Source organism: Bos taurus, chromosome 11 (genome assembly GCF_002263795.3).
Source record: "Bos taurus isolate L1 Dominette 01449 registration number 42190680 breed Hereford chromosome 11, ARS-UCD2.0, whole genome shotgun sequence".
NCBI classification, from domain to species: Eukaryota; Metazoa; Chordata; class Mammalia; order Artiodactyla; family Bovidae; genus Bos; species Bos taurus.
Window position 1 is genome coordinate 25341285 of NC_037338.1, and position 60948 is coordinate 25402232.

A 60948-nucleotide genomic window follows, 5' to 3' on the forward strand; every position below is an offset into this window, starting at 1 on the left:
CTTTGAAATCTTCCTAAAGGAGAGGCCAGGTGCTCCCTCCACTGGGCTAAGAGGCTGTTTCCTGAGGCAAACCTTCCCCACCCTCATGGACAAGTCAGGGTTGGTGAGACCGTGGTGGATCCCCTTTCCTGGACCAGGCTTCCCAGGGCCCTGAGTGTGGTTCAGGCTCTGTGCTTAGGTTCCAGAGACACTCCTGGCATTCTCGACTCTAAAAGAGGCTTGTGTGTGTGTGTGTGTGTGTGTGTGTGCATGTGCACTCTGTCGTGTCTGGCTCTTTGAGACCCCGTGGACTACATGGACTAGCCCACCAGGCTACAGTCTGTTCACGGGATTTTTCAGGCAAAAATACTGAAGTGGGTTGCCATTTCCTTCTCCAGGGCATCTTCCTGAACCAGGGATCAAACTTGTGTCTCTTGCATCTCCCGCTTTGGCAGTTAGGTTCGTTACCAGCTGAGCCATTGGGGGACGTTCTTACAGGAGCCTTGGCCTCAGTGAAACACTTGACGGGCACTGTCCTCTCTCTTGGGACCCGGCCATATTCGAACAAGGCTCAGCCACACAGGTGGAATCATTGCAGAGGCAGGACCAGGGTGGGGGCAGCCAAGTGACAGGGTGGCCACCATTCCCACGCCCCAGGGAGCGGTGAGCTCCCACCCTCAGGGAGAGTCTGTGTTTCTAGCCTGAGGGGCCCGATGCTTCAGTGTGGGAAATGATAATAGAATAACAATGTCCCAGGAGCAGCCTGTGGCTGTCTGTCTGCTGTTGTTTTGTTTTCTGAGTGTTTTTTCCACCTAGGCTCTCACTACACTACTTACTTTATGAACATGACCTCTAAACATTAGAGCAACCCTGTGTTAGAGACATTGTCTTCATCAATGCTTTAAAAACAAACTCATCAAGGTGCGTAAACGTTAACCCCCACGCGTGAGGCCACACAGTAAGTCAGGTGCTGGAGCCCGGGACCACCTCACCTGACAGTCTGTTCTGTGCTTCCTTCACCCCAGCGATGACAATTCTGCATTAGAGGTGTCAGAGTTCTTCGGCGATTTATCAGTGTCTGCAGTCATTTGCTCCCTTGCTCCTGCCAGCCACCTAGCATGACGGGCATTATTTTCCCCATTTTACAAGTGATGAAACTGAGACTCAGAAGGACAAGTGATCATCCCAAGGTCGCCCTTCCTGGAAGTGGCAGAATCAGGACTAGGCCCCAACCTGAATTTCAAGTCACACGTGTCTTCCTGCTGCCACGATTCGCACGCACAGAAGAGAGAACCAGGAGTCTTCCCGGCAGAACTGGTGGAAGACGAGGAAGGAAAGAAGGAGGAGGAAGGAGGAGAGATAAGAAAGGAAAGGAAAAAAACACTCCAAATCTCTTTATCTGCTTCCATTTTATATAATTTATAGATATTCCTGCTGTGCCCACCAGACACAGGATATGTTTTCAGTCCTTCAAAATGTGGTACTGACTGCTATAAAATTCGAGTTTCCTCATCAACGTAAAATTTTTTTTTAATTTTTTTAAATTATGAAAGTATTACAACATATTTACAGAAAATACATAACAAAGTTACATATAGTTCCACTGTATTATTCCACTATTATATATTATTCCACAATTATTCTTTAAGAGAATACATTAAGATTTTTAGTTGGAATTTCAACATCAAACTCCCAAAAATTAATAGAATGAATATACAGAAAGGTAGAAGGATATAGTAGACCTAAAAAGTACCATGAACCAGTTCAACGTTAAGATTTATAATTAAGATTATACAGTTTTCACACAACAGCAGGATACAGATTCTATTCAAGTTCCCATAGACTATAAACTAGGAGACACTGGAACATAGCCAGGGACATAAAACAAGGCAAAAATTTCATGGTCTAAAGGTATTGAAATCACACAGTCTGTTCTCCTATCACTGTGGAAATATGTTAGAAACCTGATATGTTAGAAATCATATTAAAAGATATTTCAAAATAACCCACATATTTTCAGGTGCATTGTGACATTTACCAAGCACAATCTTTGACTTATGTGTTGAAAGCCTCAAGAAAGTTAGAAGTCTGAAAAAACACAGAAGGTGACTGCAGAGATCATTGCATTGAAATGAAACATTAATTTCAAAGATACTTTAAAAACCCCGTATGTGGAAATTAAATGTCCACTTTAAAATGGAGAGTGTATCTAAGAAGCCATAACCAGGAAAACTAAAAAATATTTGTAACAGAATAAAAATGAAAGGAGAATTTATCAGAATTTGTTGTTTGCAGCTGAAGTTGCTCAATGCAACTAAATACAATGTGGAATCTTGAATAAGGTATGAAAACAAATAATGGACACGTGAAATTTGAAAGAAATCTGTACTTTACTTAATAATAAACACATGTGAATTATGTATCACATAATTATCATAATTAACATGTGATACATGTTAATTTCTTGCTTTTTTAACAGCATAGTATTTCTTTATATTCTCAGAAATTTCATGCCTCATTCAATTTTTTAATTGTTATTTCTTATGCCTATACAATGCTTTCTATGCAGTTTGTTTTCTTTTTTATTTTACTTTATTTATTTTAATTGGAGGATAATTACTTTACAATATTGTGATGGTTTTTGCCATTCATCAACATGAATAGGCGCCCCCATTCATGTGTCCCCGCCCGCCCTTCCTGAACCCTCTCCCATTTCCCTCCCCACCCTAACCCTCTAGGTTGGCCCAGAGCACCAGCTTTGAGTGCCCTGCTTCATGCATGGAACTTGCTTTGGTCATCTATTTTACATATGGTAATATTTATGTTTTAATGCTATTCTCTCAAATCATCACACGCTCACCTTCTCCCATTGAGTCCAAAAGTCTGCTCTTTATGTCTGTGTCCCTTTTGCTGTCTGCATGTAGAATCGTTGGTACCATCTTTTTAAGTTCCATATATATGTGTTAACATACAGGATTTGTCTTTCTCTTTCTGAATTATTTCACTCTGTACAATAGGTTCCAGGTTCATCCATCTCATTAGAACTGACTCAAATGCGTTCCTTTTTATAATTGAGTAATATTCTATTGTGTATATGTACCACAACTTCTTTATCCATTCATCTGCCGATGAACATCTAGGTTGCTTCCATGTCCTAGCTATTGTAAAAAATGCTGCAGTGAACATTGAGGTACATGTGTCTCTTTCAATTCTGGTTTCCTCAGAGTATATGCCCAGCAGTGGGATTACTGGGTCGTATGGCAGTTCTATTCCCAATTTTTTAACTTCCTATGCATTTTGGATCCTTTCCAAAAACCATTATTCAGTTTCTCCACATCTAATGTTAATTTAAAATGAGATGCCCTAGACTTCCACCAAAGAAGAGTTTATGAGTAATGCCCCCAAACGTCCACAGAATTTTGCAACCTGCTTTATGTATTTAATATATTTAATATTTAATATAATTAACATAATTCCAGATTAATCAACATTCTTTTCTCTTCTTTTGCTTAAACACTGTTCTAAATTTCAATATAAGTAAATGTTAGATACAACAAAATGCAAAGATAGGGACCTCCCTGGCAGTCCAGTGGTTAAGACTCCACATTTCCCCTGCAGGGGATGCAGGTTTGATCCTTATTTGGGGAACGAAGATCCCACATGCCACACAGCACGGCCAAAAATAAAAAAAAGATTGAAAATGCAAAGTTATTTGATTTGATAAAATATTTTACATATATATCATTCATTTAACCACAACCGAGATCAAGATAAGGAATATTTCCAACAGCCCAGAAGGTTTCCTCATCTCTTTCCTGGTCAATACCTCTCTGTCCCCATAGGCAACGCTTCTGATCTCTATCACTGTAGATAGTTTTGCCTGTTTGGGATTTGCATCTAAATGGGTTCACACAGTATATATACTCTTCTGTGTTTTTCAACATCCTCTTTTTTGAGATTCATCCATGTGGTTACATGAATCTGTAGTTTATTCTTATTCATCGCTGTGCCAATTCTCAGCTTATAAGTATACCACAGTATGTTTATGCCCTTTTCTGCTGACATATATTTAGAAATGCAGATGAAAACCACAAAGCAACACCTTTACATATTCCTAGAAAAGCCAACGTGAGACAGGCTGATGATGCTGGGTGCTGGTGAAGACGGGGGCCGCTAGTGGTGGCTGGGTTGGTTGGAACAGTTACTGGTTAGCACCATCAAGTTGCACACACATCTATCCTCTGACCCAGAAATTCCATCTTGGGTACATACCCAATGAAAGGCAGGCTTATGCTTGCCAAAAGACATGAACCAGAGTGCTCATGGCAGCTTTATTGATAATCCATCAGTGTAACTGGCTGCCAAGTTCTCCACCATGTGCACGTACCAACCTCATGGCCCCGTATCAACTCTAAACCAGGCAGAGATAAGCGTCCTGATACATACACCTTGTGTGAACTTATAATTATTTCCTTAGGATCGACTCCTAGAAATGAATTTCTGAGTCAGAAGGTATGTACATCTTTTGGGGCTGAAGACCCACATGCTAAGCTGTCCCCAGAGAGGGTGCATCCTCTCCCCTTTGCACTGATCGTGTGTGCCCTTGGCTGAGAGGCTTTCACAAACCCCACAGTTCCTCCCTGTTTGAACGTGCCTAGCCCCATCCCCAAAGCCCACAATGCCAAGGCTTTTCTGGCTCCTGACGGTGAAAGGAAGGAAGGTTTAGGATAAACATGCCGAAAGCACAATGGTCACAGACCTCAGGGCCAGGTGCTGGGGCCCCGGGGCCACCACTCTTTTTCCACCTGCTATGGCCAGAGTGTTCGCTGACCTCCCCCAGGCCGAGCACAGGAAGCATGGCGGCAGCACAGTGGGGCCAGCTGCACTGGCTCAGGAGTGCTGATGCAGGCCCCCCGACATGAGAACATCAGCGGGTGAGCGAAACCTCGAGCGCTTCCTCCTCCTCAGCCCTTCCTCTGGGCATTGGTCTCTCTCTGAACCTCTTACAGATTTCCCTTCCCCAATCCCTAAAGGATGCCCTGATGTTCAGGCGGGCAGCTGCATGCAGGGGCGTGGGGGAGGAGCTCAGGATGACCTGAGCGTCAAAGGCCTGTCCTCTTTGAGATCAGGGCCAGTCTATCTGACATGACGTGACTAGCCCTGAGAAGTCCCCAGTGACAGACAGTGCCTGAAAGGCCCACCTTGTCCTTCTGCCTTTGTGTCTGAAGCTGTCCACCTGCCCATTCACGAGGGAGCCGCCGAGTCAGCAGGACAGAGGGAAGTTAGGAGACCTCTTCCTCCTGGGGGAAAGGGGAAGGAAGCTGAAAGGAAGACTGCTTCCCCAAACTCATAATTCAGCTGCCAGCTGTGCGGGCCAGGCCAGCTGTTTCAGCCATTCCAACCCTGTTAAGCCCTCTCTCCCCGCCACAGGAAGAGCCAGTACTCAATTTCCCCTGGTTCTTTCCTGAGGAGTGTCGGGCTTCTGCCAACGCCCCTCGCCACCACCCGCACCGGGCAGAAGGGACTGGGTGTCTGCAGGAGACTGGGAGCTAGTCTGGCAGAGGCCCTCGGTTCCCTGGGACACTGAAGCCTAGAGAAGAACTATCTGTTCTCAGTCACCACATCAAGAAGACAGGACTAATAATAGGCCAGGCTCAGGGTGGAGGCCGAGGGAAGGGAAGAGACAGGCTGAGCAGCCCTCATCCTGGCCTTGCTCCTCTGCTTCGACTAGAGCCCCCAGCTCAGGTTCCCATTTCCCCTACATCCTCTGTCTGCTCTTAGTCCCGCAGCTGAGGACAGCTTCATCCTTGCCCCAAACCCATACGCATCTGGAGATAGGAGTCCTCAGAGTTCTATAGACACACCTGAGCCTCAGGTTAGGGTCCTAGAAGCAAAGCCTGAAATGACAATCCCTGTGAAAATAGTTAACTGGGAGAGCACTCCTGGGGACAGGGCTGTGAGGGAAGCAGGCTGGGGCAGGGATCAGTAAAGCAAAGATGTGGCCTCCAGCTCCAGCTTGATCCTGTGGAGCCCCAGAGATGACATAGCACTACGCTGGCCCAGCCCATGATGCCCTGGGTCAGTGGTTGGCTGTAGGTGGGGAACTGGTGTGTGGGTTCCTGGGAGACGGCAGCCAAGAAAATGTTGCAGAGAAGCGGGTGCAGTGAACCTTAGCTGCCAAGTCTTACAGCAGCTGGTAAAGGGACCTGTGTGAGGCACCCACAGCAGCCGCCATACTCATCTCACTCCAGGCGGGGAGCCCCCAGGCAGCCAGCAACACGCCAGCCTGTAGGCTCCCCTCAGCTAACTCTCCACAGCACTGCCTCGGGGGTGCAAAGGCCCTGTGTCCAGAGGAGCACGGGGGCCCCAGGAACAGGTGACAGAAGAGCAGCAGAGCCAGGCCCTTACTTCTGGGGCAGGAGCCCCTCGCTGGGGGTCAGAGACCTGTGCCTGCCCCAGGAATCTCCTGCTGGCTGTGGCACATGCATAAGTGGGTGTTTGGGGAGAGAAGACCCACAAGTGTCATGGAGTCTCAAAGGCAAGGAAGCCAAGTGTAATCATTGTCATCACCTGGTGGTACCCACAGACACGTCACTGGCCAGGTGGGTCTGACAGGGACTCGGGGCTCAGGAAATGCCTGGAGAACTCAAGACAGGTTCTGTACAGCCATGCACCCTGGCTTCTCCTCCTGGCCTCAGCAGGGGTGCTGGGCTGGAGTCAGGAGGAGGAGGCACTTCCTCCCTTCACCGTGGTGTGGGGCTGGGTCAGAATCCTAGGGCTGAACCCTACGAGCTGCCAGAAAACAGCAGCCAGACCAGGCCACCGTGTACCCTGGCAACCTCTCTATGTGTACTAGAAAGGCACCCTCAAGAAGAGAGACAAATTTCGAAAACACCCCCAGTGAATGTCAGTGAACTTCAGAGAAGGCCTCTTCTGCAGGGCCAGCCCGGGCCCTCCCCATGGCTGCATGACTCGCCAGGCTCTTTCCCACCTCAACCCGTCAGCACTAGGGGACAAGCCCACCATGCTTCTTGGGCCCCCAGAAACTGAGACCTGTTTCCAGAGTGAGAGAGGGAGCAGGGAAACCTCGGGGTGCATGCCATGGGCTTTGAAATCTGAACTAGGGCAGAGTTGGGGCAGCATCTTAATGAAGCTGAAGGCCCACAGATTCTGGGCCTTGAGCCAGCTGCACGGCAGACCTTCAAGGGGGAATCCCGGCTCTGCCAGACTGGTGGGGCTGCTAAAGTCAGGGCCAGGGAGCATGTGACGGCAGCCCAGCTACCATGGCCTTGGATGTGCCCCGAAGGCAGCAGAGGCTGAGGGACATGAGGGGTCCTGGGAGGCAACGAGCCTGAGCCTCCATTCAAGGCCATAACATCCACGGAGCCCTGCCTGGAGCTGGTGGCATCTAGACATGTGATTGGGGGAGGGAGCCCTCTCTCTAACAACAGCCTGCCTGTGGGGGCTGGGAGGGGTAGCCATGAGGGGTCCTCCACCAAGTCCGATTCCATGAACCTCAATCCTTCAATCCTGTGTGTTCCTAAGAATCACCTGAGCTTTAAAGCAATGCAATCTCTGGGCCGCACCAGGTTTGCATAATTCTGGAGTAAGGTCACATTTCACTTATTCATTTACGTTTAGGCTTAAGGTTATTCTGCTGTGCCACCAGCCAGCTAGTGAATGCCCTGATCATTCACTCCAAGAGAGGCTTATCTTTCCAGAAAGGGCTCTGAGACCAATGAGATTTGGGAAATGGCTTCTACTTCTAGCTCCTTTTGGTGATTCACAGGTTGTTGTTCTTCAGTCACTCAGTCGCTCAGTCATGTCCGACTCTTTGCGGTCCCATGGACTGCAGCATGACAGGCTTCCCTGCCCTTCACTGCCTCCAAGAGTTTGCTTCAACTCATGTCCATTGAGTCGATGATGACATCCAACCATCTCATTCTTTGTCACCTCGTTCTCCTCTTGCCCTCAATCTTTCCCATCAACAGAGTCTTTCCCAATGATTCACAGTGCACATTTCAAAGAACTTCCTGAGCAAAAAAAGTCTTTCTTCTGGAAACTTGTTGTTGTTCTTGGTGATGGTAGTGTGTGTGTGTGTGTGTGTACATGCGTGTGCACAGTGCAATGCTATCCCTGTTTTATAAATGGGACTCCTAGAGATTAGGACATTTGCCTGATGTGGTCCCCACATCAGGGGCAGAGTGCTGATTCAGACACAGGTCTCCTTCCACTTTGCACATCATCCCCACTCAATGCTCCTAAACCCCCCTAGAAATGGCACTCTCAGCAACGCCCCCTGAGAGTCAGGTGGCCCCAGATGGGCAAGATACTCACTCAGCTCCCTCTGCAGCTGGACTGCTGTCTCTCCCTGCAGTCTGGCCCGGTCTGTTTCCTGTCCAGCCCCTCACATATGGCAGAGCCCGTGCTGTCCTCCCTGCGGGGGTGCTAGTGCCTTCCCTGTGCCCAGACCCTCTCGGTCTGGTTTGGTGCAGGCTCGCAATCCTCCCAGCAATCTGGCTCCCCTGCAGGTAGGAAGGAAGGTGGACAGTTTTCCAGTTCTGTTTTTGCAAGTTCACATCATCAAAATGGGCTTCCCCACACTAAAAGGTGGGTCATTCTTCCAGGTGCGATGGTGGAATGGAAGGCACCAGGGAGCACTTGATGGAGAGTTGCTGGAGGTTACGTGATCACCTTTCAGGAGAGCTTTAGGCCCCGCAAGCTCCAATACGCAGGCTGCTCCCTGCTCCTAAGGCTAGGGCAAGGGCTCCCCCCTCCAAAGGAATTTCAAAGAAATTTTCCTACTCCCCAGGTCACTGCATTCCTTCATCAAAAGGAGGCTCCTTGAGATGGTGAAACCTGAGTCCTGGGGTGCAGGCTGGACCAGAAGCACGTCTGAGTTCTCGAAGATGTATGTGGGAAAGTCTCTTAGAGTTTGTTCATTTTTCTCTGGCTACATCTAATTAAGATGAAACCTTAGCTTCCTCGGGAGTCTGCTGCATCCATCAGGCAGGTCCTGAGAGGGGCTGTGAAAACTCTGGCTTCCCTGCGGCAAGACTCACTGAAAATGTGTCCCATTCTCTCTGGACTCTTATTTCAGCAACAAATCAATGTCTTCCCGTGAGATGTGTGGATGATAAACTGTTTCCCAGAGAAGTTTATGAACTAAAAATCCACCCCGTCATACACCACTCCCCACAGTGGGGGACTCTACATGCATCTAACAACTCTTTTTATTCCCAATGACCCTGCCCAAAGCAAGTAAGATAGGCAGTCAGAATCAGAGATGCACAGAAGAGACCAGAAGGCCAAGGGCCATGACAGTGAGCAAGACACAGGCAGAGCAATAACTCATCCTCCAGAGAGACAGATTGGTGGCACCTGGGAAGTCAGCTTGGGGACCCAAGTGGCTAAACAAAATGACAGATCCTCCGAGGTAGGCCCAGCTGGCCAGCACCCCAGCACCCAGGGGGGCTGGCACCATGACTTGACAGAGTAACTATGCACATGCAGGTGCTTTTCTATGTACTTTACGTTTGTTTAATCTCCCCAACAACTGTTCCCCATGCCCAACAATATCCCCATTTTAGAGATAAAGTAACTCAGGCACAGGGAGAGTAGGTAACTTGCCTAGAGTCATACAATCAGTATGTTGTAGGGTCAGATTTGAATCCCAACAGTCTGGCTTTGGGCTACCCTGGTGACTCAGACAGTTAAAAAATCTGTCTGTCTGCAACTCTGGAGACCCAGGTTTGATCCCTGGATTGGGAAGATTGCCCTGAAGGAGGCCATGGTAACCCACTCCAGTATTCTCTCCTGGAGAATCCCCATGGACAGAGGAGCCTGGTGGGCTACAGTCCACGGGGTCGCAAAGAGTCAGACAAGACTGAGTGACTAACACACACACACACACACACACAGTCTGGCTTCAGAATCTATGCACTAAACCAGCACACCACAGCTGACAGTCTGATACATGTGTCACAATGAATAAACCAATATCAATGTATTATGGCAAGCATTATTATTATAGTGTAAGTCCATACTTCCTGCAGATATCCTTAGTTTTTTGCCTAATGTCCTCTTTCTTTTCTGGGTACCACATTATACTTCATTGTCACGTCTCTTTAGGTCCATCTTGGCTGTGACCATTTCTCAGACGTACCTTGTTTTTGATCATCTTGACAGTTTTGAGGAGTATTGGTCAGGAATTGTGTGGACTATTGCTCCAGAGAGATCCGTCTGGTGCTTTTTCTCATAGTTAGACTGGAATCCCGGGTTCGGGAAGGAAGACCACAGAGGTAAAGCTGTTGTCGTCGCATCACAGCAAGGGTACATGCTACCAACATGACTTATCACTGTTGATGCTGACCTTGACCACCTGGCTGAGGTTTCTCCAGTATCAAGTTACTCTTTTGTCCCCTTTCCACACTGCACTATTTGGAAGGAAGTCATTATGTATAGCCCGCATTTAAGGAGTGGGGAGCCAGGCTCCTCCTTGAGAGGAACGTGTCTGCATAAATCACTGGGAATTTTTCTGCACTGGAGTTTGTCTCTCCTCCCCCATTTATTTGTTTTATTTAATAACGTAGTTAAATATGACATTAATTGATAAATTATTTATTTATTTAAGTACAGGCTCATGAATATTCATTTTACACTTTGGGTAATAATCCAATACAACTGTAATTATTTTCTTGCTCAGGTTGTTCCAGCTTTGATCACTGGAGCTCTTTCAGTTGGCCCGTGTATCTCTTTGGCATACTCCCATCTATTTTTTTAGGCACTTTTTTGCTTTCCGGCACTACATGATGCTCCAGCTTCATCTTGTGTATTTCCTGCCTCCTGTCCTAGAAGCAGCCATCTTTCCATGGAGCCCTAGTTCTTTTTATTGGAAAGTAGTGTTAGAAATGAAGGTCTGAGTGGGGTATCACTGCTTCTAGGCCCTCTCAGCTGATACAACAATAAAATATGTATGTATACTGACCTGTGTGTCTATCAAACTAACCAAATAAACACAAATCTATAAACGTTCCTATATGTAACCTTCTATATCTATATTAAGGTAAACCTGAGTTCATGTTGATATCTACAACTTTAACCCATTATCACAAGGATCACACCAGCCTTCTCCCTTTGCTTGTCTGTAACTTCCACTTCCCACTCCCAAAGAGAGAAACCTGGAGGTCACCATCCACCATCCATTTGGTTGGTGGTTCAGTTCCAATATACATGTATGGAGGTTTCAGAATTGTTAGTCCATACCAAACAGGAAACCCCTTCATCGAGTAGCGTACAGTGCTCATAGTTTCTTTTGCCTTTAGTCTTACAGACTATGCATTCCAAACTTTATTTAAATTGAAACCTTTCCCCCCAACCCACTTCAGTGAGGCTGTTTCATACATCTGTAATACAGATAAGTTTGTCATAGTCTGTATTCCATCCTGGGATCTCCAGGCCTCCTAAATGATTTTTCTAAATGTGCATACATCCAGATTTAAGCTTTACAAGTGGCTCAGTGGTAAAGAATCTGCCTGCCAATGTAGGAGATACAGTACTCGGGTTTGATCCCTGGGTGGGGAAGATGCCCTGGAGGAGGAAATGGCAACCTACTTCAGTGTTCTTGCCTGGAAAATCCCAGGGACGGGGGAGCCTGGTAGGCTGCCGTCTCTGGGGTCACACAGAGTCGGACACGACTGAAGCGACTTAGCTTAGCAGCAGCTGTAAAATTTTATGGGTTTCAACAAACACAATGTCATGTACCTATCATTAAAAGATGCAGAACAATTTCACTCTTAAAAAAAAAAAAAAAAAAAAAACCTTCATGCATGCCTGCATGCCCACTGAGTCGTGTCTGACTCGTTATGACTTCACAGACTGTAGCCCACCAACCCTGGGCTTCACTTATTCAACCTCTTCCCCATCCTCAAGAAGCCTTCAATTTTAGAGCATATTTAAATGCTTTTTAGAAGTTCTTCTTATGCACGTTACCTATTTAATCTGCAAAAGTGGTTGAAAAGAGCAGAAGCATCATTCCTACTTCATGGAGAGGAGATGGAGGCTCAGAAGCAGTAATGAGCTTGCCTTTGGCTACATGGCTGGTGTGTGCACACCCGAGTGATCCTGCTGCTTTATTCCTACTCTACTAAGGTCAAGAGTGGCTCCCAGACCCTAGAGATGGAGGCAGGAAGGGATTTCAGGCAGGCAGGAGACCAGGCCATAAGTGAAAACAAGCTGTGCATGGACAGGGACACCCAAGCTATGATCTTGGTTCTGCCACCTGTTCACCGGGTGTGCGTGTATGCTTGCTAAGTCACTTCAGTCGTGTCCAACTCTTTGCAACCCCATGGACTGCAGCCTGCCAGGCTCCTCTGTTCATGGGATTTCCCAGGGAAGAATACTGGAGAGGGTTGCCATTTCCTCCTCTATCTTCCATCTTCCTCCTCCATCTTCCCAACTCAGGGACTGAATCCCAGTCTCATACGCCTCCTGCACTGGCATGTGGGTTCTTTACCACTAGTGCCACCTGAGGAAGCCCATTCACCGGGTCAGCTCAGTTCAGTCGCTCAGTCGTGCCTGACTCTTTGCGACCCCCTGGACTGCAGCATACCAGGCTTCCCTGTCCATCACCAACTCTCAGAACTCAAACTCATGTCTATCAGGACAGTGATGCCTTCCAACCATCTCATCCTCTGTCATCCCCTTCTTCTCCCTTCAATCTTTACCAGTATCAGGGTCTTTTCCAATGAGTCAGTTCTTTGCATCAGGTGGCCAAAGTATTGGAGCTTCAGCTTCAGTATCAGTCCTTCCAATGAATAATCAGGACTGATTTCCTTTAGGATGGACTGGTTGGATCTCTACAGTCCAAGGGACTCTCAAGAGTCTTCAACACTACAGTTCAAAACCATCAATTCTTTGGCGCTCAGCTTTCTTTATGGTCCAACTCTCACATGCATACATGACTACTGGAAAAATCATAGCTTTGACTAGATGGACCTTTGTCAGCCCCCGGAGGAGGCCATTGCAACCCACTCCAGTATTCTTGCCTGGAGAATCCCCATGGACAGAGGAACCTGGTGGGCTACAGTCCATGGGACCACAAAGAGTTGGACACGACCAAGCGACTAAGCACAGCACAGCACAGTACAGCACCTTCGTCAGTAAAGTGATGTCTCTGCATTTTAATATGCTATCTAGGTTGGTCATAGTTTTTCTTCCAAGGAACAAAGGTCTTTTAATTTCATGGCTGCAGTCACCACCTGCAGTGATTTTGGAGCCCAAGAAAATAGTCTGTCACTGTTTCCATTGTTTCCCTATCTATTTGCCATGAAATGATGGGACCGGATGCCATGATCTTAGTTTTCTGAATGTTGAGTTTTAAGCCAGGTTTTTCACACTCCTCTTTCACTTTCATCAAGAGGCTCTTCAGTTCCTCTTTGCTTTCTGCCATAAGGGTGGTGTCATCTGCATATCTGAGGTTATTGATATTTCTCCCAGCAATCTTGATTCCAGCTTGTGCTTCCATCCAGCCCAGTGTTTCTTATGATGTACTCTGCATATAAGTTAAATAAGCAAGGTGACAATATACAGCCTTGATGTACTCTTTTCCCGATTTGGAACCAGTCTGTTGTTCCCTGTCCAGTTCTAACTGTTGCTTTTTGACATGCATACAGATTTCTCAGGAGGCAGGTAAGGTGGTCTGATATTCCCATCTCTTTCAGAATTTTCCACAGTTTGTTGTAATCCACACAGTAAAAGGCTTTAGCATAATCAATGAAGCAGAAGTAGATGTTTTTCTGTAATTCTCTTGCTTTTTCGGTGGTCCAACGGATGTTGGCAATTTGATCTCTGGTTCCTCTGCCTTTTCTAAATCCAGCTTGAACATCTGGAAGTTCTCGGTTCACATACTGTTGAAACCTAGCTTGGAGAATTTTGAGCATTATTTGCTAGTGTGTGAGTGCAATTGTGAGGTAGTTTGAACAATCTTTGGCATTGCCTTTCTTTGGGATTGGAATGAAAACTGACCTTTTCCAGTCCCGTGGCCACTGCTGAGTTTTCCAAATTTGCAGGCATATTAAGTGCAGAACTTTCACAGCATCATCTTTCAGGATTTGAAATAGCTCAGCTGGAATTCCATTACTTCCACTAGCTTTGTTCGTAGTGATGCCCCCTAAGGCCCACTTGACTTTGCACTCCAGGATGTCTGGCTCTAGGTGAGTGATCACACTATCGAAGTTATATGGGTCATGAAGAACTTTTTTGTATGGTTCCTCTGTGTATTCTTGCCACCTCTTCTTAATATCTTCTGCATCTGGTTAGGTCCATACCATTTCTGTCCTTTATTGAGCCCATCTTTGCATGAAATGTTCCCTTGGTATCTCTAATTTTCTTGAAGAGATCTCTAGTCTTTCCCATTCTATTGTTTTCCTCTGTTTCTTTGCATTGATCACTGAGGAAGGTGTTCTTATCTCTCCTTTCTATTATTTGGAACTCTGCATTCAGATGCTTATATCTTTCCCTTTCTCCTTTGCCTTTCACTTCTCTTATTTTATCAGCTATTTGAAAGGCCTCCTCAGACAACCATTTTGCCTTTTTGCATTTCTTCTTCTTGGGGATGATTTTGATCCCTGCCTCCTGTACAGTGTTACAAACCTCTGCCCATAGTTCTTCAGGCACTCTATCAGATCTAATCCCTTGAATCCATTTGTCACTTTCACTGTATAATCGTAAGGGTTTGAGTCACATCATACCTGAATGGTCTAGTGGTTTTCCCTACTCTCTTCAATTTAAGTCTGAATTTGGTAATAAGGAGTTCATGATCTGAGCCACAGTCAGCTCCTAGTCTTGTTTTTGCTGACTGACTACACCAGATGGTGTTGACTAAATTGCTTTCCCTGACTGGGAAGTTTACAGAAGTTTCTTCTTCTCTAAAGTCGTGAGGGGTGTGGTGATCCCTGGGTCCTATTAGAGTTTAGCAAGCTATGCCTGGCCTCAGCACGGAGCCAAGCACAGTCAGCAGGGAGGGCAGTCAGGAGAGGCAGCTGAGAAGCAAAGCTGCAGTCAACCATGGAGAAGCAGCGGTGGGCCGCACTGTGGTCAGCAGAGTGTCCCCAGAATGGCAGCTCCCACCCTGCTCTTTCCCCAGCAAGCTCTCCAGGCAAACTGCACTAGCTTCTGTATCCCATTCCATGGTTTACGGCAGTGTTTTTCAAACTGTAGTTCAGGACCCAATGGGTCATGACTTGCAATTCTTATTTTTAAATGTTTATTTTTGTTTACTTATTGGGTTGCACTGGGTCTTAGTAGCAGGAAGTGGGATCTTTAGTTGCATATGGGATCTAATTCCTTGACCAGGGATTGAACCTGGGTTCCCTGAATTGCAAGCACTGAATATTAACCCCTGGGCCACCAGGCAAGTCCATTGACTTGCAATTTTTTAAAAATAGAGAGGAAACAAGCATCAGAGAGGTCTGATGCTACACGCAAGGTCTCCTAGGTAGTGAGGGGAAGGTTATGAAGAACTCTCCCGGCTCCCAGACCCAGCTGGGCTTCCCTGCATTTGACCCCAATCAGAACTGTGGCACTGTCTGCTTCACAAAGTCCTGGGCAGCATAGTCCATGGGGAGGAGGTCCAAGTTGGAGGGTGTCTGGACCCCTCAGCCTGGCCCACCCCAGTTCAGCTTGGCAGGAGAAAGGCGGGTTTGCCATCCCCCCACCATCACCCCCTCCTAGAAGCAGACTCAGTGGGAGGTCAGCCAGGACCAAGGCTCTGCCAGGGTGGGCAATTAGGGCGGGGAGAGTGGGCTGCTGGGAGAGGCTGGGAAAGACCCCGTGGGCCTCCTGCCTCCACCCAGATGCCACACACACCACACTTAGCAAGCACACTCATAAAAACATGCTCTGGCTGGGACTCCAGACTCCCTCAGGGCCTGAATCCCAGCCCGGAGCAACCACGGATCCTATAATATGTCCATCTGTCCTCTGTTCCCCAGGCTCTCCTGCTTTGCCTGAGACCAACATGAGCCCGCTAGGAATGCATTTTGTCCCTTTCCTCCTTTCTTGTCCCTCCTAATCTGAACACCCACAACAAAACTGTGTTGTCCTGTGATTTACGAGCTCACAAAACTCACTAACACTTTTTCCTCAAACACCTCGATGTAGAGAAGCCCTTGGTTTCTCTGCAGACAAGAGGGCCCTACTTCTCCCTCAGGCATGGACCACCAGGCCTGGGCCAGGACCCCGCCCAACAGGCTCTGTGGTTTATTTGTGATCTGTTCATTCAAAGGTCACCACTGGGAAATCCTTGACAGCGTTGAGGAAAAAGCAAGAAAAGTGAGGGCCAGGAAGAGTTTTCCCACAACACAGGTCTCCTGGCTAGCCCCTTTCTGGCTACAGTCCCTTGGTGAGCCGGGTGCCTCCACCAGGCCACAGAGGGTCTCAGCATCTCCCAGTGACTGGGGTTTGAGGCACTAGGAAAAGGCTCCTGGTGGGAACTTTCCAGCAAGTCCAGGACCCCCTTGGAGAGAAGCACTGGACCTCACTTTAGGTCTCTGCTCAGGTGTCACCAACTCAGACTGGCCTCCTGTGACCACCCAATCCCCCTGCCAGCTCCCAGACCCCCTTCCTGATTTTGCCATTCTCTATAGCCCTTCCTACCATCTGACAGCTGGTTTCCTTATTTTCCAGAGGACTCTCCCACTAGAATGTAACATAGGAACTTTGCTTTGTTCATGTCTTTCTCCCTTGTGGCCTACAATGGTTTTCAGCACAGAGTAAACACCCAATAAGTATTCGTTCAGTGAATGAATGAATGAATTTCTTAGGCCTAAATGTGGTCAAAAAGACCTGTTCCATAGCCTGCCCAGAATTCTTCAAATATATGTGTGTGTGCCCAGTCGTGTCTGACTCTTTGCGACTCCATGGACTGTAGCCCACCAGGCTCCTCTGTCCTGGGGATTTCTTAGGCAAGAAGAATACTGGAGTGGATTGCTATTTCCCCCTCCAAGGCATCTTCCTGACCCAGGGATTGAACCCGCATCTCTGGCATCTCCTGCGTCTCCGGCATCTCCTGCGTCTCCTGCATGGGTAGGCAGACTCTACCACTGAGCCACCTGGGAAGCCCCAAGATATATACTGTCAATGAATTCTAGAAGAGCAGCCAACCAGACCCGCATCAAAGACAACCCAAACCCAACTTTCTCCTTGGCTAACCCTGCTGGGGCTCGTGGCGGCCCACAGGCTGAGACAGCTTCACAGCTGCTCCCCTTTCTGGACTGGCCACGGCAGGCCATGTGCTGAGTGTCCTGGGTCCACTCCGGCCTGTGCTCACACCCTGCTGTAGGAGACACCCCACACCTTCCCCAAGCTAGCACTATCTCAGAGCTGCCCCCACCAGAGAACCCAGAGCTTCCTCCAAACCTCAAGAGACATGGCTTGGACCCAAAGCATCCTGGTTTCCTTACATTTAAGGAGCCAGGTCGCTAGAGTCCCCAAGAAAGAGAGAAAGAAGGGCCTGAGGAGTGCTGAGCCCCTAGATGGGCCCATAGGTGAGCAGGCAAGTTGAACCCTGGCCATGGGAAAGATATAGGGAACAGAGAGACAGGGAGAGCCTCAGAGTGGACAGACAGAAAGGGAAGGAGCGAGGAGACAGGAAGAGACACACACACACAGGCAGGGAGAAAAGGAATGAGAGAGAGAAGCAGTCGGGGAAGCAGCCCTGGAGACCCGGCAAGCAGAGTCGGAGGACAAGAGAGCAGAAGACGAGGGAAGGGGCGGCTGAGGGGCTCGCGGGGCGGGCGGGCGCAGCTGAATCGCCGCTCTGTTCTCCGCGCCGCACTGAGGGGCTTTCTTCGCAGCCGTGGGAAACTGGTGGGCGAGCGCGCGCCCCGCCGCCATGTGGACGGTAATTAGCCGGATTAGGGCGGGAGCCTCGCGGGCCGGTCGGGAACAAAAGGGCCCTCTTTGCCCGTGCAAACGGCGGGTTCGCGGGGTCACCAGGCAGGGTCCCCCAGGAGCGGCCGAGGGAACGCGGGGCCAGAGAATGGGGCCTCTGTGCACCTGACGGGGCCGGGCTTTGGGGTCCCGACTTGGGACCCCAAACTGTGCGGGAGGAGAGCAGGGGACTCAGAACAGAGAGGCCCGAGATGGCAGCCCTGTCCAGCCTCGGGATCTGATCGGGGAGCTGGACTATTAATACTATTAATAAGCGCTCTGGCAACATGGATACCATTTATTGAGGGCTTACTGTGTACCAGCTGCATGCCAAGGGATGTGTCACCTCGTCTGATCCTCATGAGGAACTTCCGCAGGGCTGATGTGTAAGATCGATTTTACAGATAAGGGAGGTGGAGGCAGAGATTGTGACTTGCCCAAGGTCTTGCAGTAGGAAATGGTGTCTCACACATTCGCTGGCCCTGACTAGACACTCAACAAGTACATGCCGGATGAATGAATTTGTGAATGAATAAATGAATGACGAGGTTGGCCCAGACCTCACTCTGTGGTTCCTGCATGACCTGGGAGGTTGAGGAAGTGGGGGCTCCCAGCATGAGACTCCGGTCCACTCCCTTCTAGGAAGCTGTTCTAGGAGATCCGTGCAGGGGTGTGTGTTGGTACACACCTCCACTCACCCAGGGAATTTTGGTCACTAGGGTCAGGGGTTTGAGGGGTAGGAAATGCGACCACGTGGTCTCCTTTCCAGCAGCCCCAGCGGAACTGTACCTCCCTCAGGATCTATGCCTGCAGCCCCACAGGCCTCTCCAATGCACAGAGCAGTGTAAGGAGCTGATGGTGACCCATGCGGGTAGGAAGAAGAGGACCTGGGACTTTGTCCTGCCACTTGGCTCTCACTTGAACTCCAGAGGGCCCCAAATACTCCAGTTTTAAATGAAGAGCATCCTCTGAGCCGTGGGTGTTACCGTCCTCACAGTTGGTGTAGTCGGAGAGCACACACCCTGCCCACAGTAGCAGCTGGTGATGGGAGTGGGAGAAGTGGGCAAAGCGGGCAGGGGGCATGGTGTGAGGCTGTGGGAGGGGGACTGTGGCAAACTGTAGTGGAGGTGGCAGTGACTGCTCCTTCTGGCCCACTAGTGCTTTATGGGCCAAAATGGCCAGGCCTGAGCTTTTCAAGAGAGAGAAAGAAAGTAATCCAGTCTTTTTGGTGGAATCTCCCAATTTTAAAATATGCTGTGGGGGCTTCCCTGGTGGCCCAGATGGTAAAGAATCTGCCTGCAATGTGGGAGAACTGGGCTCAATCCCTGAGTTGGGAAGATCCCTTGGAGGAGGGCATGACAACCCACTCCAGTATTCTTCCCTGGAAAATCCCCGTGGACAGAGAAACCTGGTGAGCTACAGTCCACGGGGTCGGACTGTAAAGAGTCGGACGTGACAGAGTGACTAAGCACAGCACACTAACATAGATTCAGCCCGCAGGTTGGCAGCTCACAAACCCCTTTCCTAGGTGCAGTGTTAGAGATGCTCTGGTACTCAGAGCCTTGGGAGAAAGAAACGTCCCATCCCTTCCCCCAAGACCCTTTCCCTCCATCTTCTCCAGAGTCAGTGAGTGAGGAACGGGTGAGGGATGGGTGCTGGAGGATGCCCAGCCCCTGCCAGATCCCTGGGCCCTGCATCAGGCTGTCCCATGAGGCAGAGGGCTCAGGCAGGCAATCTGCAGGCTACTGAGATCTGACTGACCTGGTGCCTGGCCAAAAGCTGGAGGTTGTCACTTCCAGCTCGGCCAGGGAAAGCCCAGTGAACCAGAAAAGGAGAATTTTTCTGCAGTGCTGGAGTGTGAAAACGGCTACAGGAGGAGGAAATGCCAGCTTCCACCCAGTTCTTCCTCCATCACCCTCATGAACTTCTTGGCCAGGGTAAGATTGCTGTAATCCCATTTCTCAGATGAAAAAAATAAGACCTGGAGAGCTGCAATGTGTGTCTGAAAGGAGTAGAGAGTGAGCATCCAGGGGGCATAGCGTGAAGAAGCTCCAAGTTTAAGATTTTTTGAAATGTTAATGATTGATGTGAATTTTGCTTCCCACTTCATAACATAGACATGGCTGTTTCAATATAAAAATAAGGGGAGTTTTTCCTTTGATCATCTGGTAAGCTTGACCTTGGGAGGATACGCCACGTTTATCGTGTGGCATCTCAAAGCCTGGCACTTCACTGTGAAGCACAGCAGTCCACAGCCACAAGAGAGAGGAGCCGGGGCTGGGGAACCAGCCCCCAAAGTCAGCTCGTGACAAAGTAGCCCTGAACCCAAGACCCTGATTTCCTCAGGGAGCGTGATAGGCATAAAGGAGTTTTGTTTTTGTTTTTGTTCAGGTCTTTCCTCTGGTCCCCATGATTCCCGAGGTCTTTCCTCTGGTCTGCCTCATGGAAAGCTGGGCGAGGGGCTCTGCCTGGCTCCATGGGCCAGGCGGAACCCTGGCTCAGAACTGAGTCAGCTCCCAACCCCCACAAAGCCAGGACACAGTCTCTCCTTTCCTCCTCTTGGCTACCTCCACGTGGTCTCCTTTTTACAGACAAAACTACACCCCAGCGGCTGCTGCCTCTAGCTCCTGAGAGGCACAGGGCTGTGTGGCAAAGTGCTCCCAACCTCTGACACAGGCCAGAGTGTCCTGGGGTGGGGGTAGGGGGGTGTTTCTTGTGGGAGGGATGTCTAAGGGGCAGTGGTGGCAAGCAGGGGGTCAGGCCACTCTCTCTCCCGGCCCCTAAAAGAGCACAAATCAGGGTTCCCGAGACCACAGAGATGAACAGTCAGAGAAAGGCATCGCTGGCCTCAAGGAGCATGGGACAGTTCCATGGGGGAAAGGACAGCTCAGAACCTGAGAACCAGGAAGAACTTTCTCCTTTCTCAGGAATACCCATCACTGGAGCTTGTCGCCCCACTAAAGTGCTCTGGGGGTCCTGGGGTGCTTGCCCCTCTCTCCTCCAGCACTTGCCCACTCTGCTCTTCTGGCAGCTGATGGTGGTTTCAGAAACAGTGAGGCCAGAATCCCTAAAGCGCGGTAAGTGCTTGCTTCCTGTCCTCACCCCACCCTGTTAGAATGAGAGACATGTTTAAGGGGAAGGATTACTCCAAAGAAACCCAAGTTCTGGTGAGAAAGACTTCCGAGAAATGTGGGAAAACTCTGGAGCTCTTACAGTCCCCGATCAAATTTCTGAGTCCTGTGTTCCCAGCCTGGGCCAGAACACTGAAATCTCAGAGTCCCTCTCTTCGCCTCTCTCCCCACTTTGCACGTAACCAGCACAAGAGCTCAAGTTCCAGCTCAGGAAGCACAAGGCACAGCCCACCCTTCCACCAGGGGAGAGGAGGAATTTCATTCCAAGGCTTCAGGCTAATTACATTGCCCATGTACTCAAGCCTCCACCCTGGAGGAAAGTCAAATTCCCCCAAGTGTCTCTCTTTTTTCTTCCCAGCTCTGCTCACCAACCCCCACCCGCACCCCCTACCTCCAACCTAGAGCACTTGAGATGACTAACTGCAGCGTGGATGTCAAGGCAGGCCTGGAGCTCAGGAGGAGGGTACAGAGAGAAACCTGCTTTACCACTGGTGAACTTGACATCATGGTCTTGGACACGCACTGTGGAAAGATGGGCTTGTACATTCAAAATGCAGGAAGCAGTGAGCTCCAGGAGATGGTGAAGCTCCGGGAGTAGTGAAGAACAGGGAAGCCTGGCATGCTGCAGTCCATGGGGTCACACAGAGGTGGAAGGACTGAGTGACTGAACAATAGCAACAAAGCAGTGAGCTCAAGGTCTGACCCATAGCCCTCGCATTCTGCTGATGGGAATGAGGGAAGACACCCAGATGCACAGCCTCTGTAGCTGGAGACCAGACAGTGTTTCATAGCATCCTTCATGACGGAGACCTTGAGGGTGGTTATGTCCAAGGGCTGGTGAGTTGTCCGAGGATGAGCCTCAAGGCCCATGGCAGCAAGGAAAGCACTTCCTATACAGCCTCCAAGTCTTCAGCATGTTTGCAGGCACTTGGATGGAGCTGTAGGTGGAAGACTCCTCAAGTTTGCAGACCATCAAATCTGAGAAGAGTAGGAAATGCACTGTGTGATAAAAGCTAACAGGTTTGCTCAGGCTGGGTGAATAGGGCCCATTTCTGAGATGAGTCTGAAGACGGTTCAGTGTCACACTCTGCTTATGGGGTCCAAGACATCACCTGCCTCAGCATGTGTGGGGAAAAAAAAAACACGGAAGGATCTGGGGTATTCAGCATATTGCCAATCAACTGTGTGGTTAATCTGAACAAAACAGAGATGTGATCTTCAGCTACATTGAAGAAGTTCTTGTTTTCCAAGATTTCTTTGTCCTGTGAATCCCATTAAGGGATTTCTTTTGGGTCCACTGACCACTCAAATCAAAAACTTCTGGGGCTTGTTAAAAATTCAGATTTGGGGGCCCACCTAGGTTATTCATTCAGGCTGTATAGGGAGGAAGCCCCAGAAGATGTATTTTCAACCACCTCCCAAGTGATTTTTTGAGAACATTTTCAACCCTGCCTACCTCTTTAGCTAATGCTATGCCCTCTTGCCAGGACTGTTTTACTGCTGAGCAAAACAAGAGGACCCCCTGCCCAGCCAAGCTTCCCTCTAGGCTAGAAATTCCACTAGTGGAACTTGGTCCTTTGGGTTAGAATCCCACCCCTACAAGTGGCCTTGTCAGCAAAGATTTTAAAAGATAAAGACAGCTGGCTTATAGCAACATTGTGGTGCGGGCAGTGGGTAGGGACCCAGGCTGAACTTCCCAGACAAAGAGTAAGGCTTAATCATACTGCCAGAGGGCCTCCATCCAGCTCGGCCTGAAGCCGTGGAGAGACCGAGAAATAAGCCATTTGTTCCTGCCTGGCGTGGGAAGCGCTCAGTCTTCGGAGAAGCAGCCTGACCTGAGTGTAAATCCCACTCAGGCCCTCAGCAGCTGTGTGACCCTGAACATTGACTTCAGCTTCTCTGAGGCTCAGATTTCCTCTCTGAGATCTTGACGCATTCCTCACCCAGCTGTTCTAAGGAATTGATGAATAATGTATGTGGTTGCATGTAGGTAAAGCCCCCTGAGATCCTGGCACACAGTAAGTGCTCAGTATTGCTTGTTGAATGCATGAATGGGTAAACAGTCGATCGATGGATGGATGGACAGACGGACGGATGGACAGATGGCCTCTGTGAATTCTTTTTGCAGACAATCCGCCTCTGCCTCTGAATTGATTAGCCGTAGTTGCCCCACCCCAGCGTCATTCCCTGACATCTCACAGATGTCTTGATTTAGGCTCCAAGTTGTGCCTCCTGGGAAAAAACCCTCTCCTCACCCCTCTCTTCTCCAAATGCCCTGCTCCCAGCTTCTGTCCAACTGCCAAGGAATTCTTATCTGGCTCTGGCTCTCAGATTCAGCACAGGGGCAAATCATCTTAGGGCACAAGCTCTCACAGACTCCCCTGATTCAGGCCAGAAGCAGGTTTCCAACCCCAGCTCAGGTCATTTTTCTGGACAGCCCTTTAGGGAAAGCCCATCTTCAGGCTGGCTGGGACTTGCCGAGGAAAATCAGCTGTATGAGGCACAAACTGGAACTTGGACTCAAGGAGAAAAAACAGGAGACAGTTAGAAGGTGTTAACTGCTGAGGGTGAGAAAGCGTTCCCAGTTAGCAGAATCAGAGAAGATGTCATGAAGGGGGTAACATGTGGATCTTAAAGGATGGATAGATTGGAACATTCAGAGTGGGAGAAAGAGCATTACAAGGAGAAGGAACAGAGCAGGGTGGCTCAGCCTGACAGGAGCAGGGGTGAAGGGGAGGTGGACGAGGGGAACAGGCTGCAGGACTGGTTGGGGCACGTGCTGTGCATGGCTGTGACAGCCAAGCCAAGGTGCCCTCTTGACTCCCCTGCTGTGAATCCAGGCAGGAGCTGTGGCCCGGGCGTGGCCCCCATGTCTCTCTCTCTCCTCAAGGCTTTGTCTGTACCCCTCGGCCCAATCCCCTAGCAGGCATCTGTGAGCACTGATCTGCACGCCTCTTTGACCCCGGGAAGCCTGGTAGGCCACTCCTTCTGCAGCCAGCTGCATTTACAAAGCTACACCAACTCTGCCCACTCCTGCTCCCAAAGGAATGAATGGAGGAAGTCCAGGCCTTATGCAGGCTGTGGGGGGCCCCCTGATGCCCATGGAAGAGTAAGGGGCTTCTCAGCCCCAGGCGTGTGCAGCTGCTCCCTTGGTTGTAGGTCACTCCCTCTTCCCCCGTCACCCCGCTGCAGCCTGCAAGTGGCAGGTCTCACCCCTGCACTTCCCCCAGCTAATCCAAGTCACACAAAGAGCAGCCCGCCCGCCAGCGGGTCTTGTTTCACTGGAATGTTGGCATCAAACTTGAGATCGGAAATGAACTCATTATCTGATTATTTTTATTTGTGAAAATGTAACTGCCCTGGGAGAGGCCTTTCTTGAATAGTCTTCTGAGTGGATGAGTAATTCTCTCCCCTTAATATACATACACATGCACTCAGACACACATGTTCAGGCACACATGTACATACTCAAATATTCCACACCCCACCCCCTTCAGACACACACACATATGCACACACATCACACATAGGCACACAGAGGAAGCCGTATAACACATACTTTCAAATACACGCACAATCGTGTGGAGACATGCTCTGGGTGTAATAAGCTCCTCTGAGGGCAGGGACTTTGTCTCTCTTATTCACAGCAGGATCCCTACATTATGAGCAGTCAGTAAATAATTGCAGACTGAACGGCTACTGAGTAGATGCACACACACCCACTACCCAGACATACACACACATACATGTGTGCATGCCCGGCTAGCCTCTCTCCCTTCCCAGAGAACGGCAAAGTCAAAGAATCTCTGATTCCACAGCCTGAAGTCTTCACACCATGAACCACACCTAGTATTATTTGGGAACACAGCATCCAGAGCCTTCCAGTGGAGATGTCCATCACCAGCTCCCAGAAGGCCAAGGTCCTCCCTTGACCTGCCACAGCCTCACCAGATGCTTAATAAAGCCATCCCATCACCCCTGCCAATCTGGAACCTACTGTGATGATGGTCTGGCCAAGAAAGCCTGAAGTGATTATGCAGGGCAGGCTGTTCTCCAGGGGTGTTCTCTGGGGGCCACCCCCACTCACCCACGCTGGCTCAGTGGCAGGCCCCGACACAGGGTCTTGGGCACTGGACCCCCAGACTCTGTTTCTGTCTCTCCTCCAGTCCATGGCCATGACTCAGGCTGTCCAAGGCCTGCAAATGCCTCTTGGAGAGGCCACCCAGCCAGAGGCAAGGCTGATGGGCAGGCAAGAGTGAAGAGGCCCAGAAAGGGTGGCCTGAAGTCTGATCTCAGGGTGGAACAATCCACAGGACCATGACCCTTATACTTAACTATCCTTGAAGGGCTCCTCATGGAGCAGGTAGCCTGCTGTGATGGAAAGAGTTCTGGACTGGAGTGAGGCCCATCTGAGCTGACCACCTCGCTGGCCCCATCCTGGCCATGTGACTTTGGGCAGGTCATTAACCCTGGAGCTTATTGTCCACCAGCATCTTGGGCAATCACATTCTTGCTGTCTCACTGCCCTGGCCCTCACCCTCTCCTGACCTCCCTTCCAGACCCTGAAGGAGAACCCACAACTCCCTCTGCAGCTGTTCAGGCCTATTTCAAAGTGCAGAGCCCTCCAGGGTAGGTTGCGCAGTTCCTCATACCCAGCATTGTGTAAGAGCCGCCTGAACTTTCCAAGAAGAGGCACCCAGGAGATGGGAGGACATGGAGAGGAAGGGACCATTTGTTTTGCTAATATTGCCTTGTCCTAAGGCCTGGACAGTGAGAAGGAAGGTCTCTTAAAACTCCAAATCCCCCAGCAATTCCACTCCTAGTTGCATACCTGGAGGATCAAATGTATGCGTTCACGAATAGGTACGCACAAGAATGCTTCATTCACAGTACCTCAGACTGAAACAACCCAAATATTCATTGACAGGAGAATAGTTAAACATATTGCAATGTATCCATATAATGGACTCCTATATCCATATGTTCAACAAGAGCTTCTGCTACACACAAAACATACAAAAATGGATGAATCTCCCAGGCATGATGTTGAGTAAAATAAGCCAGACAGCATTCATAGAAGGTCAGTAACAGTCAACATGAATCAATGGTGGGAGAAGGGAGACCACTGGTTACCTCTGCTGCTGCTGCTGCTGCTGCTAAGTCGCTTCAGTCGTGTCCGACTCTATGCGACCCCATAGACGGCAGCCCACCAGGCTCCCCCATCCCTAGGATTCTCCAGGCAAGAACACTGGAGTGGGTTGCCATTTCCTTCTCCAAGGCATGAAAGTGAGAAGTGAAAGGGAAGTCACTCAGTCATGCCCAACTCTTAGCGACCCCATGGACTGCAGCCTACCAGGCTCCTCCGTCCATGGGATTTTACCTCTAGGGGTGGTAAGGGGCACAGGAGATCTTCCGTAGTGCTGAAACGCTATATCTCTTTATCTGTTGGTCACATGGGCACAGGCACACTTGTGGAATCCATCCAGCTGTGCACTGTTACGCTAATGTATACATGTTTTATTAGGTGAGCACCCCAAGTCACAAAGGGTCTAACCCAGGCAGACAGGAGGAGTTCTACAGGGAACGGGGTCGAAGGCCAGGAAACAGGAAAGGAGTGAAGCCAAGAGTGGAAAAGAGAAGGCCTGGAGTATTCTTCCCAGATTGAGTGACTTGGCCAAGGAGGGCCCGCCCTGAAGGAGTGGGTAGGACGTGAAGGACATGGCCCTCGCACTGACCCCACATGTGTCAGGTCAGGTTACCCTGCAGTGTGTGACCTGCACAGGGCTGGACGTTGTGGTTGGGACCCAACGTGGAGGCTGGTCTCAGATCATCTGTCTCCCGCCTTCCTATCCTGCCCATACTTGTGGGGCAAAGAATAGTCTGAACTCCAAACTTCTCTTTCACCCACTGTTAATAGATAAACTCAATCTGCCCTAATGTACTTAAATAATGGGTGTCAAGGAGCGAGCTTATTCATTCTGCTTGCTTTATCTAAACTCCTGGATGGAATCATTCATAAGAAAGAGAATTCTGGGGCTCCCCTGGTCATCCAGTAGTTAAGAATCCACCTGCCAATGCAGAGGACATGTATTTCATCCCTGGTCTGGGAAGATTCCACATGCCATGGAGCAACTGAGCCCACAAGCTACAACTACTGAGCCCTCACACCGGAACTACTGAAGCCCATGAACCCCAGGGCCCATGCTTAGCAACAAGAGAAGCCACCACAATGAGAAGCCGGTGCACCGTAACTAAAAAGTAGCCCCTGCTCATCACAACCAGAGAAAGCCCAAGTACAACAATGAAGACCCAGCACAGCCGAAAAAGAAAGAAAGAGCATTCCAAAAACCTGCGTCTTGATGATGGTCTACGGGTGTGAGTGGGCAGAAATGTACGCTCAAGAGTGTGTCTGCTCCTGTGTATTGTATTTCCTTATAATGGGCTCTTCTGGTTTTACCTTCATATACGCAGCCCCTCACCCACTCTGCTCTCTCACCTCTGCTCAGCATCCCTGCCCTTCTCCACAGATACCCCCAGTTTTCCTGCCCTGATAGGGGGATTAGATTTTCACAATGACATGGAGAGACCAAGTCCTCATCCTTCTTGGACATTTTTTAAGGAGCCCAGAGAAGAAACCCGAAACTGAACCTTAAGGGATTGCTTTTCTGGTTTGTGACAGATAACTCAGAGTCTCACCACACTTAGGCCTTGAAGGCTCAGCATGGGCAGATGGTGACATTTTAGGACCTGGGACTCAAAGGCATGGCACTCCTGTGTTCCTGGAGCCCTATCATCACACAAATGATCAAGGAATTTCAGTGAAGAGAAGCTGCCTAGACTTGGCCAGCTCTGGACATGGCTGCCGCGTCTGCCTCTGGAATGACAGAGGTAACCGGGGGTGACAGCCCCAAACACTGGGGCTTCCCTCCGCCCAACCCGGCGTTGTCCCCTTCCCTCTCCCTGAGCAGTTCCCGCCGCATCAGCTTGATCTCTTCACACAGCTCACAGCCGGCCACTCTTCTTCCTCCTCCCTCAGTCCCCACACAATGGCAGACACGTTCGGTGCTCAGTTACTACTGTGCAGAGTGAGTCAGGGACCCACCAGGCAGGCACTGTTTTTACACTGCACAGGTGAGGAAACCTCAGCCGAGACATCAAGCGCTTTCCCTCAAGTCACACACCTGGTAATCAATGAAGTCAGGATTTGAACCCAGGTAAACCCAGACAGCATATTAAACAGCAGAGACGTTACTTTGCCAAAATAGGTCTGTCTAGTCAAGGCTATGGTTTTTTCAGTAGTCATGTATGGATGTGAGAGTTGGACTATAAAGAAAGCTGTTGAAGAAGACGCTTGACCTTTGAATTGTAAGGAGGTCCAACCAGTCCATCCTAAAGGAGATCAGTCCTGGGTGTTCACTGGAAGGACTGATGTTGAAGCTGAAACTCCAATACTTTGGCCACCTGACGCAAAGAGCTGACTCATTTGAAAAGACCCTGATGCTGGGAAAGATTGAGAGCAGGAGGAGAAGGGGATGACAGAGGATGCGACGGTTGGATGGCATCACCGACTTGATGGACGTGAGTTTGGGTGGACTCCAGGAGTTGGTGATGGACAGGGAGGCCTGGCGTGCTGCAGTTCATGGGGTTGCAAAGAGTCAGACATGACTGAGCAACTGAACTGAATTGAACTGAGTCAGACTCCAGAGTCCAGCTCTGCTAACCCCTCCCTGGAGCCCTGTCCAGCTCGTCCCTTCACATGAGGCTGGGGGAGCAGGCCGAAGAGCCAGGCTGCCTGGTTCCTGTCCTGGCTCCTCCTCTTCCTGGGGGGCTGCTGGTGCATGTGACCTAGTCTCTAGTACCTCACAGCCTCACTCCTCTCATTAGCTGGGAATTGGATTGGGAAGGGGCACACACTCCTGCACGCTCAGAGCTCTCAGGTCCAGCCTGGATACTAGCTTTGGTTGGCCTCACACTTGAGCCATTCTGTCCAGGCTGCTGCTGCTACTGCTGCTAAGTCGCTTCAGTCATGTCCGACTCTGTGTGACCCCAGAGACGGCAGCCCACCAGGCTCCCCCGTCCCTGGGATTCTCCAGGCAAGAACACTGGAGTGGGTTGCCATTTCCTTCTCCAATGCATGAAAGTGAAAAGTGAAAGTGAAGTCGCTCAGTCGTGTCCGACTCTTAGCAACCCCATGGACTACAGCCCACCAGACTCCTCCGTCCATGGGATTTTCCAGGCAAGAGTACGGGAGTGGGTTGCCATTGCCTTCTCCAGGGGTCCAGGCTGACAGCAGATCAATTATACCACCCAAGGCAACTGTACCTGGGACTGAGTACCCACTCCAACACAGTGGCCTGCTTGCACAAAGCCCTGTGTCAGGGACCCTGGCGCTTGCCACCTGGGCTCCTCCAGCCCACTCTGAACTCCCAGCCCAACCCTAACATCCACCATTTGCATTACCACACACTCGAGTGTAGTCCATCTAATACTTTTCTGAGGATCCTATCCCTGACTTTGGTTTCTCCCTCTAGACTGTAAATACCCCAAGAGCAAGGGCCCTATTTTTTGTATCTTTCATCTGCCCAGCAGCCCAGGTACAGGCCTGTGCACACCCAGGTCCTCAAAACCCACTTGAAATGGATGGGATGGGGTTGGAGGCTTAGGTACTACACCTTTGGAGTTGCTGGTTAAATATGTAGTCTTCCTAGAAGTGGAAATGGGTGTAGGGTGGGGTGGATATGGACTTTGATGCAAATGAATGCATATCACCGTGTTGTGATAAGCAGATGTGCATCTGGATTCAGAATCCTGGCCCCACTGGGCTCTGCCCTCTGAGTAGGGGGCTCTGTGTCTGCTGGGGATCTTGAGTGGTAAAGCTGGGATGCTGGAAGTGGCCCCTGCACAGCTCTCAGCACTGATGGAAACCTACCCGGGCAGCCTGGATGACACGAGGTGTGTAAAGCAGAGACCTGCCCTGGAGAAAGGCTGGAGATGTAGCCAGAGCTGGAGACGCCTGGGTTCTGGGGACACAGCATAGCAGGAGTGGAGTGGGGCAAGCCCAGAACACTAGACCAGGAAGGAGCAGACCACCCCTGGTGTCATGGTCATGGTCAGGTCTTCAGACTCTCACAGCTCTCTGCTGTGACTACCAATGGAAGCTGCTGGCTGCCTGCCACTCGCCATGACCACTCCCAGGCCTCACTGGGGTGCCCACCAGCCTGGACCTGCACGGGGTGGGCAGACCATGGTCACTGGAGAAGCGAGAGGCTTCCCAGCACTGATGAGCGCCCTCTTCGGCCAGTGACTGGGACTGGGACTGTCACAGTCCAGGAAACTGAGGCTCAGAGAGCTGAGTGGCCCTAAGGCAACACAGTGGGTCAGAGCAGAGCCTGATCAGAACCCAGGTCTCCAGGGCTAAGTGTGCATGCTCAGTTGCTCAGTCATGTCCGACTCTTTGCTTCCCCATTTGCTACTTTTTGTAGCCCGCCAGGCTCATCTGTCCATAGGATTCTCCAGGCAAGAATACTGGAGTAGGTTGCCATGCCCCGCTCCAGGGGATCTTCCCCAGGGATCGAACCTGCATCTCCTGCGGCTCCTGCACTGTAGGCGGATTCTATACTACTGAGCCACCGGGTAAGCCCAGGTGAGGAGGGGACACAATGACAGCCTGGACAGGTAGGGCCCCCCAGCCCAGCCCACCCCAGAGACTGTCTCCTTCAGGCAAGGCATGGCAAGGGACTGAAGAAGAGCGTGAGGACAGGGCCAGAGAAGCGGTGTGGAGAGAATTGGGTGTCTGGGAATTTTCAGGGGGATTGCGAGGCAGCCCAAAACCAGGGTTCCCACAGCGGCAGGTGGGCATCCAGTGGGCCCTGCCGAACAGTGCTGGCACCAACTCTAGTGGGGTTGGAGGTGCCAGCTCTCACCCGCCAGCCAGCCTGCCAGCTGGGGAAGCTTCATTAGAATTCCTCAGCCCTCCAACCCATTTCCTTCCTGGTGAACAGGACAGCTAATGGCCCCCGCTGCCTGCTGCTGGGGTGAGGTGGCCAGGCTGGCAGCTTCAAGCCAGGCTGAGGGTGGGGGCTAACCAACAAGCTCAGGAAGCCTGCCTTGGAGGATAGAACAGCCTCTGGCCTGACCCTAAATTTCCCCAAGTCAGAGACCATCTGCCTGTCTGTCTATCCAGTCCCCCAGGGCCCAGGGGGCTGGTGAGTGTGGACAGACAGACACGAGGTTGTGGGAAGCTTCAGTGATTAATGGGTGATGAAAACCAGACTCCTACAGGATGGGGGTGGGAACAGAGATGCAGAGAGAGTCTGTCTGTTTCACGCTTGGCTCAGCTTGGAGCCCTCAGCCCAGGGAGGAGGGCAGAGGCCGCTGAGGGCAGTGCTCTGGCCCCAGCCTGGACATCCCCACCCCACTGCACTGATGCCCACATGGCACTTCCCTCAGCCTCTGCCCCAGAAGGTAATCCTGTGAGGAACCAGCTTTGCTCCCAGCACTCAGGGACCCTGAAATATTCTCCCTCTCAGAACACCCCAAGGTCTCCATCTCCTCAGGAGGAAAGACCAGTCACCACCTTGCCTCCTCCAGCCTTCACTTCCTTCTTGCCATGGGGCTGATGTCCTGGAGCTCAGACCCTGAAGCTCCTGTCACCTCCCCCCAAAACACATGACAACCCCATCTTCTGTCCTCAGGACCCACTAAGCTCAGTCCTTACCATGGAAACTGAAAAGGTGAAATCAAGCTGACTTCCCCTCAGAGATTCCTTGACAGCAAAACCTCCGTCTAAGAGGATTTAGATCAAGCCTGCAAGAAAACAAACAGGAGGGAGGCTCGCACAAGCATGTCTCATAGTCCCCACCAGACAGACCCCGGCATAACCTCGCACCCCCCTCCCCTGCCCCAAAACATCCCCCGACCAACCTACTTGCCCCAAGTCTGGGATTCTCACTAACACAACCCTGAGAAGCTTTCAGAGGGTGTCCACCCCCAGGGCCCTGGGATCTGGCCAGGCAGGGGTGAAAGAAGGAATGGGGATACAGAGAGAGGAAGTGGCTTTGAGAAGGTGGAGCACAGAGGCAAACTCTGCTGACTGAAGACTTTTGCTGCTGGCTAACCAGGCCTCTGGAGAAGGCAATGGCACCCCGCTCCAGTACTCTTGCCTGGAAAATCCTATGGATGGAAGAGCCTGATGGGTTGCAGTCCATGGGGTCGCAAAGAGTCGGACACGACTGAGTGACTTCACTTTCACTTTTCACTTTCACGCATTGGAGAAGGAAATGGCAACCCACTCCAGTGTTCTTGCCTGGAGAATCCCAGGGACAGGGGAGCCTGGTGGGCTGCCATCTATGGGGTCACACAGAGTCAGACACGACTGAAGCGAATTAGCAGCAGCAGCAGCAGCAACCAGGCCCTCCTATCACCAGAATAAAACTTCTAGTTATCAAAAAAAAAAATTCCAAGGTAGCTGTTGTGCCGAGGTGAGGCAGGCCATAAGGAAAATATTTATTCCTTCCTTCTTGCCCACCAGGCACCTTGTGTGTATTTCTTGGCTCATATCCTATGGGAAGAAACTAAGGCTCAGGACACTGCCCACTCCCTCCCCTCCCCTCAGAGGGTTAAGTGAGGAGCTGAGAGCCCAAGTCCCTCAGACACAAACCCCTCCTACTTTCTGAAGCCCCACCCTGCCAGAGGCTGAGGTGAGGAGAGCTAGACCCCATCTGGGAAGAATCAGAGAAGATTTGGAGAAAAGATCTCATGTGGGAATGAGAAATCCTTCATTAGGGCTTTTAATCAAAAAAGCAGAAACCTAATCTTCCTCCTTGCAAACGTTTCTGGACTCCCAGGGGTACCTGACTTTGTGTCCAACAAGTTATTAGGGAAGCAAGTATAATACTTAAAAATCCCTGTCCCAAGCAGTCAGAGAAGGCTTTCTTATGGGGGGTGGGGAAGGGTGCAGCTGAATTCTATTGCTCCCTGCACCCCAGCTCCCCTTCTCTTGCCTTGACAGAGCCCAGACTTGTCATCTGAGAAGCAGGGGGAGGGCGAGGTCACTGCCCTTCTCTGGTTTCCGCCCAGAGCTCTGCTCTTCTGCAGGGAATGCAGTACTGGGCGGCTTTGCAGCCTGAAGTCAGCACTGTGGAAGGAGCCGCTGGGTGGTTCTTATAAAGAAGAGTGTAGGATGCTGCCCTCCCCCGCTCCTGAGTGCAAAACAAGATCCTCTTGGCCAAGGCCGAGTGCCTGCCGTTCAGCCGTGTCCAGGCCTGAGTGTCAGCCTAGACACGTGCATCCAGGCTGCCCCGAGGCAAAGGAGGCGTCCTCAGACACTTCTCAAGATAAAACAAAAAAGTGGAAGTGTATTCATTCTCTGTTGCAGCATAACAAACTACCATAAAGTTAGCAGTTTAATGCAACACAAATTAATTGTCTCTGTTCTATAGGTTAGAAGTTCGGGTAGACTCCGCTGGGCTCTCTGCTCAGAGCTTGCAAAGCCAGAATCAAGGTATGAGCTTGCTGGGCAGGTGTCTAGACGTTCTGGGGCAAGACTCTTTTCCCAAGTTCATTTTGACTGTAGCAGATCTCTGCTCCTGTGGTTGTTGGACTGAGGTACTCTTTTCTTGCCAACTGTCAGCCAGGGGTCCCTCTCAGCTCCTAGAGGCTGCTTTCTTACACCCCTTCCAGGGGGTCTCCTCCATCTTCAGGTCTTCAAATGTACAGGGAACAACCCCTACCCCCATGCTTCAAATCTGTCATATCCTCTCCTGCCTGCAACCCAGAGAAAACTGTCTGCTTTTATTATTTACTTTATACATAGCTATGCTGGGTCTTCATAGCTCTGGGCAGGCTTTCTCTAGCTGAAATAAGCAGGGGCTACTATTCGTTGCAGTAGATGGGCTTCTCATTGTGGTGGCTTCTCTTGTGAAGCACAGGCTCTGGGGCGTGCAGAATTCAGTAGTCGTGATACAGGAGATTAGTTGCTCCACCGCATATGGGATCTTCCCAGACCAGGGATCAAGCCCGTGTCTTCTGCATTGGCAGGCAGATTCCCAGCCACTAGGCCACCAGGGAAGTCCAAACCCCCTACTTATTTTAAAGAACCTGTGTGATTAGGCACACCGACCAGATAATCTCCCTTTTGATTCAAGTTGACTGATTCAAAACCCTAAAATTAGTTTTTAAAATCATTTTGCATATAATGTCACAGAATCAGGGGCTTGATATCTTCTCGTAATCAGGCATTAAGATGAGAAATCTCAGGGGGACATATTTTAAATTCTGCCTACATGCAAGAACTTTTTTGACATTTTTGTCTAAATGTTGGACTAGACTTCTCACAGGACTTCCTTCCCTCTGCCCCAGGTGCTCAGGGGACAAGGTGGCACCCGGCTGCGTGGCTGCCCAGGAACCCCTGGCCCTTCTCTCATCCTTGAAACAGACTCTGAGGCTTTTCAAGACCTGGGCGGGGTGGGGGGTGGGGCGGTGGGTCCGGGGTGGGTGGATCCTGCTTCAGAGTCGCTGGGGCTCTGCACCTTCTCCTTCCAGAGCTTCCACCACCGCATCCCACCCAAACTTCTACTGGGCTCTGCCCTGCCCTTCCCACTCTCTGTGCTGCACCACCTACACCACCTACACGATCTCTGGAGGCCGTCTACACTCGCCTCCTCTCTGCCCACCAGAATCTGGCCCCTACCAATTCCTATTCCTTTCATCTGCTGTCTCCCCCTTATCCCAGTGGACTCCTTCCAGGCCTTATTTCCCAGGCCTTGCTGGGAGGGCAGGGATGGATTCCATCTTGTACCCTGTTGTATTGCCAACACTCGGCCCAGCTCCAGGAACACAGCAGACACTCAGCAAACATTTGTTGTGGTTTCTCTGGGTTCATGTATCTGTGGGGTCCATTTGCTAAAGTGCTTCTCTTTCTCTCCCAAATCCAGACGTATGTCACCACACCCACCCCTGCAGCATGTCACGCTCTGCTTGGCCTGAGGGCAAGAACCAAAGCAAGGGGCAGAGTGTGTGGGTCACTCAGGATGAAACACTCCACGAATTCAGTTCGGTCTCACACAACACACACATACACGTGGGCCAGAGACTTCGAGTTCCCTGTGGCCCATTGCTGGGAAGGCAAGAGTCGCCACTCTTAGGCTTCCGCCCTCACCCTACGTGGGCCACCGGCTAAGCCATCTCTCTAGGAGTTTACTTGTGCTGGCCTTAATCTTTTTTCATTCCATCTCTGAATTGGGGCCCATGTTCTCATCCTCCAGGGGCCCACCCACTTCCTCTTGGGAGTCCTGCCGAGGACAGTGTGGTTTGAAGAACGTTCTAATCCTGGCCCCAAAGCTCTGAGAGAAAAAATGACTAAAAGCCCTGGAATGTGGAGCCTGCTGCTTCCTGCAAAGCATTTTGAATGAAACACGTAACCAACAGCTGCAGCACAGAGAATGGAAACTTTGAGGGACGTCATGGCTCCAGGTCCTCAAATAGCAGGCTTGTGAGCAGAAGAAGCTCTTTATTTCTGCCCAGTCCGGACGCCCTCAGCGCCCACCCCTCCCGGCTCTCCTTCCAGGAACTGGGCCTGCCACGCCAAGGACGTGATCCTGCTGCTCATTTATTCCAAACACTCCGCAGCAGCCCCTTAGAGCCCCCAGGTCTTTGCTGGCAGGTAGTAAGACCCCCTTCCCACTCACAAACTCCCAAGGGCATCGAGGATCCCACCGCTGCCTCCCCAGCGATCCTGAAGCAGGATGCCCCACTCAGATCTTGAAAAGCCCCAGAGCCCGTCCCAAGAGCAGAAAGTCAGCCCATGTTCCAACTGAGTTCTCATCCTGGAATCGGCCCCAGGTCAAGCCTGGCAGTGACAGCCAACTTACGCCAAGCGCTAGGATAGCGTCACCCAAGGCTGCTCTCAGGGTGGACTTGGGGGTGAGCAGGCAAGGTTAGACAGCCCCGTGGGGGCAAAAGGCCTGGAAGTTAGGAAACTCCTAAAGATCATGCCTGAGTGAAGGGATGATACACTGACACTTTCTCAACTCCTTTATTAAGATGTAACATATAGGCATCAAACTGTCTTAAATGGCATGGCTCAATGGATCAAAATATAGAACATTTCAAATACCCTAGAAGTTTCCCTGGAGCCCTTCATAGTCAATAACCCCCCCTTAGTGGTAACCACTCTCAGAAGTTTCTTTCTCTTACCATCAATTAATTTTCCCCTTTTGGGGACTTTGTTTCAGTGGAATCACAAATGGTGTGTGCTCTGGCCATGGGCATATTTTGCTCTGCATTGTCTCTGAGATTTACCCTTGTTTAGACACACTCACAGCTCTGTGGTACCTGCTGTGCTGCAGGTGCTGTACAGAGGATAGCATGTTGAGTTTCTGCACTGAAGCTTTATCTGGAGCCCATGTGGCAGATAAGAAAGTTGGTTAAATCAGCAGTTCACTGTCACGTAGTCAAGACATGGAGGAGCATGGACTCAAACCCAGGGTAGATGGACTCCAGAGCTGATTCTCACGTCTTTCCTCTTCAGAAATATAGACGAGGGACTTCCCTGGTGGTTCGGTGGTTAACAATCCACCTTCTGGGCTTCCCACGTAAAGGATCTGCCTGCCAATGCAGGGGACACGAGTTCAATCCCTGGTCTGGGTACTAAGACCCCACATGCTGCAGGAGCAACTATGTCCTTGTGCCACAACTAGAGTCCATGTGGCATAAGAAGATCCTGCAGGACACACAGGATGCAGCTAAACAAACAGACAATAAATAAATACTTAAAAAAAAAATAAATATAGTAAACCTGCCTGTTTTACCAAAAAGTGGGAAGACATTGCCTTAGACATCCAGAGGCTGGGATTTTTCTCACAAAGGAAACTGTCATTTCAGGCTTTTGTGCACTCAAGAGCCCAGCAGAAGCCCCCTTTTCACTTTAGCCCCAGTAGTCCCTGGGCAATAAGATAAGGCAGGTGCAGAGGGGTGAGCAGGGGGCTGGGAGGCATCTCAGAGCACCAGGCCCTAGGAAAAGAATGAAGAGGTTCATTCATTTAGTCAGCAATATTCATTGAGTACCTACTGTATGCCAGGCGCTATCCTGGGTGCTTCCTTTTTGGTTGTCTACTGCAATATAGCAAACCACTCTAAGACATAGTGGCTTAAAATGAACAACAAATATTTATCATCTTTCAAGATTTTATAAGTTACCTGGACAGTTCTTCTATCAATCTCGCTAGGGTCTCTCATGCTGCTACAAGTCAGATGGCACCTGGGATGGCAGTCATCTGGGCACTTGACTGTCTGAATCAAGATGCCAGATTCTTGTGTCTGTCACCCTGGCCAGGACCTTGAAAGGCTGGGCTCAGCTGGGACTCTAGGATTGCTAAAGTTCCCTCTGTCTCCAACTAGTCTCAGGGTTTCTCCCTCTTCATGTGGAATTCTCCAGCAGAGCACAAGACTTCTTACATTGACAGCACAGGGCTCTCAAAAGTGCAAAAATGGGAGCCCCTACACCTCACTAAAGCTTAGGCCAACACTGAAGCAGTACCCCTTTGGCTATATTCTATGGTTAAGGAGAGTTGCAGTCCCAGACCAGATTCAGTGTGGGCAGAGACTCTCAGTTCAGTTTAGTTCAGTCGCTCAGTCGTGTCCGACTCTTTGCGACCCCATGAACCGCAGCACGCCAGGCCTCCCTGTCCATCACCAACTCCCGGAGTTCACTCAAACTCATGTCCATCAGTCAGTGGTGCCATCCAACCATCTCATCCTCTGTCGTCCCCTTCTCTTCCTGCCTTCAATCTTTCCAAGCATCAGGGTCTTTTCAAATAAGTCAGTTCTTTGCATCAGGTGGCCAAAGTTTTGGAGTTTCAGCTTCAACATCAGTCCTTCCAATGAATATTCAGGACTTATTTCCTTTAGGATGGAGTGGTTGGATCTCCTTACAGAGTCTCCTGGACTCTCAAGAGTCTTCTTTAACACCATAGTTCAAAAGCATCAATTCTTTGGCCCTCAGCTTTCTTTATAGTCCAACTCTCACATCCATACATGACCACTGGAAAAACGATGGCTTTGACTAGACAGACCTTTGTTGGCAAAGTAACGCCTCTGCTTTTTAATATGCTGTCTAGGTTGGTCATAACTTTTCTTCCAAGGAGTAAGCATCTTTTAATTTCATGGCTGCAGTCACCATCTGCAGTGATTTTGGAGCCCCAAAAGATAAAGTCTGTCACTCTTTCCACTGTTTCCCTACCTATTTGCCATGAAGTGATGGGACTAGAAGCCATGATCTTAGTTTTCTTAATGTTGAGTTTTAAGTCAACTTTTTCACTCTCCTCTTTCACTTTTCATCAAGAGGCTTTTTAGTTCCTCTTCACTTTCTGCCATAAAGGTGGTGTCATCTGCATATCTGAGATTATTGATATTTCTCCCGGCAATCTTGATTCCAGCTTGTGCTTCATCCAGCCCAGCATTTCTCATGATGTACTCTGCATATAAGTTAAATAAACAGGGTGACAATATACATCCTTGACGTATTCCTTTCCCAATTTGGAACCAGTCTGCTTTTCCCTGTCCAGTTCTAACTGTTGCTTCTTGACCTGCACATAGATTTCTCAAGAGGCAGGTCAGGTGTTTGAGTGTCTCCTGAGGAGGTACGGGTCAGCAGTGGACTGCCACAGGGGCAGGAGCTCTGGGTGCAGCAGACTTGGGTATGGCATAAGCCCTCTTGGAGGAGGTTGCCATTAATCCCACCATAGAGCTGCCAGAACTTACACAGGACTGTGGAAACAGACTCTTGGAGGGCACAAACAAAACCTTGTGTGCACCAGGACCCAGGAGCAGTGACCCCACAAGAGACTGACCCAGACTTGCCTGTGAATGTCTAGGAGTCTCTGGCGCAGGCGTGGGTCGGCGGTGGCCTGCTGCAGGGTTGGGGGCACTGAGTGTAGCAGTGCTGCATGGGACCTTTTGAAGGAGGTCACCATTATCTTCAGTACCTCCACCATAGTTTGGCCCTAGGTCAAATAACAGGGAGGGAACACAGCCCCACCCATCAACAGAAAATTGGATTAAAGATTTACTGAGCATGGCCTCACCCATCAGAACAAGACCCAGTTTCCCCCTCAATCAGTCTCTACCATCAGGAAGCTTTCATAAGCCTCTTATCCTTCTCCATCAGAGGGCAGAGACTCTACTAGGCAATGAATATAAGGAAGCGTCATCTTTGGAGACCAGCTAACACCCAAAAGTGTTCTTTTTCTTCTTCTTCTTTTTTCACTTACTCAACAAATAAACACTGTCAGGCAAATAGTTTCTTCTGGGATGGAGTAAATTTTAAATATCACTTTTGTTTGATCCAAAGTTATCATTCAGGATAACAACCCTCAGAAGCTCTGCAAAAGGTAAGTAACATTTATTGAATGTTAGGTTCACACCATGCTCAAGGCTTCACAAATGTAACTCATTTACCCTTCTTTGAAATAGGTATTATCATTAGCCCTATTTATAGATAATGAAAAGGTTACTTAAAAAGTTTATTGGGAAACGAATTTCCCTGGTGGCACAATGGATAAGAATTCTGCCAATACAGGGAACACGGGTTCAATCCCTGGTCTGGGAAGATACCATAAGCTGTGGAGCAACTAAGCCACTGTGCCATAACTTTTGAACCCAAGCTCTAGAACCTGTGAGCCACAGCTACTGAGCCACATGCCTCAGCTCTGACACCTATACATTTAGAAACGTGCTCAGCAACAAGAGAAGCCAGTGCAATGAGAAGCCGGTGCACCACAACCAAGAGTAGCCCTCACTTGCGTGACTAGAGAAAGCCCATGCAAAGCATCGAAGACCCAGCGCAGCCAACAATAAATTAATTAATTAAAATTCTCTTCTGGTTAAAACTCTGTGCTTCCACTATAGGTGGGCACAGGCTTGATCGCTAGTTGGGGAACTAAGATCCCACATGCTTCACAGTGTGGCCAAAAAAAAAAAAAGAGGGGTTATCTATTGTTGAGTTAAAAACAACTCTAGAACTCCTTAGTGGGTTTCAATGAAACGATGGTTTATTACCTTTCCCAGATCCTATAGCTCAGGTAACAAGTAACTCAGTTGGGAAATTCTGGGCTTAGGGTCTTATGAGGTTGTAGTCAGACTGTGACTGAGGCTGGGTTAGTCTTAAAGGCCCCTCCACATACCTGGCACTTGGGCTGTGAGGATGCGAACAGGGCAGGCTGAAACAGGGTCCTGGGGCATCTCTAACTCTGTATGACCTCTCCACCTGAGCTCTCCAACATGGCAACTTCAGAATAACTGGACTTTTCCCATGGCAACTCAGAAGTCCAAATGCATGTGTCCTGGGAGAGAGAGCAAAACAGAAGCTGTGATGCCTTTCCTACCTAGTCTTGGAAGTAATACAGTGTCACTTCTGCCATATTTTATTTGTTAAGGCTGTTACAAAGGCTTACCCCGACGTGGGGGAGGGGACATCAATTCTGTTTCTTGGTAGAAAATGTGTCAACAAATTTAAGCCATGTTTAGAACCATCATAGACTACTCTCTGCACATCAATTCATTTCATTCTTCTCACATGCAAAAGACACTCACTTGCTTCCAGTGATCTCCCCAAAGTCTCATCCACTATGGCATCAGGTTTAGACTAGAGGTCTAGATTCTTGTCATCTAAATCACCCAGCTATGCAGGAGGGTCCTCAGAGGCAATTCCTTAGGCACAGTTCCTTGAGTACTATTCCTCTTTATCTAAAGACTTGTGGGCTGAAGAGACAACTTATTTCTTCCATGCACATCCAATACACAGTAATGGAACAGGCCTAGGAGGACCACTTCAAAATGGGCGGAGAAGGAGGCACACAGGAGTAACCAGTCCACAGCAATTTTGAAATCCAGCCAGGCGCATATGGTCAGTTTCATGATTAGAGCTCTGTTCAACTGCCTGGGAAAATTTCTCTGTGGTTCTTAGATCTATCCTCTGGGTTTTTGCTTCCACTTTCTTAATTTTTCTTTCTTTTCTATTAAAAAAAAAGGGGGGGCTGTTTTTTGGCAACTGAGCCAAAAAAACCTGAAACAGCCAGAAGCTGTTTTCTGTTTTCTTCCTTCCCATAGAATTTGGGGCCTAAAGTTCCCAAAAAAAAAAAAAATTGCAGGGGGGTCATTTTGTTCTACTCTGTCCCTTTTAGTATAAGCTGATGGTGCTTTTGCCAATGTAATTCAGTTTAAAACTTCGTGAGTTTCCTATGGATGCTGCTGGGGCTTCCCTAGTGGCTCAGACAGTAAAGAATCCACCTGCAATGTGGGAGACTGGGTTTGATCCCTGGGTTGGGAAGATCTCCTGGAGAAGGGAACGGCTACCCACTCTAGTATTCTGGCCTTGAAATTTCCATGGACTGTATAGGGCATGGGGTTGCAAAGAGTCGAACATGACTGAGAGACTTTAACTTTCAAGAAGGATTATCCCCTTACAGTTTTAGAAGCCCTATCATTTAATGAAGAGAATCTGTGAGGCACACTCTTGAAATAGTTAGAGGGCTTTTGTCTATCTGAAAGATTTTAGGAAGTGTTAGCTCTTTCTGAAGTTTTATTAAGGTTCTTATAGTCCTATTCTGAATTTTATCTTTGTCCTGAAGCCCTTTCATAGTTTGAGAACTCTTACCTGGGGAGTCTGAGAATGAGAAATATGATTTACTAGTAAACCCAACAAATCCTTGGCTTTTTTATATTTCTTATAAATTTTGTTTAAAAATTAAAGCTTCCTTTTAAACTCATATTTCTCTATCCTTATAATTTGTTATTGTTGTTCAGTCTCTAAGTCATGTCTGACTCTTTCTGACCCAGTAGACTACAGTACAACAGGCTTCCATGTCCTTCATTATCTCCCAGAGTTTGCTCAAGTTCATGTCCATTGAGTTGATGATGCCATCCAACCATCTCATCCTCTGTCGCCTCTTTCTTCTCCTGCCTTAAATCTTTTCCAGCATCAGGGTCTTTTCCAACAAGTTGGCTCTTCGCATCATGTGGCCAAAGTATTGGAGCTTCAGCTTAAGCGTCAGTCCTTCCAATGAATATTCAGGACTTATTTCCTTTAGGATTGACTGGTTTGATCTCCTTGCTGTCCAAGGAACTCTCAAGAGTCTTCTCCAGCACCACAGTTCAAAAGCATCAATTCTTTGGCACTCAGCCTTCTTTATGGTTCAACTCTCACATCTATACATGACTACTGGAAAAATAGCTTTGACTATATGGACCTTTGTCAGCAAAGTGATGTCTCTACTTTTTAATATGCTATCTACATTTGTCATAGCTTTTCTTCCAAGGAGCCAGCATCTTTTAATTTCATGGCTGCAGTCACCATCTGCAATGATTTTGGAGTCCAAGAAAATAAAGTGTCTCACTGTTTCCATTGTTTCCCCATCTATTTGCCATTAAGTGATGGGACTGGATCTTCGTTTTTTGAATGTTGAGTTTTAAGGCAGCTTTTTCACTCTCCTCTTTCACCTTCATCAAGAGGCTCTTAAGTTTCTCTTCACTTTCTACCATTAGGGTAGCATCATCTGCATATCTGGCATTTTTTAACATTCTGCTCAAAAATCTCCTTAGTGCAAATCATTGGCTAATCAGGTCCATTTTCTATTGTCCACATCACCTCAAGTGAAAATGTCGTAAATTTTCCTCTACTACATAATAAAGATCCCTCTCCTGCTGCTTCTAATAACATTGACCTCACTTTCCTGTAAGTCTTCACCAGCAGACTCCTGAAGGGCCATCAGGCTTCCACTAACAATAGCTTCAAACCCATATGATTTCTGCCCACCTCCTAGTCCCACGCCATGTATTAGGCAGCTCTCCAGGTCTAGATATCAAAAAGTCTGTATCAGTTATACTGCATTAGGACAAACTGTCCCAGAATGATGATCTGAAAACAATAACACTTATTTATTTAGCTCACAGATCTGGGGGTTGTCTGGGACTAAGTCAAACAGTACTCTCAGAATCTCTCTCAGGAGTTTCTAGTCAGTCGGTGCCTGGGGCTGAGATGAACTCAAATGCTTCTTTATTTGCATGCCTGGGACATAAGCTGCTGCTGCTAAGTCGCTTCAGTTGTGTCCAACTCTGTGCGACCCCATAAATGGTAGCCCACCAGGCTCCCCCATCCCTGGGATTCTCTAGGCAAGAACACTGGAGTGGGTTGTCATTTCCCTCTCCAATGCTTGAAAGTGAAAAGTGAAAGTGAAGTTGCTCAGTCATGTCCTACTCCTTGCGACCCCATGGACTGCAGTCTACCAGGCTCCTCTGTCCATGGGATTTTCCAGGCAAGAGTACTGGAGTGGAGTGCCATTGCCTTCTCCGGGGGCATAAGCTAGGAAGACTCAAATGGCTTGGGGTTAGATGGCTGGGGCTTCTCAGGTATCTCTGTCTTTGAATGTGATCTATCTCTACAAGGTAGCCTAGGGTGGCTGGCTGAAGGCTCCCAACATGAGTGACCCCAAAGAAACCACCAGAAACTTCATGGTCTTTTCTAACCATGCCCTGGATATTATATGGTTACTTCTGCTGCATTCTGTTTGTGCACTCTTAAATGCATACCTGGGTTCAAGGGGAAGGGACAGAGACTGTAATTTTTTTTTTCCCCCACTCCAGTGGCTTATAGGATCTTAGTTCCTGATCAGGGATTGAACCTGGTTCCTCCTCACTGAAAGCCCAGAGTCCTAACCAGTACACTACCAGGGAATTCTCCAAAGACTCCAATTCTTTCTTTTAATAGTTATTTATTTGGCCGTACTGCGTCTTGGTTGCGGGATCTTCAGCTGAGGCCTGTGGGATCTAGTTCGCTGACCAGGGACAGAATCTGGGTTCCCTGCACTGAGAGCTCAGAGTCTTAGCCACTGAATCACCAGGGAAGTCCCGACTCGAATTCTGATGAGAGGAGAGTTAAAGCGTTGTGGGCACATTATCAAACCATCACAAGCAGTTAAGTAACACATCCAAGGTCACACAGCTGGCAAGTGACAGAGTTGAGATTTGAACCCAGCCATTCTGGCTCTTGGTTTCCCAGGTGGCCCTAGTGGTAAAGAACCCGCCTGCCAGTGCAGGAGACTCAAGAGATGCAGGTTCAATCCCTGGGTTGGGAAGATCCCCTGGTGAAGGAAATGGCGAAACCCACTCCAGTATTCTTGCCTAGAGAATCCCATGGACAGAGGAGCCTTGCAGGCTACATACAGTCCATGGGGTCCCAAAGAGTCAGATGTGACTGAAGAAACTTAGCACAGCACATTCTGGCTCTTGGGCTTCCCTGGTGGCTCAGAACAGTGAAGAGCCTGCCTGCAATGCAGGAGAACCAAGTCTGAACCCTGGGTCAAGAAGGTCCTCTGGAAAAGGGAATAGCTACCCACTCCAGTATTCTTGCCTGGAGAATTCCATGGACAGAGAAGCCTGGCAGGCTACAGTCCTTGGGGTCACAAAGAGTCAAACATAACTAAGCAAAATACTTTCACGTGTCATTCTGGCCCTAGCCTCACATCCTTAACTGCTTACTAGTCTACGCTGCCTCCTATGTTTATGGACACAGGAGCAGATGGTTCATGATATAAGGGCAGGTGGGCCCTCTGTCTTGGGAAAGCTCCTGACTTGATTTTCCGTACTCAGCTTTCAGAAAGGTAGCGAGACTCATATTAGCTGCAAGAAACTTAATGAGTGAATCGGAATTGGTGTAGCCATCCCTCAGACGGTAAAACGTCTGCCTATAATGCAGGAGACCCGGGTTCGATCTCTGGGTCGGGAAGATTCCCTGGAGAAGGAAATGGCAACCCACTCCAGTATTCTTGCCTGGAAAATCCCATGGACAGAGGAACCTGGTGGGCTACAGTCCATGGGGTCGCAAAGAGTCGGACACGACTGAGCAACTTCACTTTCACTTTCACTTTTCTCCCAAGGCATTTTCTCCTCCCTGAGATCATTTTCTTCCCTGTGGCCATCTGTGCCTTCATTGTGGTTTCCATGTTATTCTCATCACGGCCTGAGACACCTTGTCACCTCACTCCTGCACATCAGCTCTCACCTTCTCAATAATGTTTTCACATAGGGGAAAGAGTCATGTCCCTTGACATTTCAAGAGTGTCTGCCAGACCATTTGATGGAGAGCTTCCACAAAAGTCTGCAGATTATGTATCAGAAAATGAAACTTTTTTTTTACCCAGGCCCTGGAGTTTTCCTAAATTTCTTTTAAGTCTTGACTTTCAACTGATTTCAGAGATTAAAAATGACATCTTTGTCATGAAGTCCTGAATAGGGTTTGCATAACAGACCAACACTTCTAGCAACTCCTAACTGGAATAAAATTTCGTATCTGGATGGCTCCTTGATACGAAGGACGAATCAGCCGGAACACAAATGGTGGTCAGGCAAGATCACCATGGATGGTTATGCAGTCTGTGCACTGCACAAAGGAGCCTGGCCAAGGAAGTGAGTGGAACGAGACTTGAAACCCAACCCCACATTCCACTGGCCAGACCTTCCAGTCGGGTGATGAACTGTGTCTGCCTGGAGGTAAAAAACAGCTTTTTCTAATTTGTCCGCCCAGAGAGGCACATTCTTCTAACCCAACAAAAACACCACATGTACTAACAGCAGCACCAGGGGAAGTATGGAAGGAAAAATGAGACATTGCATCTACCTGCTCCACAGGACGAGTAACAGAAATCAACACTAGCACATGATAATAATCAATTTATTAAATTTCAAGAAAAGGATGAACAAGTGAATCTCAAGAAAGGCCAGACCCAGGGCAATGCAAAGAACTTAAGCACCTAGGGTCAATGAACCTCCTCCCTAGAGCGCTTGCATTAAAGCAGCCCCATTCCAATGGCTTCCTCCAGATCCAGAGTCTTCAGAGAAAGAATCTGATCAGCCCAATTTAGTTCAGTTACTCCCTCCATACCCACCAACTATGATGGGGGAGTCACCTGGTACAGAACCTATACTGTAGCGATCTTGTTCCCTGGCAGTCCAGTGGTTGAAAGTGAAAAGTGAAAGTGTAAGTTGCTCAGTCATGTCTGACTCTTTGTGACCCCATGGACTGTAGCCTGCCAGGCTTCTCTGTCCATGGAAGTCTCCAGACAAGAATACTGGTGAGGATAGCCATTCCCCTCTCCAGGGATCTTCCCAACCCAGGAACTGAACCCAGATCTCCTGCATTGCAGGCAGATTCTTTACCATCTGAGCCACCAGGGAAGCCCTGGATTTCCAAAGCAGGGGCCACAAGTTCGATCCTTGGCCCAGGAACTAAGGCCCCACATGCAGCACAGTGCAGTCAAAAAAATTTTTTTAATTAAAAAAAAAAAAATCTAGACAGTAGATTAAACTGTTGAGCCCCTCACCATAAGGCCCTAAGTGAGAGCTGTGCGGCCCTCCAAGAGTTGTCTACAGCAGTTCTGTAAAACTGTCTAGTATTGGTCATCCCCAGGAAGGCCAATAGTTAATTGAAGTCCTTCCCACAAAGTCCTGAGAGGCTGATCTGATCCAGTCAGTCCAAAAAAAAAAAAACAACAAATTTTTGTGACTGTTCAGCCATTTGGTTTCACTCTTTATGCAGCTGGCAATGACATTTTCCATTTACCAAAGATCTTATTTATGAGTGCTTTTATCATCAACATATAGTCAACTCTTTATATTCTGCTTCTTATTGGGACTTGTGACTCTGGCAGACCCGCAGTCATTCAGTTCCATAAACTACTCAGAGGCCAATCCACGACCAGAAATGAATTCTGGCAAAATCACAAAAGTAGGTTGCAGTGTCTTGAAGAGCAACCTCTACTCTTTAAATGATGACACAGTTAAAATAATCTAATAGGAGCCTATGTAGCCGCTCCCCAGATACAACAGATGTCAACAGTTTGCCATCTTGCTTCAGATTTCCTTATTATTTTTTTTAGTTGTGCTGGGTCTTCATTGCTGTGTGTGGGCTTTCTCTAGTTTCAGAGAGTGGGGGCTATCCTTCCTTTCAGTGCACAGGCTTCTTATTGCAGTGGCTTCTCTTGTTGGGGAGCAAGGCTCTAGAACCATGGGTGGGCTTCAGTAGTTGTAGAGTGTGGGCTCATTAGCTGTGGCTTGTGGGCTCTTGAAGAGCTTCCCAGGTGGCTCAGTGGGTAAAGAATCCATCTGCAATGCAGAAGACGCAGGAAGCACAGGTTCAACCCCTGGGTCAGGAATCCCTGGAGGAGGGCATGGCAACCCACTCCAGTATTCTTGCCTAGAGAATCCCCATGAACAGAGGAGCCTCGTGGGCTACAGTCCATGGGGTCGCAAAGAGTCAGACACAACTGAAGCAACTCAGCATGCATGCATGGGATCTAAATCGTGGGCTCAGTAATTATGGCACAGGGGCTTAGATGCTCTGCAGAATGTGGAATCTTCCTGGACCAGGGATTGAACCCAAATCCCTTGCATTGCAAGATGGATTCTTATCCAATGTGACACCAGAAAAGTCCAAAAAGTTCTTTAATTTTTAGAGAAAGAAAACTTTACAGAGCTATAGCTACATCTCTGCCCCATATCCTTCTTCCCCTTTGCCTACAGATAACTGGAGAAGGAAACGGCAACCCACTCCAGTGTTCTTGCCTGGAGAATCCCAGGGACCGGGGAGCCTGGTGGGCTGCCGTCTATGGGGTCGCACAGAGTCGGACACGACTGAAGCGACTTAGCAGTAGCAGCAGCAGCAAGTGCCATCCTAAAGTCCACAGTATCTTCAATTTTGTATCAATATGAGATGTATGTTCACTAAACTTACGTGCTCATCATTTCATGATGTATATAAGTCATATCATTGTGCTGTGCTTACACATACGGTTTATTCAGACTTATACAGTGCTATATGTCAATTACAGCTCAATAAAATTGGAAGAAAATGAAAAAGGAGGAATAGAGGAAAATATTGAAACTCAGGACATCTGTCCTCAGAGAAAGGTCTGTCACAGACATGGGTTCCCTTCAATAAAGCATTTCCTTTGAACTCTTCCTATCAGTTGAATATGAATGTGCTGTTTTGTAATTAGACAAAACAAGTGTTATATACTTCTGGAAAAAATATTCAAAAATTAAAATAATTATTGATAAGGAAAAAATAAAGTCAGGAATATCATTTCCAAAAGGGATTTTGATTTTCATTTGGACCTCAGGTGCAGGTGTTGAGTCAATTAGTTTCCATGGTGCCCCATCACTGTTCCTTCCATGAAGGCCCTCTCTTGTTTTGTTTATTTGTTCCTCTGATCTTTGTTCACTACCCCAGTCTCTCCTAGGCTAGGTTCCTAGGGGGAGCACCCCAAAAAAGTGAAAAAGCCATGTGGAAGTTATCTCCTTTATATTACTTAGCTTCCAGAATCACCACTTCTGCTAAACTCTATCAGCCAGAGCAGTAACAAGCTCCCGCCTAGATTCAATGAGAGGAAAGATAGACTCCCACCTCTCAGCAGGAAGACTATAAGTTTTACTGCAAGAACAGTATGGCACATGGGCTATCTATTTTGGTGGGCCATCCTTGGATAATACAATCCCCAATCCTACCTACATTATAGGTAGGAGAAAGAATGGATAGGTGTCCATTATTGCTGGAGTACAATATGCAAGGTGGAGGCAACCAGACACAAGGCTGCAAGGACAGATCCAGCCAGGTTCTGGAGGGTCTTGAAAACCCATTTTGGAGAATGCTTATAGGCAAAGGAGGGCTTTGGAAGCCCCAGGATCCCTGTCCCCTCATTTCCATCACCCAGCACCTCCTTTGTGCTTGATGAGAGATTATCTAAGACCCTCCCTCTATAAGTGGCTGAGCAAAGGGACTCTCAGAATTGGCCTGTGCCCTCTGAGTAAGGGTCAAAGGTAACCAGACACCAGCCACTACCTACCCTTGTTTCTGTGGGTGCGTGTGTCCACATCTACCTAGTCTCTAGACCCCAGAGAGGCATGGATGCTACTGCTTGGGTGGCAGACAGGGACTCTTCAGAAGTGGCCTTCCAGGTCTATTCTGAATGGTCTTGTGTAGAGGAAGACCCACACTTCACACACATACAACCTGTAGCATTTCACATTAAGGATATCAAGGAGACAGCACTTATTTGATAGTCAGGAGTCCTATGTTCTAATCCCATCTCTGTCAGCTGTCAGCCTTGGGGACATCATTCACCCTGCTGGACCTTGCAGACAAATACAAGAATTACACTAGATGGGCATTTTCTCCAAGTAGAGTCACTGGAGCTCAGCTATAAAAATCACCTAGCTGGAAAACTACAGTGAGATACCATCCGACACCCATGAGAATGGCAAATATCAAAAAATTGACAATGCTAAATGCTAACAAAGAAGAGCAACTGGAACTCTCCTACATTGCTGGTAGGGATGCAAGATTGTAAACTCACTTTGGAAAAGTTTGGCAGTAGCCACTAAAGCTAAATACCTTCCTTAGCAGTTCTACCCTTAAAAGATATTAAAACATATGTTTGGAAAAAAGACTTGCACAAAATGATCGTAGCAGCTTTATTTATAACAGACAAAAATTGGAAATAGTCCAGGTGCCCATCAACAGGTGAACAGATAAACCATTAATAAAAAGAAATAAACACGGGTGATACGTGGGTGGATCTCAGACACATTCCACTGAATGACAGAAATCAGAAACAAGAGTGGATACGGTATGACTCCACGTATTATGAAGTCCCAAAACAGGTGAAACTGAACAGATGATGACAGAAGTCAGAACAGTGTTTGCCTGGGGGCTGGAGGGTGGAGTGGGGAGACTAGAAAGAAAATCCAGGGAAATTTCTGGAGAGATAGAATTGTTCTAAATCTGCGGTTCAGCATGCTAAGTCTCATCAGTCCTGACTCTTCTAGATTCTATAGACTGTAGCCCTCCAGGCCCCTCTGTCCATGGGATTCTCCAGGCAAGAATAACTGGAATGGTTTGCCATTTCCTTCTCCAAGGGATCTTCCCCACCCAGGGATCCAACCAATGATTCTTCTGTCTCCTGCATTGGCAGGCAGGTTCTTTACCAGTAGTGCCACCTGGGAAGCCCCTCGAAATCTAGATGGAATGAAGGTAACATAGATGTATGTATATATATTTGTCAAAGTGCATGGAACTGTACACTTAACATCTACACAGGTACAACACTTTCATACTACAGTTTTTTTTAAAATAAACCATATTGCAAAAAAATATATATCTGCATGTCACTATTATACTTTAATTTTTTAAAAAATATAATCATCCAGACTACCTGTTCAAATACAGCTTCCCGGGCATCCCAGACCTACTGAGTCAACTGGTCCTCTGGAAAAGGGCCCGGCGATCGGCATTCTGAACCGGTCCCTGCTTTGGCAAGAGCGTGAGATGTAAGACCCACGTCCCGGAGAAGGGCGGGGCGGGGGCGGGAATCCCCACACGCTGCTCCCCCGCCCACGACCCACAGCACACGATCCCACCGCACACTTGGCGCCTCACACTCTCCCCAAGCCCCCCAGTCCTCTGTCCAGTCGCCCCTGGTAACCGAGAAAGAGCAGGAAAAGCCTCAAAGTACAGCCGCCCGGGAAGGGGCCGTCCACAGTGTCAGCGAGACAAGGGCAAATACAAAATGCGGGGTAATTGGCGGTTTTCTAATTCGCGGCCCTTTGTGCGGCCGCGCGGAGCCGGCGGCCGCGCTCCCAAGCCCCGGCCTTTCAGTCGCCGGGGGCCCGGGCCGCCGCGCTCCCCGCGCTCCGCAGCGCATAATTAATCGGGCTTCACAGGGCCCAGGACAAAGGCGCCCATTCACCCCGCCGCTCCTCCCCCCGGGGATATTGTTATTTCTAAAAACTGCAGCCAGCTGGGCCGCAGAGAAACGTCAGCTCTGTGGGAGAATGAGAGGCCAGGCCGCGAAGGAGAGAGGGAGCTCTGTGTCCGCGCTCCGAGCAGGATTAGAGGGCCGGGGGAGCCTGGGGTGGGCAGGGGGCCCGGGGTCTTTTCTCAAGTCTGCACGACTCCTCAGAAAGCCTTATGATTTCCATGGGGCCCTGGAGGCGACTGCCATGGAGATGGTAATGGGAGGCATTGAGGCTGGTTCTTAGGAAAGGAGAGAGCAGATACATTCAGGACCTCGGCTCAGCTCCCGGGTGGCGGGCGGGGAGGGGGTGGAGGTGCTGGATCGCCAGGTGGGAAGGCCAAGGTGCCCCCACCTGTACCCACCTCTGTCGACACCAGGGAAAATATTGCAAAGAATAAAGGCCTGAGTCTGGATCCCGGCCGCCTGCGGTTGAGTCAGGGGCTGAGAATGCGAAGACCCCACGGTTACCTGGCCTATGCTCCAAGGACCACCTGGGGAACCTGTTCAAAAGGAAACCTATACAGGCCTGGGCCTCACCCCCAGAGAATCAGCTCCCAAGGTCTGGGCTAGGGCCCAGGTATCTGTATTTTCATAAGCTCTCCAAGCTCTGCTGCAGCCCCCTGACCTGGCTGGATTATCTCTTGGTACTCACTGTCCCCGGGAGATGGCTCAGGTGCCCCATTTCTTATTTCAAAGAGGAGAAAACAGGTTCAGGGACATAAATCCACCTGCCCAAATTGATAGAACAGAGCTAGAACGGGACCCTGGGTGGCTGTGTGCAAGAACAGAGGAAGACGCTGCTGAAAAGGAGTCTTCCCCTCCTCCCCAGGGCACTTCTTGACTGCTCAGGCCTGCTCTGGGCTCCCTCTTCTATGGCCTCTATGTGCATGAGATCGATCTGTCTAGTTATTCCAGTATGTTCTGTCTTATAGGTTCACTGGGGTTTTCTTCTACCCGCTCCATCAGAGGCACCCTGGAGTGGAACCTGAAGATCATTTTGGGTTTGTGTCTTGCCCAGTGCTGGGAGAGCTCTGGCCAAGGCTCAGTGTATGTGAACAGCATCTCATGATTCCAGATGCCAGTCCTCCAGGCAGTGTTCCCCTTCAAAGCCCAGCACCCTCCCTGGGCCCAGCAGCGGGCCTTGTCCAGGGCCAACAGTCCTGGGCTTCACCTCTGCCACTGAACCCAAGGAAATGCGCACCCATTCATTCCTCCTTCCCAAACTGGGAGCAGTCATGAACAACCACCATGGATCTCCAAAACCTCAGCCTCCTGAACACCTCCCAGAACAAGCAGGGGCTTTTCCAAAACCCTGCCCATCCCATCGCATTTCATGGAGACGTTCTGTCCCTCAGCTGTACTCTGGAAAATGTTCCCTCAGCCTAAGACTGCCAGTCCTGAGCAGGACCACAGGCCTGGGAGCCAGAGCATGCCATAGCTCCTCACTCCTGCAAGTCAGGGAAAGGAAGCCTCCTGTGTTTTCAGAGAGCCCAGGCTGGCCTCTAAGGCCCAGAGAGAAGGTCCAAACAAGCTCACTCTGCTTCCACCAGGCCATGCCAGACACTGGAAAGTCAACATCATGCGACATTCATATCTGTGGGCGGGAGAATGTGCAGAAAAACTTAAGAACAAAGTGGAAAGAAAGAGAACAAGAGTTCAGCCAAGGCCTGGCCAGGCCTCGGAGGGGGCAATTTGGCTGTCCAGCAGGAAGCCAATTCAGGCACAGCCACCAGCAGAGATTCCCAGGGGACCCTGTGACCCAGCAGTCCCAGTGGCCAGGCCACCAGCATAGCCTCAAGCAGAAAATCAAGCTAGCTGTCTCCTATTAAATAAACTTTATTTAGGGTATAGAGTGATCCAACACTTTCTGAAAGTGAGAGGAAGAAGGTTCAACTATGAGGAAACCAGACTACATAAAACAATGTCCTTGAAATACACACTGAAGTGTTTAGAGGTAAAAGAGCAAAATGTCTCTAATTTGTTCTCAAATGATTCCATAAAATGTAAAAAATCGGTGAATCTTGAAAAAGGGCTTACAGAAATTACCTGTAACATTCCTATAATTTTTCTGAAGTTTGAGAGAAAAACGAACAACAAACAGAAGGCAGCATACCACACACACAAATAACACAGAATCAATATTCCAAATCCTATACCAGGGATCGGACTCAACTTTCTTATTGTCTGCATGCTTGTACACATCTTTCACTATCTCCTATTATATCAATCTGTGAACCCAAGTTGGTTTGAAGATCCTTAGGGATAAGGTCTGTGTGGTTTATCTCTATGACCCTATTGCAGCTAGCACCGTGCTTTGTAAACAGAAGACATTTAACCAAACCTGGCATCTAGTCATTGGCCATGGAAGGTTTCCTGTTCTAGGTGAGATGCAGGAAGAAGGAGGAGAAGGAGGAAATGGGAAAAGGGAATCAAGAAAGATGGTAGAATCTATAGAGATTTTCCAGTCCAATACACTCAATGGCAGAACTGATGCCTTTTTTCAAGGTTAATAATCAGGCCCACCTAATCAGATTCTTCCAAGAAGCCTGAAAAAAGTAACTCAGGCCCAGTGGGGCTGCCCCGTCAAGTCCACTGACAGCACTTACAGACCTGCATGGCCTGAACCCTGAACCTGGTCATGTTCACTTCAGCGTGTGGTTACCAGAGTCAATCATGTGTTTATTTCATTTTTGTCTCATTCTGAGTGTTTCCTGTGTGTGCATCTTTCCTCCCCAGTGAGACCACGGGAGGAAGGGTCTTGCCTCCTTCTGCCCCGGCACCATGGCCACCCTCATGGGTATGGTGGAGACACAGATGCACAATAAGCCCTCAAATTCCCCGACCAGGGACACTATGTCTGGTTTGCTCTCTTCTACATCCCCAGCACTTAGCACAACAGTTGGCACATAGTTGACACTCAGTAAAGACTCCCTGAATAACAAAGTGAGTGGCAGTCTTGTGAGTTGAGTCCAGTGGCCTTCTTTGCCAGGACACACTAAGCAGGCTCTTGAGAGGTGCCCTTTTGGCCTCAGATGCTCAGCCACAGAGGTACATCCAGTGCCGGCCCCCCTTCTCTGCCCGTCCTCAGAGCGGTCCCTCTGGATGCCAATTCTATGACATTCCTAAGAAAGATGGCAGCACCATCTCTGCAGCCAGGGTGGCATGGTCAGTGTTGGGACGGAGGGGCCCTCCTGCCTCTTCGTGTCTCTTCTCGTGGTCCTCTGGGGTGAGGCGGCCTTGGGAAGAGAAGCTTTGCTCAGTGCATTTCCGGTGGGGGCAGGATCTCCTGTGAGAGAGCTCGCGGTGAAGGTTACAGTGCCCTGCAACCTCCACCCCTCACTCCGCCCCCGCATATACAGGCACGGGCAAGGCTGGGTCTGGGGGCAGCACAGTGCAGCACCCAACAGGGGCCAACTTTGGCAGGGAAGCGGGCTTGGAGGGGGCAGGGGGGTGTGACCACATGGTCACCAGGAACACCATTGTCCTCCCTGTGCCGGGGCACTTGGTACAGGGCAGTGGGACGACTCCTCCTGGGTGCCAGCAAGAACAGGAAACTGGGGCATGAGGATCTTCAGTCGGGCCCTCAGAAGCCGTCCAGGCCTCTGGAGACTTGTTCGGGATCCCTCCTGCTGCCACCTTGGAGCCTGGGCCCCACGTCAGTCCAGGAGGAGCCAGACACCTTCCTGGCCGTAAAGGAAGGGACATTTCAGGCTGCCCAGAGAAATCTCTGTGCATCTCGGGAAGAGGGGAAGTTCCTCCTTTAACATCACTCGACCGTGGGCTGCGCCATCTTGACAAAGCTCTCCCTCTCTTGGCACCTCTTGCCGTGTCCCTGAGCCTCTCTAAAGGAAACCACTGGCTGGGCCTTGGAGGCAGAACTGGGCATGCTCCCAGCACTCTCCACGTTTGCTTTCAATCCAAGAAAAAGCCAGGCTATCGGGCTGGGAACTCCTACCATCCCCCCTTTCTTTTCTTTTCCCCTCCCCCTCACTTTCCCTCACCCCATCCCCCAATCCCAAGAGCTTCCAAAGTGACAACATGTGGGCCCAAATCAAACCCTTGTCCTCGGGCCCTTGCTGGCATGTCTCCCGGCTCGCCCACCTTCCTCCTCCAGCTCCGCAACTCGGCCACCCTCCTCACCTCTGCCCCCGCCATTCCTCTTTGTGAACAGCTTGCTAAATGCAGCCAAACTTCCCCTTTCAGTTCACAGGCTTCATAAAACAGCTGCAAAAAGTCAGCAGCTCTGCAAGTTCTCTTGCAAAGTTTGGCTGAGAGCAACGTCCGCTGGTTCTAGTCATTGTTCCGCCCTCCTCCCCCCAGGCTCGGAAGGCCTGTGTCCTCCTCCAGGAAACAGTGGGGAGACCAGATGCCCCTCCAGATCTGCTCTCAGAAACACAATCTCCTCAGCAATCTAATCTAGAGAGAACTCCCCAAGAGGGCCTGGCTGAGTGTAGCCAGGGAGAAGAGACCGCCCGCATACTGGGCTGGTTTCCTGACCCTGCCCAAGTCCTCTGGGACCCCGGGTGTTCCACAAAGTCCCTCCAGCCACAGTCCTCTCGTCTGGAGGACAAGGGATGGGTGGATTGGTTGACTTTCAGGGTCCCTTCCAAGTCTGAAATTCCACAAATTGGTAAATTTCTCCTTAGGGTCCCCAGGGACAGCAGACAGTAGGGACTATGCCCAGGGACAAGCGTCTCACTGAGAGTGGTCTGACTCAAGCACAGGCTTCCTAAACTGCGTCCCGTGTTCTCTCTGTGACACACAGCCCTCAGTAAAAAAGAGGCACCACTCTCGATTCCTGATTGGACTCATCTGGAGAGACTGCACGGTATGCATCCTGGTCTCCTGCGTACATGCAGGCTAAGTTACTTCAGTCATGTCAGACTCTTCACGACCCTATGGATGGTATAGCCCACCAGGCTCCTCTGTCCATGGGATTCTCCAGGCAAGAATACTGGGGTGGGTTGCCATGCTCTCCTCCAGGGGATCTTTCCTACCCAGGTATCAAACCCGTGCCTCATCTCCTGCTTTGGTACATGGGTCCTTTATCACTAGCACCACCTGGGAAACCCATCCCAGGTTAAACTCAAGACCAAAGAAACTAGAGTCTCGGCTTGGGGCCTGCTCATCAGTCTGTTTGGGAAGTTACCTAGGTGATTCTGAATGCGCAGATAGGGTTCAGAAGCATTGTGGGAGAAGATTCTAGAAACTAAAGATGAAGCTCTAAGCCCAAGGTGCCCCATCTGCCCCTTCTCTGCTGAGAAGGACTTGAGGCCAGTAGAATGAGCCCTGTGATGAGAGAGACCTGTCTGTCACGGATGGGGTGAGGGCCTGCACCACGGTTGCCATCAGACACTGAGGCTTGCCACCCCCGCACCCCGGAAGGACACCTGGTACAAGACCAGCCTCTGGATGCTGGCTCCTTGACCTTGCCTGCTCCCTAACAGGCCCCAAGGCCTCCTCTTCACCCCCCCGGAGCAGATGGCCCCGAGGCTGCAGTCCAAGAACTAGCTACCAACTTCACAAGAGACAGGAGGCCCCAGGGCAACTCCAGGGCTTTGTGTGGATTAAGAAAAGGAAAATAGAGAAGGGAAACTGAAACTGGGCTGGAGGCAGTGAAGGAGAAAAAGACAAGAGAAAGGGGAAGGACTCTGAGGTCAGAGAGTCATGTGAATGGCATTTAGGGAACAAAGCCCCCAGTGCTGTTCCCCTGCTCCCCCTTCATCAGTCACCCCCTGGGCCTGGTAAGAAGCACCCTTCTGCTGGGGCTCCGGGCACAGACAACACTGCTGCCCATACAGAAAGCCCAGGTCCAGAAACCTGCCACGTCTGAGTCCGCAGCCTGGTCCATCTGCCCTCTAGGCCAAGCTAGCAAGGAGGCCTCCCTGGCTGGCACTCTCAGATTTCCACCGCCTCTGCCCTCCAGCGCCGGGGTCTCTCCTCACACACTGGCCATCAAACTTGACCATTCCTAGAGCAAAGCATAGGCTAAATCCAACTCCCAATATGCTTGGCACCATATCAGGGAGACCCAAGTGATGCTGTTGACTAGCTCTGTGACCTTGAGCCAGCCACCTCCCTTCCCTCCTTGGGTCTCAGTGCCTGGTCTTGTCTGCTTTCCTGTGAAGACATGTTTGGAAGGAAGGGATGTTACTGTGCCCCAGAGGTCCAGTGCCTAGGCTCTGAGGATGGAGACCTGGGCTCGTGTCCCAGGCTCCGCCGTTTACCAGAGTCGTGAGCTCTGTGCCCCTGTGTTGTCACCTGTAAGGTGAGAATTAATACATGGATAGCAGAAAAAGACAACACAGGTCCAAACCAACATGGGACCAAGATCTAAAATATACAAGGACCGCTCTTTGCAAATCAAAAGAAGAAAATGGCAACCAGAATAGAAAACTGGGCAAACGATATGAGCAGGTAGTTAACAGAGCTGCAAGATCATACACAAAAGAAATACCTGTTAACATGTCAGAGAGGTTCTATCAGAGAGGACTAGGGCAATAGGGATGATTTTGCCCCCTCTCACCAGGGGATAATTGGCAATGTCTGGAGACTTTTTTGGTTGTCATGGGGTGGAGGGGGGTTGCTATTTGGCATTTAGTAGGTAGAGATCAAGGATGCGGCTAAACATCCTATAATGCCCAGAACAGCCCCTACAACAAAGAAGAATCTGGCCACAAATGGTCATCAGTGTTGAAACTGAGAATCCTGGGGCTAAATAGATGGGTAAACCAATGGATGAACGGGCCTGGCTGGGACAATGAGCTGCTGAAGCATACGACTGATTACAATGAATCCAATAAAAGGGTGATGGTAATGGTTCCTAAATGTTTGGCAGACAATAACAAGTTCAATGAATGGTCACTACTCTGTTACTCTTCCCTTGAGGGGTCTGGACTCCTCATCGCCCTTATGTTTGCTCCAGCCAACAAAGCAATGGGCTTTAGACCAGAGGGGCTCCGCTGTCACCCAGAGATAGGCACACAGCCACAGTGGGCAGCCCAGCTCTTGCCCCTGTGCCCAGTGGGTGGTGGAATGGCGGGAAATACAGAAGGGCAAAGAAGGAAAAAGATAAAGGTGGGTGGGAGTGCCTGGGCCACGGAGTGAAGAGGAAGAGAAAGGAGACACTGCAAGCTTCAGGGTTTCACAACATGACAAAAATACCCAGAAAGGCAGGGGGCAGGGAGGGCCACAGGGAGAAGTTCAAGTTGAGTAATGGCTGTGGTTCTCTTCACAAATTCATGGAAAATTCTCTTTTCACACCCTCTGGTTCAGTTAAACTAGACCCTTAACCACCTCCACTGTGGCCTAGAAAGAGATGCATCCCGCGGCCACCATGGCTGGCACCATCTCCTCCTTGTCACTTCCTCCTTCTCCACTCTCCCCAGCCAGTTCTCCATCCCTATTTTCCAGAATGGAAATTCCCATTCTGGTCCCCCTAGGGCCCTAAAGCAATTGACAAGATACATACAATATTATCATCATCATCGCTACCATCATCTCATCTCTTAGCAGCCAGCATCTGGGAAGAAATCACCTTCCTTATATAGCAGGCCCAGAGACCTTCTAAGCTTCTTCAAGCTGAGCCCCAAATTTGGCTCTGAGCTTCCTGGTAGTCCAAATGAAATGAGAATGGGGGTCAGTTTCATGAGTTGGATTGCCCATAATCAGAAGCCACCAGTTCCTCTGAGGATGCAGAGCTTCGCCAGAAACTGGATCCAGAAATATATTCAGCTCCCAGGTCTTACAGCCAGCACTGGCTGAGGCAGTGACTGCTAGAGACAACGGCATCCCAAAATAAATGCAATAGCAGACTCCTCCGGCCATTTTTCCAGAAAGCCCCACCATAAAGGAGGAACATAAGAAAGATTTTGTGGTGGTTAAATAATGTGGTCCAAAGAGGCGCTTGGCTCCATGAGAGCCCAAGTCAGTTCAGGGATAAGTCTCATCTGGAAGAATGGATGGAATGTGTGGCCTTTAAATAACCCCCATGAACTTTATTTCTCTCAACTGAGCTTTTGATAAAACTGGGGCAGCGGGAGGCAGTTGGAGGTTGTAACCGCTGACAAGGGTCTGGCAGGCGGTGCTCTGGGGCTGGGTGAGGGTGGGGCCAGGCGTCCCTGGCACCTTCAGAGGCATCATTCATGGATTCAGCTGTTCTCAGTCTCCCCCAGGGGCCCAGAACACTCAGAGCGTTCTCATTTTGCTCTGACCTAAAGTGGAACTTGCCTGAGAGGCTGGAGGAAGTAGGAAGCAGGGCTCAGAGCAAGACTAGGGGTAGGACTGCTGGCCTGCCCCATAGCCTGGCCTCTCTTTTGGGTTGTTATTAAAAGTGATAATAACCCACATCCATTGTGGGTCTAAGCATTTTGTCACTAGGTCAATTTAATCTTCACAACCAAGCTCTGATCGTCCTCAGTTTACAGATGAATAAACTGAGGCTCAGAGGGCTTCGCCGCTCTAACAGTTAGCCAAGGGTAGAAGCTACGGTGCCCGCCCAAATCTGTCCGATTCCAGAGTTCACACGCGCGTGACCGCGGCGCCATCACACTCCTCACATAGAAAGAGAGATAAAAACTGTGGGGAAAGTGAAAAGGCAGTTAAGTTGTGGCATCAGAGCACAGGAAACACATGACTCTCAGAATGTGATCCCGGAGAAAGCCGGAAGCCGGCAGCCCTGTTTTGAACGGAAGGCCCAGGGGCTCTGAGAAGCCCTCTCAGAGGTCCAGAGCCTGCTGAGCTATAAACAGAGGTCGCATCCAAGTGTTTGTAAATATCAGGGGCGGGGGGTGTTGTGGGAGGGGTGCTACGGAACAGTGGGTAAAGGACCCTGAGACCGAGCTCAAGAGGCTCCTCAGCGGCTGCTGGGGATCCCTCCGCCCGCCAGTGAGCGAGCAGTGCAAGCCCAACACTCCGCTCTGGAGCGCAGGACCAGACTGCTTTGGGCCGGGGTCCCTCCTGGGGACAGGCGATTCCTGTCACTTGCTGACACCAGCATGTGGGCACCTCCGAAACGAAATGGAACCTGTGAAGCTGTCCTCCTAGTAGGTGTCCCAGTGACGCCCTCAGGACTCCGCGCCCCACCTCTTCCTTTCTGCACGCTGACCTCCTTTAGAAGGGCTCTTTAGAACGGGGATGGGAGTGTCTAGACGACAGGAAAGCTTTCCAGATCAGTGAGCAATATGCTGACAAACAGGGCCCGGGCTCAGCCCCAGGAAACTGATGACTCAGGAGGACGTGCCTTCTCTCCACAGACGTGTTCATCAGGACTGGCCAGGGCCCTCCCTGTGCCAGGTGTGAGGGTGAAGAGAGGACTTCCACCCAGTCCTTGCCTTCATGGGGATTTCTGTCCAGAAAAGGGCACAGAAGTGGACCCAACTCAGTGTGTCCTCCTTAGGAAAATTGAGAAAGGAGGGAAGTGAGAAAAGGAGGGATCCAGAATCTAACGGCGTCTCCCCTCTCCCCTGCCTGCAGCCTCCATGCACGCTGCTGCTACCACCCTGCTCTCTGGCCTAGATTTTTACACTTGGGTCCTACACACAGTGAACTTGCTCCTACCACATGGCCTTTGCACTTGCCGTTCCCTTTGCCCTTCCACAAGCGTCCCCGTGAGTCAGTGTCTTCACGTGTTACCTCAAATGTGCCTTATCAAGAGGCTTTCCCTACATTGATGCCACCCAATTAAAGGTCACAACAATGCCCCCTCTTCTGCCAGGCCACAGATGCTTCAGTAGGTACGATACATGAGGGCATCGCTCACTTAATTCCTCACAGCCTGTTCTCTTGTGGAACTTGGGGTAGATTTCCCATTGGCCTTGGCCCATGAGAGGGTACCAGAAGGACCCTCCCTGCCAACCATCAGCCAGTGTACTGGAATCGAGCCCGGCTTCTCCAACCCACTGACCCCAGGATCAGTCCTCTCCCAAAATTTCTTGCAGGTCTTGGGCATCCTTCCGCCTCCCCATCCCCCATGCTATCAAGCAAGTGGTCATTCTGACCCTTTGTAGTAGGACTGGGTATCTGGTCAGCAAACTCATCTCCTCTTCCCAGCTAGCCATCTGGAC

General features: G+C 49.6%; 2 long non-coding RNA genes across 2 annotated transcripts; both read right to left on the reverse strand.

Moving 5' to 3' along the window:
• Positions 1-17115: 17115 nt before the first annotated feature.
• LOC101906222 (uncharacterized) lies at positions 17116-32702 on the reverse strand. Its single transcript, XR_236338.5, has 3 exons — positions 31965-32702; positions 31759-31847; positions 17116-22019 (listed from the first exon to the last, which is right to left on the reverse strand). It is a non-coding gene; the product is annotated as an uncharacterized lncRNA (long non-coding RNA).
• A 16846-nt stretch (positions 32703-49548) lies between these two features.
• Positions 49549-58262, reverse strand: LOC112448766 (uncharacterized). The gene is made up of 2 exons (XR_003037133.2): positions 50303-58262; positions 49549-50106 (listed from the first exon to the last, which is right to left on the reverse strand). It is a non-coding gene; the product is annotated as an uncharacterized lncRNA (long non-coding RNA).
• Between the last annotated feature and the right edge of the window lie 2686 nt (positions 58263-60948).